We start from the raw sequence: 72,089 nt of genomic DNA, 5'->3' as shown, positions 1-72,089 counted from the left end.
TAAAAACGGAAGCAGTGTGCGTGTGTGTGTGTGTGTGTGTGTGTGTGTGTGTGTGTGTGTGTGTGTGTGTGTGCACGCTCACAGCGTGACCACTTTGTCCCTCTGCAATATAGTGATTCGGGGTCCAACGTGGAGGCCCCTCTCCCTAGAGAAGTAAGGGAAGGGAAGAGGGTTGAAGCTTCTTTTCTGCAAGAAAATTAAGATAAAATCATGTTAGAATCAGCCTGAGCGGCATCTTGCACAAATAGTCTTTCTACAAAATGCACATTATGTCTCCTGGCATCTTTTTTCTCCAGGTGCCAGATGTTCAGCATATTTGCTAATAAACTTCACGTTGAGAATTTTCTAATCATGTTCACATTAATATCTGATCACGCCCCTTTCGCCTGTTTTTTTAATGAGTGACTGACCCTTGAAATGAAGCAAAATGTACTATACTGTTTAGGCAAGTAAAAGTGCATCACTGAGCTCTAGACTGTTTTTTACATTATCATTACCTATGTGTAAAAACACACAGTGATATGTGTGTACACATTCTGAAGGATGTATCCATATGATATGGCATCCTACATTTTGTGAACTTCCGGGTAAAAACAAATCTGTAAATTTGTGTTCTTTAAATTTCTTTAAATCTCCAGTTGGGATTCTGATATATAATATGGGTAACACTTTACAATAAGGTTCTATTCATTAACATTAGTTAATTCATTTGGTATCATGAACAAACAATTAACAATATGTTTGTTACATCATTTATTAATCTTTGTTAATGTTAGTTAATACAAATACTATTGTTCATTGTTAGTTCATGTTAGTTCATAGTGCATTAACTTATGTTAACAAATGCAAATTTTGATTTTAAAAATGTATTACTATATGTTGAAATTAACATTAACTAAGATTAATAAATGCTTAATAAGTATTGTTCATTTTTAGTTCATGTTAACTAATGTTGTTAACTAATGTTAACAAATGGAACCTTATTGTAAAGAGTTACCATAATATGATATGTTGAGATGTTACTATTAAGTATATTTTCGTATGTTTTGCTAACATTTTAAGACATGACTTTCAGATATTAGCTATCGCTTTGCTACAATTGTCACACAATATGCTACTAAAATAAACTTATGCAGCCTCTTTGGTGAGATTTTGACACCTTATGACTCACCTACATGTATGCAAACACAACAATAACAGAAAGTAATTGTTATCACACGTGTAGGTTTTAATCACCTCTATCCTCTCGCATCGGTTTCTGCCACTACTGTCATTATTAATGAGATTACTTCACTGATTTATACAGCATATGCCTAAGGATTCTTGTCTGCATGTATAACATGAGGTTTAGATGGGAATATATCCAGCTCCATCACCCACTGCAAGCACATTGTATAGCCATTATCGTGCATAGCAGAATTTAGACTCATTGAACTTTCAGCCTTACACATGAGACACATATGTTTCCTTAGCTTGGTCATTATACTGTATCTAAGCACTGCAATGCGCCTATAGTATGCATATTTAAATAAATGTAAGTGAAAGTGAACTGGAGGAGTTTAGAATGATATACTGCATGTTGCCTGAGTTAAGGTCAGCATTGTACTGTTGGGCTGTCCGTGTGTCTGGCCTGAGTAATGAACGTGTGATAGGCAGTTTGGCAGAAGGTCAGGCTACTTCTAGCAAACTGGTGAACATTGCTTTTGTGACCCTGCCGGCTCTATGTGTGATTGGACCAAAAGAGAGGGAATTAGAGGAAGAGACAGAGAGAGGAAGAAATTGTAAAGACAGAGAGCGAGAAAGGGCTGAGAAATTTGGGAGAATAGTAAAGGTAACACTTTACATTAATTTCCCCTTTGTTAAGTGTTTATAAAGGGGTTCATTAAAGATTAATAATGCATTTACAAATGCATTATAAATCATTGATATGTGGTTATAACAGCATGCCTAAAAAGTGTGACTTTTATGCAATACCTGCCATATAGTGAGTCATGTTACCTAACATGTTATAAATGCTTTATAACACTTATTCAGCATTAGTAACCTATGAAAATGTACCTTGAATGTATCTAGTCGAGTTTTTCTGCATTGTGACATAAATCATGAATTGGGGTATTTTATGTTTTTGATTAATATAAGTATGAATATGTTTATGTATTAAGCATTTATAACATAAGTGAAAATGTTGTTATAACTGCATATCAATGATTTATAATGCATTTGTAATGATTTTTTAGTCATTAATGAACCCCTGTATAAAGTCTTGACAAATAGAACATTAATTTAAATTGTTACCCATATAGAATGGCAAAATAAAAATACAGATGTATGTAAATCCATTTCTAAATAAGTGCACCCAGCACAGCTCTGCTGTTGGTAGGAATGTATTTCAGATGACATATGCAAATGATTTTCTGACAATCACGCATGCCTCATACAAAAACAAATTTTATATAGTTGCTAACACATTTAAAAAGAGCCATTTGCGAGAAAGTCATACACCTTCTTTTAGTAAAAGACTTCTTACTCTCTATATAGCTCAAGAAGCAGGTTACACAAAGGGTCTTTATATACCAGTTCTTTGTCTTTTAAAACTATGACCTGTACATTATGTACCTCTGAGAACTTCAGGCAATGCCATGCAGTGAGAATAATCTTGTTCCATTTGTTATGATGAACCTTCATATTTTATCACAACATAACTTCAAAAGTATGTTAAAACAGATGTGACTGAGAGGCAAGAATTTCTACAATAAAATGTTACTTTTTCCATCACTGTCCAGTAACCCACTCCAGGACTGCGTCCATCATTTATGCCTGATTGGGCTGAAGGCAGCAGAGCTGAATTTGTGTTTCAACATGCTGCACTGCCATACAAATACCCACATTTTCACCATGAGTCTTAAATGTCACATGCCAGCTACATTAAAACAACACATGAGGGACATTACTACTTTTTTATTTTATTAGCAATACCTGAAAAGGCCTCAAATTGCAAGCAATATTTATTGAGCCTGTTCACGCACCTTTGCCGTGGATTTATTGTATTGACTGTTTTGCACACACTCTCTCAGTTGCTCTTATTTTGTATAACTTCAGAATTCAGAAAACTTCAGTTCTCAGCCAGTTTCTTATTTTAAAGTATCCAGTATTTTAGATTGATGAAAAAAAAAGTTTACATTTAAGGCAGGTACTAACAGACTTCACATTCTGTAAATGACTGTAAATCCTTGACCAGACAGCACTTAAGTCTGTAAATATGGTCTGGTGAAACCAAACATCTATATATTTTTACAAAAAAATGCACAATGTCTGACATAAGATCTACAAATACCATCTTTATCACAGTCAACACCTTCAGCTTACTCATTACATCTATCACAGACAGACACTTTTGCTTTTCTGAGTGAAGCTGAAATGGCAGGAGACCTGTTTTTCTTACAAAATAAGCAACAGAAAAAGTGGAGAGGTCACTTCCAAAGCATGGTTCCTCTGTTATTCAATTTGATTGGGATTTAAGGTGATTTGTGCTGTGTATCTCTGGGGAAATAAATGCTTTGATTAATGTAATCCTGAGCAGGGAGGTACAACAAATCACACTCCTCAGGGAATGGTGCTGTTTGACAAACAAAAACACGCAGGGAACCACTTCAGTCCACACACAATGGATACATTTTAAATGGTGGAGGGCAGGTTGCAGTGTTCAGTGCAACTTTTCCATCAGATTAATATGTTGATGCATAATTAAAATGAAATATCAGATAATCCTAACATGTATGTATATAATGTATATAATGAAGTGTTGTGTAGTGTTGTGAAGTGTAGGAGTTAGATTATTGCTGTGGCCTGCAGCAATGATCAGTGCTATGTAGGACGTCTAAGAGTTGTATTTTTTGTACACATTGGACAAGAGGGAACACACACACACACACACACACACACAGGAGACTAGAATCCATATTAATTAACAGAAAGCTGTCACATCACATATGCTGAGATGGATAAAATTTGAGATTTTGTTCCTAATGTAATAAAATCAGAAATATAATGTCTTATGTGATTATATATTTTTTGTGTGATTATTTTGTGTGTGCATGTGTGTGTGTGTGTGTGTGTGTGTGTGTGTGTGTGTGTGTGTGTGTGTGGGCAGGTTTAAGTGGTTTACGAGGACATTTTTTTAGGTTAAAAAACTGGTAATTACAAGGGTATTATGCTATAAATGTGGTTTATGAGGACATTTCTAGTGTCCCCATAATTTAAATCCCTTAAAAAACATACTAAACAATATTTTATTGAAAATGTAAAAATGCAGAAAGTTTTTTGTGAGGGTTAGGTTTAGGGGTAGGGTTAGGGTTAGGGGATAGAATCTATAGTTTGTACAGTATAAAAATCATTATGTCTATGGAGAGTCCTCATAATGATAGCTGCACCAACGTGTGTGTGTGTGTGTGTGTGTGTGTGTGTGTGTGTGTGTGTGTGTGTGTGTGTGTGTGTGTGTTTACTGATTTTAGTCTATTTACATATGACATATTTATTTCTACTATATGTGTATAAACAGTAGGCCTAAATGATGCATCTACATGTCATTTAAAGCACATTATGACATTTTCATTGATTACCAATGGAAGAGAGAACAATCAATAAGGGGCTGGATGGAATGTTTACGAATAACGAAACTCGTATAATCTTCTCGCAAGACATAGAGCTCTGAAACATTTCTTGCCATTTCGGTCATGATCTGATTCTGCGCGCCTCCTGGGCCGGTGCTACGGAAAATGATGCACAGGGGAGCAGTGGAATAAACAAGGCGGAACGACGTGACGCACTTAATGGGCTTCCATGTATAGAGAAAGGATGTAAAATAATACCATTGGCAATCAGAAATTATGAAATCGTCCAGTCGGTTACTCTTACTCTCTACCTGTTATCACTAACGATTTTACATTTACCTTAAGGAGACAGCACGCGGCTGTTGCTGTTTTCAAATAATAGCCTAGATAGTTTACAAATTATCTTGCCAGAGTTCATCATTTTAGCTTAATAATCAAAATTCCACAACTGAAAGCCCACTGCTGAAAGACTGACTATGTTGAAGGAATACAGTGACATTGGTTTGAGAATCAATTTTTGTTGAAGAAAAGGATATTTGCATGATAACAGTTGAAATAATAATAATAATAATAATAATAATAATAATAATAATAATAATAAGTATTTTAACTCGTTTTTATATTAACAACAATTTACACATGTACCACTCCATTTAAATATTTTATCTTCCGGAATTAAAAGAAAATATGGCACGTCTCATCCTCTCTTTGTGGGGACTCCAAAGCTCTGGCCTACAATTTTACGCTGTCAGACATGAGCTTAGCGCTTTAAAGGTTTGTTTCTTGAATTAATGACAATTCAGCATTATTTTCATTTTACATAAATTGTTTTTCTTCGAAAAGATCAGACATTAGGCTGCATTAAATGATCGGCTACGTTTAACAAAAGCAAAATATTAATTGTTTTAATAATGTATTTTTAAATATCCCAAACCAATTTAAATAGGCCTATTTAATTATAATTATTTTCAGTGGGATTCCGTAATTTTAAAAGTCCCTGGATAATTGAAAACTTTAACTGGGTGATCAAATAATCACGCATTTCTGATCATTATTTATTTATTTTTTTCTCCAATTTTAATTTTGTTTTATATATATATATATATATATATATATATATATATATATATATATATATATATATATATATATATCACTTAAATGTCTGCTTATTCCAAATATAGCGTAAGTTATCTATTTTAGCCTATATTTATCAACTTCTCAAGTCGAAATCTTTTATAAAAAATGTTTTTAAAAACTGCAACTCCAATTTAATACAATCAGTTAAAGTCAGATTTACAGGGCTTACCTAGTATGCCTAAATTAATATCAGTTTGAAATCTGCATTGACTCATTTTTAAAAATATTTCGCGTTAACAGCTGGTCTACATTGTTTCTTCGAGAAATAATGATATACATCTCTTATAAATAACAGAATTGTACTGAGGCGATTTTTCGATTCATTTCATCAGGAATCCGTTTTCGATATCAGTACCCTATGCTTCTCTTCAAAATTAAGAATAAATCAATAATCAAGGACAATAGCCCAATTACTCACCATTAACTCTTCTACCATCGTGACTAAGTGCGACACCTGCTGGTGACAAAATAGCTTACTCTCCTATACGTCACCGTCAAGCGTGTAAGTGTGGGATCTAACAATTATGGTCGTGCCAGTTATTTTATGTAGCCTATATACCTTTGTCAGACGATTGTATTTCTATATACATTTGAGCGGTGGTTGGTAGATGGTCTTGGCTTGACTGTGGCTCTTTCATCTCGACTCCAGTGCACAAACATATAGCTTAATGCGACCAGTATGCCCTCTTTTATTCCACTCACCATAGCAACCGAGAGAAAGGATTCAGAAATGCTTTGCCCATGAATGAAACAAACGGTCTTAGTGGGGCTGCGAGATAGATGGCATCTTCGACCGGGAGGGCACACAAAGTTAAACCATGAGAAATAGTGAGGGGAGAGATAGATAAGTTTTCGTTATGTGTGAATAGTATGTGTGTGTGTGTGTGTGTGTGTGTGTGTTATAGAATGTATGAATGTATGAATGAACAGAAATGCTTTTTTTCTTTCTATTTCTAAATCTTAATATACTTTTGTGTCTGTATTTTTGTTACCTATGTGTATTATGTTTGCATTATTGCCTGATTGTATTTAATAATATTTAATCAGACACGTGCATATTTTCATTGCTGTTGGTCATGGTCAGCTAGATTAGTTTCTGCTGAGTTGCCCCGCGTGTGCAGAGCTTTCGCTCACTGGAGTCAACTGTTCAGTAACGACTAAAATCCCTGCCGTCATTCACAAACCAATTATATACATCGCGCGCTCCGACAGAAGCCTACATAGCAAAGTTTCATCAAAGTTTGGTATCGAAGTATAAGATCGATTTATGTAAACGACCTGATATCCACTTGTACGCGACTCCACTGAGAATTCCACCGAGGGTCTCCTGTTTGAATTTGATTGATTGCACATTTTTCACTGGACATACACTACAAAATAGCAGCTTAACAGTCTGCTCGCTATTTATAAAGCTAAACAGTCTCATTGATTTTTACGCGAAAAAAAAGATTGGGAAAAAAAAAAAGATTCTATATATGTATTTACATACAGTATAGAGTTGTAAAAAATATGAGAAAATAGGCGAAAATAGATATGTATGTTTAATATATATTGTTAATATAGGCTAGCTATAATATAGAACAGTATACATGTTATTAGAGGTTTATAACCCAGCCACAGTCGAAATACTGATTTAATTCAACGTTCACTTACCGTGAGATTCCATGATAACTGGAAAAATGTCTCAAATACCACATTGTTTGTCCATCAGTGACCGACTCCTCTCCCTCCGTTTGGTCCTTCCTATGATTTTCTTCCCTCTGACTCAACTGAGCAGAGCTCTCCTCTCCACCGCTATTATTTTCACTAAAATATATGAAAATTTATGCAAATGAAAATCAGCACTAACTGTTCGTCTCTTGTTATACTTGGGGATTTTTCCCTCTCTACTTGCACAGAAAACAAATGATCTCCCCAGCAGGGAACACGGGGACCTTGTTACATAAACAAATAAATAATAAACAGCCTACTTTTCTGATAAAAAAAACACTGAACTTCAAAAGTTGGAGGCTGGAACGTTTTAAAATTGCTCTGACTTATCAGAGTGATTGAATCCCTTTCTGGCTATCTCGTTTCTTATGGCCGCACGAGACGCTTTGAAAGCGAGATGTATGAAATGCATAGCAGTAATTTAGACCAAAATCGGCTGGAAATTAATGAATAGACAGCCCCATGGCGGTGGCCCTACTTTGGCATTCACTGTAAACAAATCCACAAGGTTCCCTCGGTTTTTTGAGTCTGATCCAAATTAAATCTTTAGGGATGGGGACCTATAGTCCTCTCTTGGGCTTTCTACAAAACCTGATTTAGTGTTGTTGTTATTATACCCAATACACTCTTACTCGATGAAATGTCCGTAACAGTTAATTTAGGATTAATTGGTGTGAAACGGTGCTTTGGATTACACGTAGCCTATATTTTGCGTATTTTCTTTGATGGACGTAACGAGTAATTGTTTCTAGCAATAATCTCTGAAAAGGAGAAATGATCCATTGACACCAAGTATGACACCTCTCTTGTTTGCTGGAGCCGAGGAACGTATGTCAGCCACTCTTTTGACTTTTATTTATATCTCTGGGTGAATCCATATGCTGGGGGTCTGAAAGGGATGTAGCTAAACAATCCAACGCGAAATGTATTATGTTTGGCCTATCGTTAGGTAATATTGGAAGTTAAATTGCCAGTCCTTTCTTGCAAATCCCCAAAAGGACTGCTTAGTTGGAATTTAGTTGCCTTGCACTCTCTGTTTCCGCTTGGGAGCATCTCGTAGTCATTTCGTTAACTCTTGAGAGGCCAAGGTTTTCAAAGTATCATAAAACGTAGTAGTGACCAACGTCATGCACATACGATGGTTATAACGTCGATATACAGTATGTAGACCGGCCTTAGCAAAATGTTTAGTTAAAAATGTCTAACAGACAAGCTGTAAGAGAATCACTATTTTGAACCTTTTGTCAGTCACAATGAAATCATTGTAAACACAGCCCAAGTGCTTGTAGAGCTTTTCAAAATAACTATTTCGACATTTTAATTACAACCAGATCAGTTGTAATTGTTCGAGGTCACTGTTCATCAGTGTTATCTAAATTCAAGGCTTGGTAATAGAACTATGCAGTTATTTTATTATGACCCTGAGAAAAAGCCCAATATAACAGTCAAACTGTCTTGTCAATAATGCACCAAATAATTCACCAAAACTATGGGAAATTGTAACCATACGTACTTATTTCGGGATATATTATTATATTCCCACATTTATTTATTTATTTTTGTTTTTATTTTTATTTTATTTTTTGTAGTGTTTTCAGTCATTTATCTTGGTTTACTCGTTTAAATTCAAAAGCAACCAATTGGGATAGCCGGAAGGGGGGTCTAAATGCCTGAAGCGAGTTCTCCAGACCTGTCAATCTTGCCACTACTATCCAATCAACGAGAGCCATACACCCGACTTCCTCGCATTTAGGGGAAAGACGTGAACGATGTACGCAGCACAGGGTAAACACTCGTGTGTCCTCCAGCTCTGAGGGAGGGACGAAGCTAAGCAAACTGTCAGAGAGAGAGAGAGAGAGAGAGAGAGAGAGAGAGAGAGAGAGAGAGAGAGAGGGAAGAACAAGCGAATGAGAAAGAAGGCATGCAACTCTGCTTTGCGCTGTAATACTGGATTGTACTTCAACTGGAGCGGTTTGGCAGGTTTAAACACATCAAAACAGAACAAAGAGATAGACTTTACAGCACCATAAAAGATTCTGGAAAAGAAAAGAAATAAAGGGACGGAGCAAGTGAAAATCGCTGCGGCAAAATAACAAAAGAATTGAGGAAGAACCACGTTTAATATTTTTCCACTCGCTAACGGAACATATGATTGGACTTAATATTTTAAGGACAAATTACAACTTCTTCAAGCACCAGAACTTTCTTGCGGAGGCAAAGTTTTTAAAAAGATTTGTAATCCTTTATTTCCCCTTTTCTTTATTTTCAGCTGTTTTTAAAAAAGAAAATAGTTTGAAGGACTGTTTGACTTCCGAGGGCTTTTCAACGCTGACATAACACTGGAATTTACCGCTTTTAATCATTCATATGTTCAAAATATATGAATACACAAATTATTCAAGAGACGGATTTTGTCCTCTCGCCTACAGTATTTTTTCTCCTGGCTTTTTGTTGATGCTGTTTGCCAAAACACAACCCAGACTTTTAAAGTTTGAATAATTCATGAGATATAATTTGCCTGCATTAAAAAAGTTTCTGCAAAAGGGAGGGGGTGAACAGCAAACATTTTCCTAAGGTTAGCGGAATGGCCACAGCGGCTTCCAACCCTTATCTACCCAGCAATAATATATTGTCGTCTGGCTCGATCGTGCACTCGGACTCCGGAGGTGGGATGCAGCAGGGCAGTGCTGCGGTAACCTCGGTGTCCGGTGGGTACAGAGGAGACCCAGCAGTTAAAATGGTACAAAGTGATTTCATGCAGGGCGCAATGGCAGCGAGCAACGGGGGACATATGCTGAGCCACGCTCACCAGTGGGTGACGTCCTTGCCTCATGCTGCAGCAGCGGCTGCTGCTGCCGCAGTGGCCGCTGCTGAAGCCGGATCGCATTGGTCCTCTAGTCCTGTTGGTATGACAGGCAGCCCACAACATCAACAGGACGTCAAAAATAATTCGGGGAGAGACGATTTGCACTCTGGGACTGCGCTGCATCACAGGCCCCCTCATTTAGGTCCCCACCAGACACATGCGGGAGCCTGGGGTACCACAGCTGCTGCCCATATCAACTCCATAACCGGGAGCCAACAGCAGCAGCAGTCCCTCATATACTCGCAGCCTGGAGGCTTCACGGTCAACGGCATGCTCAGTCCACCAGGCAGTCAAAGCCTGGTACACCCGAGTCTAGTGCGTGGCGACACCCCGGAGCTTGATCACAGCAGCCACCACCACCACCATCACCACCAGCATCAACATCACCAGCAAGCACACCATGGAGTGAACAGCCATGACCCGCACTCCGACGAGGACACACCGACCTCGGACGACTTAGAGCATTTCGCCAAGCAGTTCAAACAACGCCGGATCAAACTGGGCTTCACTCAAGCAGACGTGGGCTTGGCTTTAGGCACTTTGTACGGGAACGTCTTCTCACAGACTACAATCTGTCGTTTTGAAGCTCTCCAACTCAGCTTTAAGAACATGTGCAAGCTGAAGCCGCTGCTGAACAAATGGCTGGAGGAGGCAGACTCTTCCACGGGCAGTCCTACCAGCATCGACAAGATAGCGGCTCAAGGCAGGAAACGCAAGAAGCGCACCTCCATTGAAGTGAGCGTCAAAGGTGCGTTGGAGAGTCACTTTTTGAAATGTCCCAAGCCTTCGGCCCAAGAGATAACCAGTCTAGCGGACATCCTGCAGCTGGAGAAAGAAGTGGTCAGAGTTTGGTTTTGCAATCGAAGACAGAAAGAGAAAAGGATGACGCCCCCAGGAGTGCCGCAGACGCCGGAGGATGTATATTCTCAGGTCGGCAATGTGAGTGCAGATACACCGCCCCCTTCTATGGACTGCAAACGAATGTTCAGTGAGACATAGAAACAGCATACAAGACTAAAAAATATTTTATGTGTAAGACTAATCTGATAAAACACAGACTATCATCAAGATAGCAAAACATTTTGATACTGTGATTGTGAGGGAATATGATTGAGACTGCAGATGTGTTATATATTTTTTTTACAAGAAAAAAAAATCATCCCTCTTCCTTCCCAACCCTAAATCGCCCGATAATCTTCTTCCAGGCCCTCAAATGTCTTTACCTAAAAGGTTGTGTCTGCTTTTTCTTTCAGGGACATTTTTTAGTAGATTACTTAAAAGATGCAAGTTTAACTGGGCCGAGTGAACCGGGCGACCAGAGGGTGACAACAACAAGTTCGTTCCATCAGGTAATTTTGGCGCATTAACTACAACTGGAAAATAAAAGAAATTAGAAATGAACAGCAAAATACCCCCCCCCCTGCAACCCCAACGCCTTGTTTGAGAGAGGCAAAAGACGCAGGCAATTGTGTATGTTGTTACGGGACATTAAACCCCAAACAAAGGGATGAAATTCAACTGAAACAATGAGAAGAACAGTGGCATCCACGAAGCTTCCATCCAACTTGGCAGAGAAGACTGCATGGTTTGATATTATCCAAAAAATATGGAATGGATTTTTTTTCTGGCCTTCCAATCCCTTACAAAAACAACAAAAGACTGCCTTTGGTTTCTGATCTCCAAGATCACATCTTTACATTTTTTTATTTTATTTTTTATGTAAAGAACTGAACCTTACGTGGATTTTGAGGAAACAATTCAATCAAAGATGACTTTTGAAAAGACTGAATATTCCGCAGCTGCAGCTCTTTGAAAATCTTCTGTGCGAGCATCCGTTGCCAAGTGGGCCAGAGCTGGTGCTGTGGATGATTTCATGTGCTGCCATTTCCAAGCAGTATTCTTTGGTAGGTTTTAATAAACAAGACTATGTAAAGCCGGCAATATAGATTCATTAGATCAGATGCTGATCGGAATTATTTACTTAATATTTTTCATTAAAATGCTTTGTTTTAATATTTTATTCGGGATACATATGAACTATTCCAAACTGTTATTTATTTCCCCCAGACTTGTGTAAAATGTTTTCGTTGTTGTCCTTATTTGTTTTGTTTAATTTTGTATTCTAATTTTTAAAAGAGCACAAATCTACACGAGCTGACTTTGACAGTAGGAAATAAGGGTATATTTTGATGTGATGATTTGACTGTCATTTAATTTCAGTAGTGATTCCGTAAGAGATGATCGAGAACAATAAATTTGTTAGAATGAAACAAAATTGTGTGTTGTGCCTAAGCTCGTAGCTCTTTCTAATTTACTCGAAAACAAACGGTTTTCAAAATGCACATAATATACAGATATTTGAGATATTTGAATAAAATACAACAGTCCTTTAAAAGTATTTGTCACACAAAAAAAGGAGAGAGAGAGAGAGAGAGAGAGAGAGAGAGAGAGAGAGAAATCTGTGTTTATGGCAACGTTTAGGCCTTGTTTAGATGCCTTAACCACAAGGGTTTCAAGATTTAGTGTTTTTATTAGACTGTATTACAATCTCTTCTAAGAAAAAAAAAATACGATTAGACAGTGTTACTGCTGTAGATTAGTTCAGTGTACAACCACTTTATTAGTAGAAAACAGATGAATGTGTCTCTGTGACAAGTAGAGATGGCAACGTTCAGTAACTCTCAAGAGAGAAAGCACAATAAAGTGTATCGCTGCTGGAGGTGGAGTGTTCATAGTGACACGCGCTTTTATTCAATCTAATTGTCAAATCCACATACCTTCTATAGCTACCATCCGATTATCGTGTTTGTTGGACATATATATATATATTCATAGCTACATTGATTTGCTGTTTGAAATACTTGGCCAAACAACATCATTTGGAAGATATAGGCCTATTAATGATGGTTAAAATTTGATGGACTTTGTGGCGTTCTAAATGCAATCCTAACACACCCTTTCGATTGTATGTTTACTGTAGGCTATGACGTGAATAGGCTACAGCAAGACAAATTTAATAATCTTGTGAATCTATCTATCTATCTATCTATCTATCTATCTATCTATCTATCTATCTATCTATCTATCTATCTATCTATCTGTCTGTCTGTCTGTCTGTCTGTCTGTCTGTCTATCTATCTATCTATCTATCTATCTATCTATCTGAAGTTCCCGCTAAAATAACCATTTTAAAATAGGCTATATGACGTTGGCTGTCTACATAACCAAGTAAACAAAAACACGTGTTTATGGTCCTTTTGCATGTCAGTGTCTTTTTAAGAAGTTTGATCAGTTATCTGGTCTGCATTTTAAATAAGTGAAAAGACCCGAGTTCAAAAACGGATTGCCTTTGCCCCACACTCTAACAAATTTAGTTAAGGCCTATAATATAATTCATGACATAAGTTTTAGTAGGTGTAGGCTTGTCATTATCTGGATTTTATGTTATAAAGGTAATGCTAATCATATAAGTGAAATATTAGGGATGAAACTGACCTGGGCTGGGTTTCCCAAAGGCATCAAGCTTAAGTTGATCGTAGAGACTGTTGGCGCCAGTGATTTCTACGATCTACTTAGGCTTACGGTGGTTTTGGGGAAAAGCAGTCCTGAGCAGGGCTTCATAAAACGACTGTTTTGTGTTTTTTTTTTTTTTTTTTTTTTTCTTTTTCTTTTTGTAAGTTAGCGAAAAGCAGCGCTTTTTCTTGGGATGTCTATTCAGCAAAACGACTATTCAGCAAAATGCACAATCCCTCTCTCTAATATTTAAATTTCGCGGATGATTTCCCATACACTAGTTGCTTAGCAACTAAATTCAATCAATGTTATAGAAGTATGCATCCCCTCTCTTTGTCCCCAAAAATAAGAATGGCAGCCTGACATTCAGACTGATTTTGTAAAACCCGAGTGAAAGAACCTCCGTCATTGAGAAGTTAGCTAAATATAATTCATAATTAAAATGTACAAAAAAATTGTGAGCCACTTTTCGAACTCGTTTCAGCCCATGTGCGTGATTGCTGTGTGAATATTTATAGTTTAAATCTCACATTGTAGTAGTAATTTCCAGTTGTAGCCTAATAATTAAACAGATTGTAGATTTTTAGTTTTACGTCTGATTTTCTTTTTGTGAGTTAGCATGGCACATAAAGCGAGTATCGTATTTACATTTACAAAAATGTATGCAATTGTGCATGGTCAAAAAATTAAACGAGACTGTTTGCTTTAGGAGGCCGGGAATGGAGTAGTAAGTAGTTCAGCAAGCAGGCAAATTAGCCTACATAATCTGCACTAAACTGAATAGTCTGCTGTCACATGACTTTTGACCCACGTGCTCAGACGTATCCACTGCTGATAAAATACACGCACACACACACACACACACACGCACACATACACAAAAAACTGCGATGAACTTACTGTGAAAAATGTTCTACAAATTTCCAGTGTCTTTCTTTATAGTCTGATCAATGACATGAGACCGTTCTACAATTTTGTTGAAATAATTAAGTTTGCCAACATTAATTAAGCCTTACATGAATTTTAGAGATAATTATTTTCAAATTATTATTATTAGTAAGCTAGTAGTAGTATTGCAAGATTTTCAGTATTAAGGGGTTTCCTTTATTAATAATCAATCTGTGCGCATACATGTGCGATTTAGCCCAAATTACATTTATTTCATTCCACAACGATATTTTTGCCAAAAGTGCATTACTAGAGAGGATATGTGTTGCGTGCCTGACAAATAGCCTTCCCAAGCAGACAAGAGTAAAATGAAAGTATTATGTCAAAACCTGAAGTTCCAGTTATGCTAAAATATTTGCAAACATAATTACTTCTTTTTTTTTTTTTTTTTTACTGATGTAAAAAATGGCCAATTCACATTGCACTACTGGAGGGACGTCCCATGCTTCAATTTGATTAATGACTTAAAACAGGGCACGTCCCTACAAATTCAGCATAGCGGCCCACCTCGACTAAACTTAAAGTGCTGCAATAGGTCACACGCCATAATTATTATTATTATTATTATTATTATTATTATTATTATTATTTTCAGAGCAATATGTTTTATATTTTTTATTTATATATTTTCAGTGAAACATAGTATATGGCCAACCGCCCACTGATTGCACCAATGGTGAAATAAACACAAAGATAACCAAATAATTATCATGGCAATTAGCGGATAACATCGCTGTCTAACATCGAATCCTGCAAGGTTTCCAGCCTACTCTCATAAAATGAAATTTGAACTTCAGCTTTCTAAAAACATAGGCTATTCGTGCATTGTTGGGCCATTGAAATGTGTCTATGGAGTTTTAACGCTAAGTAGCCTAATTTTGAGCAGGATTTCCAATCGGTAGGCACTCACAAAGTTATTTTTACGCTAAAAAGAAGTTTACAGTGTGGTAACAAAAAATTCTTCAAGTCTTACAAAACAACACAAACATCAAGTGGATATTTAGGCCTAATACAGAAAGAACAAGGTGGCTCCGCAAACGAACAAAACGAAAAAAAAAAAAACATTTTTTGATCTTGATCAAACAAGATGTCAAAAAGGGTAGGCTAATACTAATTTGATTCCCAATGTTTTCAGCATTTGATTTGTTACATTGTTTTTTATGTGATAAGACCTAGGCCCTAGTAGTACAACTCGCGTTTTAACTTATTTCACCTAAATGTTTCTTTCTGTTTCTTAAACCCTCGTGCTGTGCACATGCATTATGCTCTTAAATGGGGCATTTCTCAGTGGGGAGACGTCCTCCAGACCCCTTTTGTTAATCCATGTTCTGTTGTCATTATTTTGGTGATAAGCAGCGAATAGAAAATATTGTAACTTGCAACGTATTGGTCTTATCCAAAATTACAGAATTCGATACTCTTGGTATAGGATCCTTCATCTTTCTATTCGTATGCATTTAGTAAGGTTATTATTATTTAATTTTTTTTAATTGAAAATTTTTATTTATACATTTCTGTTTTATTTTATAATCAAATTAGCCTATACCTTCCTGAAGTTAAAAGCTTTTGCTTGATGTGTCTGTTTCAGACTATAGCTTACAATAGTCGGCCACTTCACAACTAAAGAAAAAGTTGGTGGTACGCGCCATTGCTTTTACAGAGATTTGTCCCACGAAAGCTTAGATCCCAAGACATTTAGCTTAGTAATATATTTGTAAGTACATTGTAATTTACATATATGCCTACCCATTATGCATGCTACTAACATGGATAGCATAAAAACAGCAACATTATATTATTATATAATGTTATAATGTTTATAATAATAATAATAATAATTATAATAATAATGAGCTTGATAATGCTATTAATAACAAGTAATAACTCCATATTTTCTGTACTGTATTTGCTTAAAGTATATTCAAGTTCAAATGTATAAACACATTAAAAAAAAATTCCAGAGCACATGTAATCAAACTCTGTCACTGTACATAGACTAAGTCTTCAGCGCGGCGTGTCATAAAGTCTTCCAACTCCATGGAAGTCCCCAGTTGTGCTGTCTGGAGGACCCGCCACTCCCATTCACGCAGGTGCTACTCCCTTCTGCAAACCAGAGATGCATTTCCATCTCATGTCTCTTAAAGTCATGTGAAACAGTAACCACGCACATGTACGCAATGCTCAGCCACACTTGGCCTTACGTATAGTGTCTTTATTGTAGCTAAGTTTCAACATTTATACCAGACATTTAGATTTCACCATAGCAGCCTATTTTATTTTGGTGTCAGTATTTTTCTGTATAATAAATCAGTAGGCTAAAACATTTTAAAGAAAAAATGCTGGTGTTTTCTGGCTGTTAGTAAGAATTTGCGTCTTACTGAGATCCCAGTCTGTTTAGACAGAGAATTGTGCAGACATAGCTGCTGTCACTTTGGTCCCTGGTGGTTTCTAATGAGTTCTGAGAGCGACTGCCATACAGCGCTCAAAGTAATGTATGGTTTAGTTTACCCAACACAAATAGGCTACGATAAAAGTAGCTATATTTATTTTGCACGGATGGCCAAATGAAAAAAATAAATAAATAAATAATAATAAAAAAAAAAGATCGCTCCGGATCATATGCCCATGCGGTACGCAGCGCTCTCTCAAGAGCGAGAATAGAGCTTAATGAAATATGTATGCAGAGTGACGTGATGCGTGGGGTTTCCTTTCTATACAATGAGAAGATCAAGGCACTGAGCTTTTTTGAGACCGACAAGAAGACGGGCAGTTTAGGGAAAGGGCCACAGAACAAGGGTTGAATATATTTAATTGCTTAATAGTCTTAATTTCATAAACCCTTTTGATGTCATCTATCAGGATGACCCTGAAATATGATATTCGATATGTTACATGTGTGTTGCTTTATATTGTTGAATTAAATATTTATTTTTAGACTATTTATTTATTTAATTAATTTCAACATTTTAAACTTTTTTTTTTAACATGACTGACTTTAACAGACATTTTTAATCTATTAATTATGAAACACTTTTAATCTGAATTCACATCCTAAGCACGAGTTTGTTGTTTTAACCTCTAATACACTGACACTTCATTTTCCATTGGCAAAGAAGGAGTTGTTCTTCTGAAAGTTTGGTTTATTGGCCTGCTCGACTATTCTAACTCCCTGCTTCAAAAGTAAAAATTGTGGTGTCAGAATTAATCAAGTTTAGATTACACTGGTGACTTCTAATAATCATGCACTCAAATGGTTGGTTACACTTTATTTTGCAGTGTCCTTGTGTGTAGTTACACATGTAAGTACTGAGTAATATTAATAAACAACATGCAGCCTATTTGCTATAGGTTTAGGGTCTGGTTTGGGGTTGCTTGTAGGCTAATTATGCATGATTTACTGTTATTACTATAGTTATTACATGTAATAGGCATATGTATAAAAAGGACACTGTAAAATAAAGTGTTACCTAATAAAACAACAACAACAACAACAACAACAACAACAATAATAAATATACAAAGTCCATAATAAAATGTAGTCAAATAACATATTCCAACATATTCCTTTACAGTATGACCGATTACACCTGAGGCGTTTTTGCTATTTCCGTCCTGTGATTTACTTGTATAATTTTTATTAGGCTACAGTTGAGCCAGTGTGGTCAAATGAAGCGTTAATGCACGCAAATGTCCTCAGTTTTGGGGATATATATTTGTGGGTTGACTGCTGAAAAACTGTGTCCTCTCTTTTTAAAGTCGTACACTCTTTAAAACAGCGGGGCCGAATATTTCCATGGCCCAACAGCGCCATCTGCCGTGTTGTGTGGAGCCGTTATTTAACACTCATTTAAGGTTAGAATAGACTGTTGTTTCACATATACAAATTAAATCTCAAATCATATATAAACTCTGTTCGTTAGTAAAATGGGGCTTAAAATTGATTAGATTAGGCGGATCAGTATACATAGCCTTCTTGTCTTGTTTTACTGTAGCCCAACCATTTATGAAATCGCATCATGTTGCCTACACAACTTGTTTTAAAAGATTGTCAGTCCCTAAGAAATTCTTGAGAGCGCTTTACATAAAGTAGCCAGGCTAAGTCACATAAGTTTGAATCTACCTTTCTATGATTTACGTGAACAACTGATGTTTCCTGTTAATGTTACAAAACTTATCTTACGTTATTTTAAAATTGGGCAACGCCTGTTTCAGCATGTAAATTGTTCGTGCATCTTTAAGAGAGCTGTCACGCTGCTGAACTAAGGCCAACATCTTTGTCTCCAGTTTGACCACCCAACACGACCATAGTAGGCCAACGAAAATAGCCTACTGCCAAACATAAAAATAGCGTGTCATCTTGTCCAGGCGTTAAAAAGTTATTAAACAGTACGGAGTATAGTAAGCAGAAGAATTACTCTCAGAAATGTTGATCAATTAATGATGCATGCATGATCAATGAATGTGCGCCCTAGATATGTTTTCACTTGTAGTTGCAAGCTTGCTTGTTTAGTTGAACCTGCACTTAGTCTGAAGTTAAGGTTAAGATGTTAACATCTGTGTTAACATTCTATCTTATTTTTTTATCTAGCTATTTATTTAAGTGTAAAAATGTTGCAGAGACATATTTCTCGTGAAATTAATAGTATAGCCGAGACTATATCATCCCTCTATTGCAATTAGTTAGTTATGCTTATCAAGGCCTACAGTCATGTAGGCATACACCTATTTCATACAAATACTGTGGAGTAGTAGACTTTTTTGATACTAACATTTTTTATTTCTTGAATATAGTGTAGCATAAAATGGCTTTGCAATAGTCAAAATGCATTTACATCATTCATTTTGCACTCCATATGCAGTGTTGAGTGTATCCGATTACAAAGTAAGTAGTTACTGTAATCTAATTACATTTTAGTCAAATAGTGTAACACATTACATTTTAAATAATTGTAATCAGATCACAGTTACTTTCAATTAAAGTACATTATATTAATTCATATGTATGTCTGTTAGAGTTTTTGTGACAGCTTTAGGGTGTGCAACAATTAATGAGGAGGAAATATAGACATTTTGAATTTAAGGGGAAAACCAAAAACATTTCTAGGAAAAAGGATTTAGAAAATAACTTAAAAGTATAATAATTAGTAATGGCTCTCGTATATGTACGAATGTTTTTATGAAGTACTTAGATAACGATGCGTTTTCAGTAGAGATTAATTAAGTGTTCTTCAGGAAACCCAGTCCATTTTGGTTTCGCCAGTTAATGCAGAACATGACCATGTATTTTAAGCTATTTACAGATTTATTAGGCTACATTTTATAAAGCCAATAAAACACCTCTGAGACATGCACAAAAATGTAAATTTTTCTAAATAAAATTTTAGTGAACTTGGTTTATAAGTATTTCTGGGTTTTTAATTTCTTTTTTTTTATTATTATTGTTATTTTCTACTGACATGATCTATGTTAATGAATTTAATGATGAATCTAATATAATTAGAGACTAGATTTGCCTGGAAATCACTACAATAGGGTGAATTCAGATTAAATGGATCACTTTTTGGTAAATCCTCTAGAACAGCATTAAATGTCTAAGTACAAACTGTATTTTTTATGTGTAATTGTAATTTCTATTTATTTATTACTAATAGCAGTTGTAAGAAAATGGGCATGAGTGTACACGTGAGTGTGTTTGCTGGTTGTGTTTGTACACATTTATGGACATTGCATTCAAACAATACAAATATGACATAATCAGTTAAGTATTACTGTGGCAACTGTTTAAGATAGTTTGCAGTGACTGTATAATGAATCTAAATGGCACTCCAAACCTATCTGGCCCATTTTCTCTGATATCACCTTATTCCTACAAGCAAATTTGAATAATAATTTCATATGAACAATGTGAATGATTACTTAGAGAATGTCGTAAAAGAATGTTGTTCGTATAATTTTAGCCTGTTGTTAGGCTATATTATCTGCTAGCACCAATTATATTAATTAACTGATGGCATAAAATGTTAAATCTGTTTGTTCTTTCACAAGTTTTATAAACAACCTTTATCCAAGAGCCCTGGACTAGACCATAGGCCAATACGGCATTCCACCAAATGGTCCTCTGGGGTCTGGTGACATCTCCAGCCACACGCCTGCCTCTGTGTCATGGCGGTCCGCCAACAGAGGTCAGCTATCCCAGCCGGCTATTTACTTCAGCAGCAGTTACCAAGGTGACAGCAGGTCAGAAATTTGGCTCCTTGGAGCGGGCTTGTAGGGAGCTGATGCATCACCTCCCTGATGGATTTGTCAATAGTGTTTTGACCAGAAGGGGCAGCGGCCCGCATGAAACAAAAACACACGCACACATGCAAGCGCCATCCCATCCAGAGATTATACCTTGGTTTGGAAAGACTACATCGATTGATTACGAAAGTATTTGCAGAGCTTGGACAAGAAGGAAGATGAAATTACAGTATCCTCAGAGGCCCTGGCAGGGGGGTAGAGTTGCTGGTGAAGGGGCTGTTAGGTTCAATGTCTCATTAACCAGGTAAGGATTTAGAGCATAGAGCATCTGGGCTGGCTTTAGCTTGGAGGGTTGCAGTGTAACATTTTATAGGTTTCAGGGTTTAATAGATTACTAATAATTAGACCCACATATCCTGGGTTAGGTATTAGTGCCTGAAGCCGATAAATAGATCACGGTCTGTAGATGCCACAGCTCTTTTACTTAAACTGAGACCAATAATTTTGCACTGGAAAATCTTAGTTGATACTGTAGATAGGCAAGGATTGTAAGTGTGAGAAAGTGAGATCCACATAGTACATAACCAATAAAACAGAAAACACAGCAATTAACTTCAATCAGTGGCTACTGTCTGTATCATTCATGCTTTTTTAGTCTCAAGACAAGTCAGTCTTGTTGTGAGAGAAAAGTGTCCATACATTTAATGGCTTCTTTGAGAAGGGGAGATGGGGATAAAAGGCTCAAAGGTGCTCTACAGCAGCCCTCATTAAGACAACTCCAGGTGTGGGAGAGTTAACACCTGGTCACTCATTCACCACCAGACTGCAGAGATTCAACTAATCCACTCATTGTTGGGCAGACAGCCATACAATATTTGAGACCGTATTTAAGACAGCTTTAAATACGAGAGTGATTAACCTTAAACATCAAAAGAGACCTGCCAGAAATGCATCTTTTAGAAAGATGAAAATAAGAAATGGAGAAAATTGTTTAGACATCTGTAGTGCACTCAGAACCAATGTATGTGTAGATTCTCAAGTCATTAAAGGCTTTACTCCCAGAAATAATAGTAATTAATTGGTGTAATACACAAAGGACACAATTATCTTTTCTTTTTTTTTTTTCTTTTTTTTTTTCTGTATTGGCACATATTTAATTACCAGTAATTGTTCCCCAAGCCTTGTTCAAAAGGGGTGTAGACTAGAAAATCATAATGCATCTTATTCTAATCCTATATTTGGTTTTCAAAGAGGATATCATTACAGAAATTACTGTACAATGCTACATTTTATTCTATAACAAAAACATCCCCACACTCAGTTTCAGGTCAGGTTTACATCACCACTAGATTGTTTTTACGTGGACAGCATTGTATATGTTAATAACTGCCAGATTTATCCCTTCTCCTCACAGACCAAAGAACAAAAGTACTGATTAACGTGAATTCTTGTGAAGTGTGGCGCTATCTGAGAGTGTTAGGAGCTAAATTTGCCCCCTGTGCAGAGGGCTGAGGGCAGCCGTGCGGCTCCTTGAACACAAAATGGAGTTTAATAAGTAAACAGAACAGTGAGATGACAGAGACTCTGATCATGGGCCCGTTCGCCCAACCGGCCCCCTGCAAGCCAGACGAGCTGATTAGCTCTGCCGATTGTACCTAGTAATTGCAATGCCATGACCCCCACCAGGCAAATATTAGATTTTAGTGGTTTAACCTTTGCAGTCTACAGTGGGTTTAAATTGCCTTTGCAGATGTTGGGGAACCCAGCGGTAGCCAGAGAGCTGGTGTCCTCTCATCAGCAGAGGGAGACGTCTCAAGACTCCGGTCCTTATTATCTCTCTCATTTAGAGCCACTATTTATGTCTGATTGGTACTGTCATTTCACAGAGGTTTTTCAGTGATATCATTGCTGAAATCAACTTTGTTGTTTTAAATTATTAGTGTTTATAATTATGTGCAGCACTTGCTAATAGCTCTGTGCAATTTAAAGATTTAATAAAAAGCACTTCAAACATTCTTCATGGTTTTAACCCTCTTCTAACAGTGAAAAACGAATCTTAATCTTAATTTTATATTTGGTCAAAATACATTTGGATTCTGCACAACAATGAATAAGTGAATGAGTAAAAAATATGTATTACAGTGCAATGTCAGGGTGTTTTGAGTGGATACTAGGTTGTTGCTAGGCCATTAGTCATGGTTACAAAATGGTTTCTTACTGGCCCAAATCTGTGGGGACCTTTTCAATGGAAGTCTGGGATTTTTGGCAAATTTTTCAACCACCTGGCTGACATTTATATTCTGAAATAAAAAATGTTTTTGAATATTTTTTTATTTTTATTTATTTATTTACAATTTGTATGTACAATTTGTAATGATCTAATTGTTCTTTTTTTTTATTTTATTTTTTTACTCAAAATGAAGGGTTTAAGACTCCGATACACTCACGGTGAAGTTCTTCTTTGTTTTTTGCTCAGAGCTAAAAAGAAGGTCGAAACAGCTGAGCAACAGTATACTGTTTGTGAACATTTGAACATTTAGAGGAGCGTTTAAATATGAGAATCACACTGTCCTGACAACAGACATTTAAAACCAATGTGACATTAAAATGTGTTATTAATGACTACATGCCTCATTCATTCAATGAATAGAATCCACATGAGATCAGTAAAAGAAGATGTTTTTACCATTTGATGATGATTTATAGTAATATATGCAGTAAATACTGTGTCATTTGTCATGTTTATCAATTCTGCAATCATGGTGTTAATGCTAATGCTAACACGTGGTCATAATATGCACCGGTGTCCCTCTGTTGTTGTATATTATGTTACGTTTTGTAAAAAGGTTTTTTATATACTTTTTTAAAGAAATACATTGATACTATTGCAAAGATGGGTGTATAAAAGGGTGGCAACACCTTATTTTTGGCCAGATTTTGTTCAAAATGACATCACACAGAATAGTACCACCACTGATATACAGGTGGCACACTATTTTAGATGAAATGCTATTTTAAAAAGATTGTGTTTAGTGTGAAAGACAAGCCTATAGCAATGTTCATGTTTACAATCAAAAGGGAGGTGCTGCATATCTACGGTACTCTACCGGGTCTTTTTTTAATTTTCAAATGAAATGGTTCTTTGAATTTTCTCCAAAACAAAAAGGTCAACAAAATGTCTCTGCTGCAGTACTTTTAACCTCAAAATTGCTATGTTGGTTTCAAAGAAGGGGTCTAATGCTGGGAATGTATGCAATTCTGGACCCAAACAGAGTTAAAGAGCATGAGGGGGAGCCCCTTCAGGTCAAGTCCATTAGCAGGAAATGTTCACGAGATGAGGCGGTAGGAAGTTTTTTTTAAGTCAGTCTCAGCTACTCCAGAGGGTCGTATTACTCCCGTCCTGTCTGGGGTCTTGAACCTCTTCCTCCCAAGTGGCAGGCAGCTGCATCCCACGGCCCCTTTCTCCGCACTGCATAGTAATGGCTTCCTTCCTGCGGTGAAGCCACCGGGACGCCACCTCAGACGTTTACCTGGGGAAAAAAAGACACTGGTCTTTTCATCCATGGGAAGCAGGGAAGGAACCCTTCAACATGTCTCATGCTGGAAACCCAATACAGCCGCTTCACTGGTGTGTGTGTGTGTGTGTGTGAGGGGGGTTGAATGGGTCTACAAAGTGGTTCCATCTGAGATTGAGAGAGAAAGATAGAGAGTTGGAGATTTAGGAAGTGAAGCACACACACACATCACACAAACCTGACAGATTCGTGTTCTGTCATTACTGCCTATGTAACAAATATTGTGTCAAAGATCTGAGGTGTACAACATGAGATAGATGAGATCAGATCAAGAATATGTCAGATAAGGAATTGTGCAGAGAAACAGAGGAAGTTCTGGCTGTAGCCCCATGACCACATAAGCCTGCAAAGGAGGCATTAGTAGAGCTGGCACAGGCAAAGCACTTGACTGATCTAAATTGCTCCATTCTTCCTTATCAGCAGTGTGTGGGGAGCAATACTCAGGTAGCCCCCCACAGGTGCATCGCTAAAAGCCCTAATATCTGTGGACATCCGTGGCCATGGCCCAATCTGCCGCAGCGGTCAATTTGTTTCACGCACTGCCAGAAGTGCTTTGTAATTAGGCTGATATTGATGAGGCCTGATTCCAGCAGGTAATCACTGGCAGTTCAGCTTCTCTCTGCTCCTCAGCAAAACGTCTCTATTTATTACAGAGCTTTAGCTATCAATTAAAGGCCACTCCAAGCGCAGCTCTTTGATAATCAGCCGGATGATTTCTGTGGCTGTCGGATGGTAGATATGAAATCTGTATAAGCATTCTCCATGGATGCCTCAGAAGCATTGTTACAACAATACTGGACTCAGCATTAGAAAGGCATGCAGAAAGGCTTCAGTTGAAGGACTGTTTTCATTAAAAGTCAATTTCCTAAATACAGTAGGCCTGATAGTGAAAACAATAAAACTACAATAGGGATTTCTTAAGAGCAGGCTCTGTCTGTCCAGGACATGTCATCTATGTGTTTCTCCTGCATACTTATTACTTGGCTTGTTGATGGTGTATTTATTTATTTATTTATTTATTTATTTTTTGTTGCACTGTCTGCATCTCTGGGCCATGCATGTTCTGTGTGGATTACAGCTCTCCTGATTTCTGTCTGCATCTCCGAGGAGAGGACATCATTTGGGCCCCACTCATATCCTCCGGCTGCTTTTCCAATCACATGCCTTTCTACCACTTCTTTCTCCCCATAGATAAGCAGCCAATCACTGCAGGTGCTAGTTCATGCAGAGTAGGGGCATGGGGTGGATTCCATGGCCCAAGGGCATGAAAGGAGCACTGGCACCCATGACAAACACACATACATGCAGATACTCACGAATTTGTACCAGTTCACAAGTGTGTGTTCTGGGGGAAAAGAGAAATCTGTTGTTTGCATTTTTTCCTTTCACCACCTTCACTCCCCTCCAGCTGCTGTGTCTTAGAATCGATCAGTGGTTCTGCCTGGATTGACAACTACATTCTTATTTGGTTCATTATTGCTGTACTGTCCTGTGTTGCTCCTTTTTAAATTGTGGCTTACATTCGTGAACATTGTAAGCAAATGTGTGCGTAAAAATGCAACTTATATATCTCTTGAGGCACACCTCTTTGTGTTAATATGCTGGACTGTAAAATAATAAATGTTGGATTACTCAAAATGTAATCCACTACTAAATACTAGTCACTTCTCTAAAATAGTAATAAGATTACTTTACTGATTGCTTTGTAGAAAAGTAATCTCATTACAAATGACTTCACTTTTATGTTACTTTAAAAAAAATTCTCAGAATATTTTTTCCTTTCAATGAATTCAAGATTATGTCTAGATTTCCTCCTTGTTCATTGTCACAAACCCTTCAGCTGTCAAGATGTAATGCAAATAGATGTACATATAAACATATGAATTCATATTTTAAATGTATTATACATAGATAATATTATTTTTATAATATACAGTATGTAACCCAACTAATGTACTGGTAATTACCTTAATTGAAGGTCAGTAACTGAAATCTGATTCCAAGAATTTAAAATATAATGTCTTACTCTGCCCTTTGACTTAAAGGTAATTAGATTATAGAAACTAATTACTTTGTAATTAGATTACACCCAACACTCTAAATAATGGTATTGTTAAATTTATTGATCATGTGATTTGTATCATAATTGATTTCCATCATAAAATAATTTGATTTTGCAAAATCATACAAACATATTTGTGGTGTAGTTACAGTGCTTGAAGCATTCTTTCCTATTTGGAAATAAAACCTATTTCAGAAAAATCTGGACAGTTGCCATTTACTTTGGCACTCGCCCCAAATAAACAAAATCATTAGACCAAGACTTAGTAGAACACATGTGCTGTTTTTTTACCCACTGAGATGTTTTCACATAAATCCCTCATGAATAGAATGAGAGATACAGTGTGCAAAATATCAGCGGAAAAGCAGTTTAAAGCAGACTGTCCCTATGACTGATAGTGTCAGCCACAATAGCAGTAAGCAGTGTGAAAGCTTTAAGGTGAAAACGACACATGCTGTGAGAAGTGCTTATCCCATCACAAGCCAGTAAGGATATTATGAAATTATGACTGAAATAAGCCTGCATCCTGCCACTAAATCTTTAAGAATCCAGACCCATCTCTCTCTCCCATCTTTCCCCTTATTCTCTTTTTTCTTAACCTCCCATGCCCTGCCACTACTAACCCATTTGTTTTCCAGCATGGTCAATCAATATTTCTCGAAAGGCACAATTACCACATTTCAGCCTGTGGAATTTGTCACTTCTTTCTTGGTCTCTAAAACAACATAGCTATTTCGCTTTTCAAGGAACTTTCATTCTGGACTGAAGCCACTTTCCAAAATTCCAGGAATGAAGAAGGCATTGATTAATCTTTTGGGAAGACAACAAAACTATCCTCACAAGAATCTGATGAAATAATTACAATATCCTGCACTGCACAGTTAAAGGGATAGTTCACCCAGAAATGACAATTTTCTCATAATTTACTCACTCTCACGCATTCCAGATGTCTATGACTTTCTTTCTTCTGTTGACCACAAACAAAGATTTTTAGATAAATTTCTCTGTTCTGTAGTTGCAGTCAATGCAAGTAAATGGTGGCCAGAACTTTGAAGGTCCAAAAAGCATATAAAGGCAGCATAAAAGTAATCCATAACTCTCCAATGTTTTAATCATTGTCTTCAGAAGCTAAATGATAGGTGTGGGTGAGAAACAGATTAAAATGTAAGTCATTTTGTACTATGAATCTCCACTTTTACTTTCACATTCTTCTTCTTTTGTTTTTGGCTATTCACATTCTTTGTGCATAATGCCACCTACTGGGCAGGGAGGAGAATTTATGGTAAATAAGGACTTAAATATTGACTTGTTTTGCACCCACACCTATCATATTTTGAAGATATGAATTTAACCACTGGAGTCGGATAGATTACTTTTATGCTGCCATTTTAGAGCTTCAAAGTTCTGGTCACCATTCATTTGCATTGAATAGACCAACAGAGCTGATATATTCTTCTAAAAATCATCGTTTGTGTTCAGCAGAATAAAGAAAGTCATACATATCTGAGATGGCATGAGGGTAATGAGAATTTTCATTTTTGGGTGAACTATTCCTTTAAGGTCAATAAAGCAGTCAGACTTGGTCTTGCAATAACAATTTCATTTTATTTAATTTCTTAATACTCAGAGAGCATTTACATCTTTTAAAATATATATATATATATAATTCCATCTTTAAAATGTTCATCTATAGTCTAATTCTGCACACCTTTGTGACATACTGACATCTTTCATATTGGGGTGGGGGTTGTTCAAAGAAACACTTCCAGCAGGTATTTTAGTCCAGAGATAGTCTTGAGTTAGCATGTGATTTATGTGAAGCTCACTAACCCCCATGGTGAATTGGAGACCAGGGGTCGAGTCTATTTTTCTTTGTGAACGCTTGTGGCTAAACCTGAGCGCAAATGTAGTTCATCATTTCGCCACATTAGTTCGCCAGAGCATCGACTGGCACAAACCAGGAGCGTGTGCCCCTTCACTTTGATTAATGTTCCCAAACACTCACTCCAACTCTATCATGAGTGAAGACACGGCATCTATTAGATGCAGTGCACATATACACCCTCTGGAATTAATGCTGGCCTGTGGCTCTGCCCCACATCTGATTTGTTCATAGACTACTGAACATAATGTGGAGGAGATGGATTTTATAAATCATTAATAAAAAAATAAAATATGAAAAAGACTGCAAAGGTTGTGCTTTTGTATGAACAATAAAACAAAATTCTAAAAAAAATATCCTTAAACTCTAGCACTGCAATTTTAAGTGATTTTCTCTCAAGTAATTTTACAAAGATATAAAAGAATGCATAAGTGATTAGCAAGGTAGGTATTTTTCTTTCATAAATAATAAGAGTGTCTAATAATTCATTTAGTAACAAATTCAAGTGTTCAGAGACATTTTATGCCCAAAATGTACCATTACAATGTTTGAAAGGTATTTTAGGATTATTTTTGGAGACAACTGATTGATGAACGACCCAACCAAATATCCCGGATGTGACGTTGTCATCACTTCCTGTTGTAGCGCTAGTCGGGTGGCAAACATGGCTGCATCCAGTATGAAAGGCGTGAGATCGCTGTTATTGAAGTATGGGAGCTGCAGGAAGGCTTTGTGTGTGTCCTTATCAAAGGCGGATTTGCAGGTGAACATGCGTTCTTATCTTTTCTTCTTGCCACAGCTATTTTTTGACTAGTTAGTCGTTATTTGCAGTTTTGCTCCAGAGTGTTTGTCCTTGTGGCTGAAAAGAGTTCTTGTAATCGTGTAGATTGACAGGATGGAGTGGACTGTCCTCCCGTTATGCATAAATGTAGCGGTAATTTTTCGGTTTTATATCTATATGATATGATATTATGTCCTCTGGTTAAGCCAGATAAAAAAATAAAACCGAAGCCTTGTTCAGAAATGCGATATATGACCAATAATATATTATTTATAATAATTAAGATGTTAATTTTAATATTACTTAGAATATGTTACTGTTCTTCTATGATTATTTTTAATGTTGCTGTTTCATGAACTTGGTCACCAAAGCTACTTCATGTACTGTTCTTAGCAACAACAGTGGACAGAAAAACATGCTGGTCTCCTGGTGAAAATCTCATTCTCTCTTTAGTCTTACCAGCTGCCTGTCAGACAGGTTTGTGTGTCATCCTCTTTGTGGAGGAAGAACCTGGCAGCAGCAGGCCCTCAGAAGTACACAGAGGAGTTCATCAAGAAACAGGTGGAGGGGTTTGAGATTGGCAAACGTCATCTGGCCAACATGATGGGTGAGGACCCAGAAACATTTACACAGGAGGATATTGATGTAAGTTACTTCAACGCCTTATTCTACTATATTCTATTCTGTTTTGTTCTGTATTGTATTTGTGGTGTAAGTGGGATAGTTGATTGAAAATGGGTTATTCTTCGTCAAATCAACCAAATTACAGAATCTGCCTGTGCTGGAATTTTTTATTTTACTTATTTTTTCTGAAGGAAGATAAACAACAATAAATTATGAATGATGATCATAGCCAAAATATTAAATGCCATGGATCAATATTTACTGAGTAATCCATTAGTTTGAATAGGGAGGTGAAATGCCAATGTTCGCCTGTGGTTTGGAGCACAATTATAGGTCAAGAAGAAAAAGCATTATAAGGGTGACAGCGTCATTATTTTATTTTTATACAGAGACAAGGTATTAAGTATATTACTAAAATCAGTTGAATTCAGCACCCCTTGTTGCATTATATGCCAGTGGTCTAAAAATAGGGAATTTTTTTTTTTTTTTTTTTCAGTTGTTTTTGTGTATGAAAGCTGACTGACTCCAAACTGCGACTAAAATGGTTGCAAATGTGACCAAAAATAATTGATTGCAAATTTGTCGGTTGTGTGTGTTCATATGCGGTTTCGTCAGATATCATCTTTTGAGTTATTGAGTACATCTTTAGAGCGCACACCAGTGTGTCTCGAGCCGCTTTTCACCCATTTTGTTGTGATAAGCTCACTGCACCGCACGCAACAACAAACACAGCACGAGAGAATCGTGTCCAAATGACTCTTTTGAACTGGGTCTTTTTCATGAATCACCCGAAAAGAACTGCGGGAGCTCAGGTTAGCAGTTTGAATCAGATTAACTTACTCAGCGAATCATCCGTCAGTGTGTTCACAACTGCAAGTGCAGACATTTTAAAATAGGAGTCCCATGTGTATTCTGTGCTTCTTTATAATTAAAAGTCCCGCACCACATATATATATTAGGGGTGTAACAGTTCGAATTTCACACAGTTCGGTTTGTATCACAGTTTTACATAGTTACTGTCATGGTTACAATATAATAAAATCATGGTTACTATATAGAAACAACAGTATTACTGCTGTAAAACCATGATATCTGCTCAGAAAACCATGGTGACAGCAGTCATGGTTACTACAATATTACTATATTAAAGCCATGGTTAATTTTCGTCAGGGTCCTTAACTAAAAAAAAACATTTTCTCTAATTACTAAATCAACATTTTAACTTAATACCTGCACTAATACGCTACATGCATCAACAAAGTGCACTTCAAATTCATCTCAACATATATTCAATATTCGGAAGCTGTACATCACTATTAAAGGAATAACCTTGCTATTAAAATGCATACGAGAAGGGATGTTGTGATAATGCTGCTCGAGTATTTTAATAATACGTGGAAATCCCACATGAACACCCCAAGTGCTTTAGTTGTTGTTTCATGTCTGTTTGAATTAGCACGGAGTGTCTGCTTAAAAACTGAAGGGAGTTTGTGCAGTTTTGGCTCACCTGCTGCTCTTTCCCTGGGTGATGTCGGTGTAAAGATGAATCATGTATCAAAGTATTACTATAGCAATCTATTACTAAAGTATTACTATAGCCATTAATCGAAGCGCATTATTGACGCTCGCGATAGATTACAGCTGCGCGAGGAAACAGGAAGAACTTGCATGCGCGTTTTAAATAAACCCTGATGTGCATTATTGACTTATATTACCAGTGTACGGCACTCGTGTCGAGTAATGTCTGCAAACAGTGTCTGTTTTGTAAATGTCTTTTGACCATCGCTGTTGTAATTGACTGCAAAAAGAAAATATTCCCAGAAAGGAGAAACGCATGGGGCTTTTCTATCAGTGGCTCATTTTCTCCGCTTGCCATTTTCAACTACACACAACGCTTGCAGAACAGTGATGTTATCAAGTTGACCCACGTGAAACACAGGTGGAGCGTATCCATCTATAGATCCATTCAGGTGCATTAGCGGAGGTTGTAACACTGCCTGTCTGATTGATGCTTTGTTTTCTTGACCAAAATTTGTGCTCCAGATGCGTTATTAAATTTTGAGATGAACCAACCGTGGTGCCAATGCTTCCTGAACCGTGGGTAGCGACCCGTACGGTTCGTTTTTTTTTTTTACAGAGAACCGTTACACTTCTAATAAATATATATACAGTTGTCCTCAAAAGTTTGCATACCCTTGGAGAATTGGTAATATATGTACCATTTTTAAAGAAAACATGAGTGAGCAGGCAAAACACATTTCTTTTATTTCTTATGGGATTCATATTCAACTGTAGGTTATAACAGAATGGCACAATCATAAAACAAAACATGGCAACAAAGTAAAAAATTAAATTTTTGCATAAAGTCTGCATACCCTTAGTTCTTAATACTGTGAATTGCCCCCTTTAGCATCAATGACAGAGTGCAGTCTTTTGTAATAGTTGTCTATGAATGTGGTATAGCTGCCCATCCGTCTTGGCAAAATGCCTCCAGGTCATGCAAAGTCTTTGGTCGTCTTGTATGAACTGCACGTTTGAGATCTCCCCAGAGTGGCTCGATGATATTAAGGTCAGGAGACTGTGATGGTCACTCTAGAACCTTTTTCTGCTGTAAACACTGGAGGGTCAACTTGACCTTGTGCTTAGGGTCATTGTCATGCTGGAAAGTCCAAGAGCGTCCCATGTGCTGCTTTCGTGCAAAAGAATGCAAATTGTCTGCCAGTATTTTCTGATAACATGCTGCATTCATCTTGCCATCAGTTTTCACAAGATTCCCCGTGCCTTTAGAGCTCACCTCCCCAGCCCCCCACCCAAAACATCAGTGAGCCACCACCATGCTTCACAGTGGGGATGGTATTCTTTTCGCTATAGGCCGTGTTGTATGGTTGTGACCATAAAGCTCTATTTTGATCTCGTCACTCCAAATTACAGTGTGCCAGAAGCTGTGAGGCGTGTCAAGGTGTTGTCAGGCATATTGTAACTGGGCTTTTTTGTGGCATTGGCACAGTAAAGGCTTCTTTCTGGCAACTCGACCATGCAGCTAATTTTTGTTCAAATATCGTCATATTGTGCTCCTTGAAACAACCTGAGGTTACCTGTGAGTTTTTCTTTGTTTCACGAACAATTCTTCTGGCAGTTGTGGCTGAAATCTTTCTTGGTCTACCTGACCTTGGCTTAGTATTAAGAGATCCCCGAATTTTCCACTTCTTAATTAGTGATTGAACAGTACTGACTGGCATTTTCAAGGCTTTGGATATCTATTTATATCCTTTTCCATCTTTATAAAGTTCCATTACCTTGTTACGCGGGTCTTTTGACAGTTCTTTTCTGCTCCCCATGGCTCAGTATCTAGCCTGCTCAGTGCATCCACATGAGAGCTAATAAACTCATTGACTATTTATACACAGACACTAATTGCAATTTAAAAAGCCACAGGTGTGGGAAGTTAACCTTTAATTGCCATTTAAACCTGTGTGTCACCTTGTGTGTCTGTAACAAGGCCAAACATTAAAGGGTATGTAAACTTTTGATCAGGGCCATTTGGGTGATTTCTGTTATCATTATGATTGAAAAAGGAGCCAAACAACTATGTGATAATAAATGGCTTCATATGCTCACTATCCTTAAATAAAAGACAATTTTTTTGCATGATCAGTCATATTTTTATAATCAATGCCAAAATGTTACAATTTCTGCCAGGGTATGCAATCCTTTGAGCACAACTGATTATATATAAATAAATATACACATACATACATACATACACACACACACACACACCCCCGATCAACCACAACATTTTAAACCACCTGCCTAATATTGTGCAGGTCCCCCTCATTCTGAGATGCTATTCTTCTTACCACAATTGTACAGAGCTGTTATCCGAGTTACCATAGACTTTGTCAGTTCAAACCAGTCTGGCCATTCTCTGTTGACCTCTCTCATCAACAAGGCATTTCCATCCACAGAACTGGCACTCACTGGATGTTTTTTGTTTTTGGCACCATTCTAAGTCAATTCTAGAGAATGTTGTGTGTGAAAATCCCAGGAGATCAGCAGTTACAGAAATACTCAAACCAGCCCGTCTGGCACCAACAATCATGCCACGGTCCAAATCACTGAGATCACATTTTTCCCCATTCTGATGGTTGATGTGAACATTAACTGAAGCTCCTGACACGTATCTGCATGATTTAATGCACTGCACTGCTGCCACACGATTGGCTGATTAGATAATTGCATGGATGATTGTTAGTGTCAGACAGGCTGGTTTGAGTATTTCTGTAACTGCTGATCTCTTGTGATTTTCACACACAACAGTCTCTAGAATTTACTCCGAATGGTGCCAAAAACCTCCAGTGAGCGGCAGTTCTGCGGATGGAAACACCTTGTTGATGTAAGAGGTTAACGGAGAATGGCCAGACTGGTTCAAACTGATGAAGTCTACAGTAACTCGGATAACCGCTCTGTACAATTGTGCTGAGAAGAATAGCATCTAAGAATGCTATTCTGAAATGCGGGTTGGCGCTGTTTTGGCGGCACGAGGGGGACCTACACAATATTAGGCAGGTGGTTTTAATTTTGTGGCTGATCGGTGTATATAGATATATGAGATCCAGCTTTTGACGCTTGGGACAATTGAGGGACACATACACAACTATTACACAAGTTGCAAACTTTCATTGATGCTCAAGAAGGTAACACTAATATATGCATACTATGCTTTATGTAAATATCTGCTTATGTAGATTCTGAAAGGCAGTACTAAATTTTAAAAAACTTTTTTTATCTCTAATATTTGTATAAATTATGAAAGGGGTGTGAACATTGATGAGACAAATGGGGAATGCAAACTTGCATATCTTCTCAACTATACTGTTTATTAAACCTCCGATTACTTGGTTATCAGCTGTCATCCTTTTCTTCTGCTTTCTGTCTTGTTTCGGAACAACAATCTAAATCAATCGGCACTTTTCATACCACTGTCTCCTTAAGATGATTTGCTTATGTTTTCCTCTTTTGTAAGTCGCTTTGGATAAAAGCGTCTGCCAAATGAATAAATGTAAATGTAATATAAATCAAGCAATAATATTATTTGTTGACTGAAAACAGCCATTTAGCTCCTTAATGTTTCAGTTAAGGAGCCAATGGCTCCTATGTCATTTTTTTAAAAATCTGGATCCCTGGAAAACCTGTTTGAAAACCTTTTTTATTATGGTCATTATTTTGCCATTTGGTGCTGCTAGAGGTGCAAAAATTACATGTTTCACATTTATATTAAGATTTCCAACTGGTCAGAGCTTCTGCTCAGAAGGAATTATGATGGCGTCTTTGGCCAAGTGTAAAGTCAACTGTAATATTTTGATTCTTATTAAATTCTACTCTATTGATATTTGGTTCTTGTTGGAGTCATGCAAACCAATAAACAAGGATCTGCTATTATGGTGGAAAGAAACTTTGAAGCAGTACGAGAAACTCAATCTTATTAGACTAGTATGTGTGTTTGTGTGTTAAATCTCTGAACACAGGCAGAGCGCATTTTTATAAAAAGCCAACTTTCACCACTTGTTTTTTCTGAAAAATAACATACAAAATAATAAAATTTGACAGCCTTTATGTAGACTCAGAGTTTAAAGATGTGCATTACACTGTGCCGTCAGTATTGGTTTCTATTTAAATAATAATAATAATAATAATTCATAAAAATACCACTAATTACAACAAAACTCAATGTGTATCTTTACACATTGCTATATGAACAACAAATCAGTAATTTCTTTGATTTAAGTTGGACATGGTGAAATAAATGACTTGGTTGGAAATGGTTGAGTAAATTTTTAATTCACTGAAATGCACCCCCTAGTAAAAGTCATTCATTTGGAAGGTAGCGTTGTATACTTTGTGGTGTAGATTCAAAAGAGCCATTGTTTGGGAATTTGGCAATACTGGTTGCGCTGTAGGTTCAGAGGTATTGTGAGTAGTATTGTGGTGCTGCTGAATAGCAGTGCTGGAAAGAATGTCTGAGTATTTTAGTATGGTGTTCCATTCGCATAGGCGGAAGATGGCATGTTTGAGAACCATTAAAAAAAATAGTCATAAAAATCATTCTGTTACAGTACTAAAAAAAGGGAATCATTTCTAAATAAAATTATGGAGATGTGAAGGCTGTTACACTCTTTGTTACAAACTTTTGGATTCTCCTGAACTAAAAATAAAGTGATCTCCTTCTCCTCACTGGTGTTCCAGCTGGGCTTAATAGACTTGGTGATTTTTTTTTTAACCTGCTTATAAAGTGGCATGCATATAAAAGAGTATTTATCAGTGCTAATATCCAGTGTCTTTTCCTGTCATACAAAAAATGTCTGTAATTGATTTATCCCACTAATTTGGTCAATTTCTCGATTCTTAGTGTTATTCCCCTTTCTCTGTCACTGTTAATGAATTGAGTCCTCAGAATTAGTGTGGCTAAAAGAAGCTGACACGTTCCATCCCTCTGCCAGCTGATCGGTGGGTAAGGGGTGGAAAATGGCTGCGACTGCAGGCCACAGAGCAAGTACAGGATGGGGCATCTGTGCATGAGCTGGTACAGGCATGTCTGCCAAGCGCTTCAGTCGACATGACGTTCCTGTGAATGCGCTGAAGGTGTGAAACAGCTGCACAGCAAGCTCTGCCAGGAGGAAGTAATTAATAAAGACTGCAAGCTTCACCTGCCTTCTCTTGCTGTCTTTCGTCTACTTGCGCACACACACACACACACATACACTCTCTCTCTCTCTGTGTTTGCACCCATCATGTGGGCTCTGAAATTCACAAAGCCCATGTACTGGAGAAATTTGCTGAGTTTTTGATAACTGTAACTTGAACTGTTAAAGGAAATTTATCATGGACCAAGTAAGTAGTTATTGTAACAAAGTATTAGTTTGTCACCTAAAATGAAAACTGTCATCACTCAGCCTCATGTTGTTGCATATCCAATCTTGGTACTTTAAGATGGTTTTTGATATCATTGACATAAAACCTTGGCGTGGTGCGTCTTGAAGCGCCAAGAGTGAATATTTGAAAGTTATGGTGTAGGGGGAATACTCTCAGTGAATAATGACTTATGTTTGATCTGTTCCTCGCACAAAACTATAAAATGGTTTTGGAATATGGTAAGATTTTCAATATTGCACATAAGTCATATGGACTACTTTTATGGTGCTTTTTTGTCCATTTTGGAGCTTGGTAGTGTGAACTGGCATCCAGAAAGAGCAGTGTGGACATTCTGCAAAACATCTCCTTTTGTGTTCCATGGAAGAAAGAAAATAATACGGGTTTTGAACAACAATGTTAATAATGGTCATATGTGGCATTTAGTCAGTCAGAACAGAGGTCATTTACGCATTAGTGCCATACAATTAATCTTAAAAATAATTGTGATTAGTAATATGGCTGCGGCAGTTAATTGTGAAACGTGTCAATTACAGAAAAGTGTTAATTCCCTTTAGGTATACTCCAGTCATGTCTAAATTTTCTATTTCTTTTCAACATTGAGCATTGTAACCGATCAGAGACATGTCAGTTGTGCATGATTAGTCTAGGCCTAGATTGAATCTGACTTTTTTGGCATTTTCTGTGCTGATTTTGTTGGAAAAGTTGAGAGTATTAAAGCCCTAATGGCTGCTGAGGGTATTATCAAACTAGCCAAAATACTTAATAAATGCAAAAGGGGCAGAGAATGTGTGGAAATTTGTAAATGATGCATATCCCAATTCTGCAGAAACCTGCAGAGTTATCTGTGGAATTCAGTGCACAGATTCAGTAACAATCGTAAAGAGTGAGTTTAGCATGGTTTATGTCTCACATAAACCCAGTTCTTCGCTTGTTTTGGATGTCTTGCCTAATTAAAGAAAATGGCATGCAGTTGTCCTAAACTATTTTTTTATGTAAATTATATTAATCAACATTAATATTCGTATTTACAATATCAAGGGAAATAATAGACAATTGTGATTTTGTCACTAACATAGATGGAGGTCAGTATAAAAAACACACACACCAAAAATTAAAATAGATATCCCCTTGAATCAAAGGGATTGGATGACCTGTTTGGTAAAACCTGTGCAGTTTTTGCCTTTTATCATCCAGCCAGATTGCTTTTAAAACCAGATAAGACCTTGTCACGTGGGAAGGTCAGATGCATTGTTTTTTATGGAGTAGTTTCCAGGGCACATAGCAAGTGGTCAAATGGCTCAAAATTCAGTGAAGCCGAGGGAGTGAGTGTAGGAAGTTTTGTTACTACAGATTGGGCCTGTGTGAAGTTTAGGCAGCAGAGGTTTCTAGAACACTATGATGAGGCTAAACCTCCCTGAGGGAGTTGGGCCATATTGCTTTTCAAGCTATGAACAGGTGCTGCCTTCATCTGTCACTGCATCCTGCAATGTTCTGTCTGCTCTCTCTCTTTATCTCACCCTTGCCTCACCCTCTGGTTTTGATTGCCCAATACATGGATGTCTGTTCTCTTGGAGTGCATCTGCCATCACCTCACTTTTTTTCTTAAATTTTTGTCTCTTTATCCTGAAAAACAGGGTCAAAGATCCAAAGGCAATGAAGGTTGTCTTACACACTGTGTTATTTTATATGAATGCAGATTGAGTGCCTCCTCCCAAAATGTCCAAGCTACACTCCAAAAAAAGGATTTTTGCTAGCAACACAATTCTAGAACATTTTGCTTGATTTAATTCCATTCTATCCATTTAAATGTATAAATTAATCCTTGGGACTACATGAATACTATTTTGTTGTTAATGTTGCATTGATGAAACTATGCAGCATTTCCCAGCATGCTTTGCATGGGAGTCTATAGGGGGAGTCAATTTTAAAATTTAGTGTTATTTCATATGTTTTTGTGCAAGATGAATATAAAGAGGGATACTTGCTAGTGTTTAATGTTTTGTTATGTTGAGATTTAGAAGAGTTTCTGTTATGTTGGGAGTTTTGGGGGTTACCATTATGGTGAAGCTTGAGCTAGCGATGAGAACAGGTACATGAAATTGATTGCTCTCTTTATTGAGCAAATGCTGTGCTAATCATAGCATAGTTACTAAACTACACTCTGTGCTTCCAACCAGCATGTATTTAGCATGCTAACATTCACTTTCATTAGTTAGTACATAAAGAAATAAGAAATTTATTTGAGTTACATTGACACATCTAATTTTGTTGGGTTTACCCAGTTCAACTAGGTTCTTTCTACACAGTGTTTGTGTTGAGATTACATATTAATTTGTAGTGAAGAAAACATGGGGAACCACACAATTAAATCAAGTTCAGCCAAAGAGTGTGTGTTCATTTCCAATATGTGCACTTCCTTTATGAGAGTATTTAAGATGAAATGGATCAAACAGGTCAGTGCTTGCAATATAAATCAGTATCTAGAGGGCAGGTGGCTGATGCAGATAATCAAAATTTTTGCAAAATATGAACAGATTAGTTGACCTGGCAAATCGTTCTATCAATAATCTATCTATTTTTTTATTTTGTATTATTATTATTTTTTTTACAATGTATTTATTGCAGGAAAACATGAATACATAGCGCATATTCAAGACAAACAATCCCCCCCCCCCAAAAAAAAGGGGGATAAAATCGTTATATAAATAAGTGAGTGTGACAAGGAGGAGGGTGTGAATGAAATCAGTTTTTCTTGAGGATTACCCAACTGTGTATTTTCATAATTTGTGTGAACTGACAATTAATTTGCCATCAGTAGCCTATGTAAAACTCCTTTTTTTTTTACTCCAAATTTTTAAGCATTGGAGCCCATCTATCTTACTACATTAATTGTTATTTTAAAATTAGTTGAAATATTTTCTGACTAGAGTATTTCCATGCAGCAAGCAGAATTTAGTTATGACTGCAAAAACTAATTTTGACTCCAACCATTACCATGTTTAGGTGGGTTGGAGTGATAGGAGTACTTGAAAATTGCCAAAGACAAAAAGGTGGTGCACTGTCTGCAAAATTAGCATATATATATATATATATATATATATATATATATATAAATAAAATCTCATAGAAAACTAATATGTGTGTTTTTTTTTTTTCTCTCTCTCTCTTTAGAGGAGCATTGCATATCTGTTCCCCTCTGGACTCTTTGAGAAGCGAGCAAGACCTGCCATGAAGGTGAGATTTGGTCCAACTCTATTGGTTTCTCTTTCTTCCTGTCTCTTTGAAGAATTAAAACAAATTCAATACTTCTGTTCCTCTCTTTTTGTAGCATCCAGACCAAATATTCCCTAAACAGACAGGTATGGAGTACCTGCTTTCTAGTTCTATCCAACCCCTTTTCCATTCATGCCGGTGCTGGTGGGGGAACCAAAGAGAAGGCTGAAAAAATTGGCACTGCATTAGTACCTTCAACCTGCTGGTATTAAACCAAGAACCACTACAGTTAGTGGTCGGTGGTTGGGATAATGTCCCCACCATGTAAAGTTTGCAAACAGCTCAGTTTGGCTAGACTGACGTGACAAAACTAGATTGCTCCCATTATTATGTAAATCAATGAACACAGTTGTTTTAAATGAGATTTGTAACATAGTCAGTTACATTGTCTTTTGGCTCTGAAGTCAGTGGAAACATGCCGGTTCAGAGAGAGTTTTGCTGTTCCACTGGCTGAGTACCAGCCCTGGCATTGGCACTGTTTTGGTGGAAAAGAGGTATCTGTGCTCTTTTTCTCCAAATATAAGTATGTCGTTAGCTGGTGATGAATTACTGTTGCCCATTTCTCTTATTTAGCTGTGCAGTGGGATGCAGACGGACGTCCTTTCAACTTTCTGTTCTACACAGGGAAACAGTCTTACTACTCTCTCATGCATGTGAGTTCACTTCCATTTTGGCATTAAATCAGGGGTTTTCAAACTAGGGTCCAGGGACTCCCAGAGAGCCACAAGGGTATGGTAAGGGTCATTTTTTAAAATAATAATAATAATTTTAAAAAAAGATACGCTGTCAGCTTAACTCAAAGTAAATATTTTCCAGATACATTTTTTATAATTTCTTTTGACTTTAGTACAATGACCATTTTATTTAATTTGGCAATTTTTGCAAACAACATTTTTATAATATCTTTATAATATCACACTTAGTGTTTTTCTCACACAGTATAAATGGGTTTTTTATTATTAATGCGTTAATTCAGTGCGATTAATTATACAAAATATATCCCTTTAAAACATTAATGCAATTAATTATGCCCCTAGACTGTAATATGAAACATTCCTACCATCGGAACAATTCACAGTCTAAGTACCACCAAAAGATGCTCCAAAAGCATCCATCTGACACATACATATTGATTAATTCAATTGCAAAATGGATTGCTGTGGACTGTAGGCCAATGATAGGCTTTTGTTCAATGATATGGAAATAAGCAATGTATTGCCTTCTAATGGCACTTTTTGTGTTGTCTAATCAATGCTTTACTCATCTGTCACAATGATGGTATGGATTTTAATTTGTATTTCAAATGATTATTTAAATATATTTTTAATCATTTTATTTTGGGGACCTTGTCTGCAAATATTGATATGCGATTAATTAATCGGCATATCATAATTTGATAAATAAATGTAATCTATTGACAGCCCAGTTTTTAGGTATGAAAATATATAGCTACCCATATATTTTAGGAATGTGATCCCTTGTTAGGGGATCATCATATTTGGGAGTCCTTAGCATCAAAATGTTTTACAACCACTGCATTAAATTATTATATACACACACATGGACAGGAATTGCATATAATGTTTAATGGTGGGTTATGATTTTTATTTTTATTTTAACATTCACAGTATCCTTCAGTAGTCTAGATGATATTTGTAAAATAGCTGTTCCTTATGTTGAGAGTGACGTGGTCTTAGTCTCAGCCATAGATGGCACGCCCACAGTCTGTGTACTAACCGTATGACGCTTGTAGCACACAAAATTGGAAACGCTTTCTCAGTCCAGTCAGACCAAATCTGATTGGCTGACTTCTACAGGATTTCCGAGATCTTAGTTTGCGCTGGTCCAGGTGGAAGCATGAGTCGAGTTTACAAGGTTCCTTGTTGATATAATGAGTGCTTTCAAGGACTAAATCACAGAATTTGCCCATGTTTGCCAGGTTAGTCAGTCACATCATCTCTTTTAAAGATATTCAGTGTTTGGTTTGAGGCACGTAGCAGAAAGTAAAGTTGATATCCATGAGCAGAGCTGTATATTCTGCTTTGTTTACTTACTAATGTCTGTGAAATACTCTGTAATGAGGTTCTGTGCTGTACTTACACTCGCTACACATTTTCCAATATATTCCTGTGTGTTCTCTGTGCAGTCGCTCGTGGAGATTTGCGTGTCATTACATAAATTAATTATATTCCCATGCCGGTCTTTTATTATGGTATGAGCTGTCTCCAATAACCCCACCCCTAAACATCACGTAATGACAAACCAAGTTGTGACTGGTCGCTTTACATGTCAGTTAGATGGCTTTTCCTGCCTAAGTGGCCGGTTCTTTACCAATGTTTGCTGCGATAGACCCCAGACTTTTGCTGTTTAAGTCAAAGGTCTGGCTACGCGAGACTGACATGGTCTTGAGCTGGGTTCGGGAGAGGTTTTGCTTTGTCTGGTATATGGCTGAAGGGAGGGGTACAGACAGAGGTTTGATAAGGTGTGGGGGGAGTGGGTGAAGCCACGGAGAGGTGGTAAGTGGGAGGGGCACAGACAGCGGTTTGGTAGGTGGGATGGGGTACATGCATGACTGGGGTCTCTGATCCCCTGGGGTAAGGGTTGACAAGCAGCAGCCCCTCTGTTCAGAGCAATGTTTTGACAATTTAAGTGTGGTGAATAAAAAGAAATGAAGTAGTTAATATTATAGCAGTCCTGTAAAAATCCCAGATTGAAATGATTAAGGAGGGAAAATGCAGAGGTTTGGATCTGTAAGGCAAGAGTGCAATGGAATGAGTTATTTAGATTGCCCTTTGTTGAAGGGCAAAGTTGTCTTGAACACTGACAGAGTGCTTTCTCCTCTTTAACCCCTGTTTACAACAGAGAGCTTCACACACTTCACCAGGCACGGCAGGGCTTTGTGCTATTAGGTGTGTTAGTGTCTGTGTGCGGACTTGTTTTAGTGGGTATGAATGTACACATGCGCAGCACTTTGTGTGTGTGTGTGTGAATGCATGCACACACATCGGCCTCAAGGATTTTACTGTGATGAGAAGAACTCCAGTGAGCCCCCTGCATTAACCATGCTTTGTCACCACGGCTAATTCCTTTTCAGAGTTTGTTTGTTTTTAGCTTATTTTTCCCCTTTACTACCATTCATCTCTGGACTCGACCTTAGGGTAAGACGTATCTCAGTAGCAGTAAGGAGTTTGTGTGTGTGCAAGTTGACTAATGTGCCATTGTCCTCGGTGCGCCCAAGCCCTTCGTCCTCCCCTTTGCCCTTCAGTGGCTGGGACCCCTGCTGATAATTTAAATAGGTATGTCAAATCTGCCGGCGTGAACAGGCTCTCTCATCCAGTCTCGAATCGCACGGAGGTGCTTTGCTCTCAGAAACCCTGCAGCGTGCAGAAAATAATGTACAACTAACTCTCTTTCCTGCAGAGAGGAATATTTTTCTACTATGAGAGAAACAAAATACAAAGACACACACTCTCTTGCACAGACACACAAAGTAAATGTGGACATTTATCAAGGGGTCTTCTTATCTGTACGGGTCTGTACTTAATATATCAGGATGCATTTTAAAGCTTTCAAAGTAACTGTCAGACCATGGGCCATGTCCACACAAACTTTTTCTCTGCATTTTGGTCTTCCGTCCACACCGAGACTGCGTTTTTGACCAACGAAAACAGAACTTTTCAAAAAGGCTCTCCCAAGTTGATACACTTCAAAAAGGCCGTCTTCGCATTTTAGTGTGGATGGGGAAAACGGAGATATCTGAAAACGATGACATATTTGTTGTCATGTGATCCATTCAACCCAAAACAATCAAGTTGATGACCCATGTTGTAACGACGTTGTTGTGCCATTGATTTAAGCATTTTTATATGTTTCAGTGTGGACGAGAAACTTTTGGAAAACGCTTGAAAATGGCAGTTTGGACAGAGAATGTTTCAAAAATGAAAACGCAGTTTTCAGAAGTATCCGGATTAATGTGGACGAAGCCTCAGGGCTCCAGACTGCAACTAAAATGGTCGCAAATGTGACCAAAAATAATTGAATGCGACAATTTAAAATCGTGTGCGTTCATATGCGGTTTCATCAGATATCATCTTGTGAGTTATTGAATACATCTTTAGAGCACGCATCAGTGTGTCTCACACCGCTTTACACCCATTCTGTTGTGAGGAGCTCGCCGCATGCAACAACTAACCCAGCACGAGAGAGTCGTGAACAAATCACTCTTTTGAACTGGGTCTTGTTCATAAATCACCCAAAAAGAACTGAGCGAACAGATTTCTCAGCGAATCAGCCGTAGTGTCAGTGAGTTCACAACTAGGAGCGCAGACATTTCAAATAAATATATTTGTGTGTATATATATAAAATCAAATCAAATCACTTTTATTGTCACACAACCATATACACAAGTGCAATAGTGTGTGAAATTCTTGGGTGCAGTTCCGAGCAACATAGTAGTTGTGACAGTGATGAGACATATACCAATTTACAATAAACATCAGACTTACCACACAATTTAAAATCTAATATACACATAATTACACATAACACAATATACAAATAATAACATACAATGTACAGTATACAATACACACAATATAGAATACACATTATACAATCAAAAAAGTATGTATAAAATGTACAGTAGGTTGTATTGTACTGTATTGACATTCAGGCTGTCGGTTGATAGTAAGTTGCCAGTGTGTTGTTAAGAGAGAATATAATATAATAATAATATAATTTATGACAGTCCGGTGTGAGATATAAGAGTAATAAAGTGCAGTGTTGATGTATTTTGATTGTGGGAGATCAAGAGTTCAAAAGTCTGATTGCTTGGGGGAAGAAGCTGTCATGAAGTTGGCTGGTGCGGGTCCTGATGCTGCGATACCGCCTGCCTGATGGTAGCAGTGAGAACAGCCCATGGCCCGGGTGGCTGGAGTCTCTGATGATCCTCCAAGCTTTTTTCACACGCCGCCTGGTATATATGTCCTGGAGGGAGGGAAGCTCACCTCCGATGATGTGTCTGGCAGTTCGCACCACCCTTTGCAGAGCTTTGCGGTTGTGGGTGGTGTTATTGCCGTACCAGGCGGAGATGCAGCCAGTCAGGATGCTCTCTACAGTGCAGGTGTAGAACCGTGTGAGGATGTGGCGGTTCATTCCAAACTTCCTCAGCCGTCTCAGGAAGAAGAGGCGCTGATGAGCCTTCTTCACAACTGCTTCAGTGTGGATGGACCATGTGAGTTCCTCAGTGATGTGGACACCCAGGAACTTGAAGCTGCTGACTTTCTCCACTGGTGCTCCATTGATGGTGATGGGACTGTGTTCTCTATCTCTTCTCCTGAAGTCCACCATAAGCTCCTTTGTCTTACTGACGTTGAGGGAGAGGTTGTGCTCCTGACACCAGTGTGTCAGAGTGTGCACCTCCTCTCTGTAGGCTGTTTCATCATTGTCAGTGATCAGACCTACCACCGTCGTATCATCAGCAAACTTAATGATGGCATTGGAGCTGTGTGTTGCCACACAGTCATATGTGTACAGGGAATACAGGAGTGGGCTGAGAACACAGCCCTGCGGGGCTCCAGTGTTGAGGGTCAGTGATGAGATGTTGCTGCCCATTCTAACCACCTGGCGTCTGCTTAACAGGAAGTCCAGGATCCAGCTGCACAGTGAGCTGTTTAAGCCCAGAGCCCGGAGTTTCTCATCTAGCTTGGAGGGCACTATGGTGTTTGAATGCTGAGCTGTAGTCTACAAACAACATTCTCACATAAGTGTTCTTTTTTTCCAGGTGGGATAGAGCAGTGTGTATTGTAGATGCAATGGCATCATCAGTGGAGCGGTTGTTGCGGTAAGCAAACTGCAATGGGTCTAGTGATGGAGGCAGCACAGAGCAGATGTAATCTCTGATTAGTCTCTCAAAGCATTTGCTGATGGGGGACAGAGCAACAGGACGTCAGTCATTTAAGCAAGTGATTTTGGATTGCTTTGGAACAGGCACAATGGTGGACGTTTTCAAGCATGTGGGGACTACAGCCAAAGAGAGGGAAAGGTTGAAAATGTCCGTAAAAACACCAGCCAGTTGGTTCGCGCATGCTCTGATGATGCGGCCCGGAATGCCGTCTGGACCCGCGGGTTTGTGGATATTCACCCGTCGGAAGGATCGGGTTACATCCGCTACAGAGACGGAGAGTTAACTAACCTCTGTAGCTTTGGCCGCAAGAGCTCTCTCCGCAAGGGCGGTGTTATTTCCCTCGAAACGAGCATAAAAACTATTTAGCTCATCTGGGAGAGAGGCAGCGGTGTTCACAGCGGAGTTTTTATTCCCTTTAAAGTCCGTGATGATATTAATTCCCTGCCACATGCTTCTAAAGTTGGTGGTGTTAAACTGTTCTTCAATCTTGTCCCTGTACTGGCGTTTTGCTATTCTGATTTTGGCTTGTGTTGGGCCTCATGTATTCAGATATAAGACAAAGGCAGGCCTAACACAGTCGTAAAAACCTAACTCAAGCCCCCACATTCCAAGTCGTAAATTATACTGATAAAAATCGTGCCAAAATCAAACAAAGGGAGTCCAAAACAGACTACAAATCCCATGAAGCCTTGCTCACTAAAGGATCGAACTCTCAGCTCCTATTGGATGAGGCACACAACAGAACGCACCTCAAACCATGACATCATCAGGAGTTGAAATACCTCTGAAATGCTTCCGGGATTTGCTTCCAGCAACTTTGTTTGCAGCGTGTAGACGCAGCTCATCGCTGCTCTCAGGTGCAACCTCGTGGCACAAGGAAGTAACGTCCGACTTGAAACTGTGGCCATACAATCTCCATCTTGCTGGACGAGTTGAGATTACTCTGTGTTCAACCGAACACTCTAACGGATCCGAAGGAGACTGCCGAGCAATCCTCAACTTCATCCTTTTGCCTGCAGAAGTGAAAAGAGAAAAGATTTCTCTTCCATCTTCAATCAAGTCGACATTTCTGAGTACTCCGCCAGCCCGCCGAGAATCAACAGCCGTGCCCGCCAACAGAGCGAGGAAACGGCCTCCCATCATCACCTGAGCCTCAAGGAACTGGGTCGGAATTAAAGGACGGATGAACACACATTCTACCTGTGTCCTCATGCGATTCAAGTAAGAGGTTTACGTCCGGGCAGAGATAGAATAATATAGTGTGTTATTCTTGTGTTTCAAGGTTTTTGCTTGTACAGTTTACGGACCGCCATGTCCGCTCATTATTAATACTCAGGGTATTAATTATCACGAATTTGTTTTGCTGTATTTGTGGTCCAACCAAATTGGACTGTTGTGCATTTTTGCCATTGCGGGTGAAACCGGCAAACTGAGTTATCCATAAAGAGTCAAAGAACGTGGGACTTTTACGAGCTGTCCACCACGTCTCTGAGTGATAAACTAACAGCTGCTTTCTCTCCCACGATCGTGAAATCAGCTTTAGGGCTGTCACTTAATTCTCTCTCTCTCTCTCTCGTACTAACCACACACACACACACTCACACACACACACACACACCTTATGTGTTATAGGATTATTTTTATTTCCATATCTAATCATATCACTGTTTAGTTTGTAGTTGTAAGTCGGAAGTTTATTGACTGCATTGTATTAATTGATATTACTGCATAAATAAACTTTGTTTGTAATATAAAGACAAATGTTTTGGTTTGTTTTGCATACGCTTGTGTCATGCTGACGGGATGTCAGTGCTCGGATTCAAACCTTCATTCATTGTTTTTTTTTTTTTTCCCGAAAATCGATATTCTTCGGATGTCGATTTTCCTAAGAAAACAATCTAATATTGAGACTGTTTTACTATCTGGTTATTAGTCCCTGATTCCAGGGTGGTGCCCCGTCAATGTTAATCCTTATTAATATTCTGTTGATTTTTGATAATTGATAATTATCTTTGATGATTGTTGAATTTGAATGATCAATAAGCTAGTGTTAATTTTAATTAATGTTTCATCGATGTTAACAATTAACGATTATCTTTGATAATTGTTGATTTAAAGGATTAAAAAAGCTAACATTGATTCTCATCAATGTTCTATTGATTTTAATAATTAATAATTGTCTTTGATAATTATTAATTATTGCTAATAACCAAACCCGCTCCTAAACGTAGCGCACTACATTTACTGGAGCCCCATATGAGGTTTTAATGAGTTAGATTCAATTAATTAATTTAAATATTAATTAATAACTAAAGAAATAATTATTAATTATTTCTGATAGTAACACTGATCTAAACAACTAGTAAAGCCCTACACTTGTTTATGCTCCTCCGCATTATCGAAATAAAAAGCGGAGGTCCGCGCGAACATCGCTATTAATCCAAGGTTTCTGGTTCGGGTAGATCCGTATTGTTCTGGTCGGAACGACGTCCTCTACGCACTTTCTGATGAAACACGTTATGCTATCAGCGTAAAGCTCGATGTCGGACCGAAACATCTCCCAGTCCGTGTGATCAAAACAGTCTTGTAGCTTAGAGTCTGATTGGTCCGACCAGCACTGGATCGTTCTGAGGGGGGTTGCTTCCTGTTTCAGTTTCTGCCTGTAAACGGGCAGAAGCAGAATGGAAGAGTGGTCCGATTTGCCAAATGGTGGGCGGGGGAGGGATTTGTAGCTGTCCCGGAAGAGAGAGAAGCAATGGTCCAAAACCCAGTCCCCACGTGTGTTAAAACTAATGTGTTGGTGGTATTTTGGTGCGACTGATTTGAAACTGGCTTAATTAAAGTCCCCGGTCACAATGAACGCGGCCTCAGGGTGCACGGTTTTCTGCTTGCTTATAATCCCATACAGTTCCGTGTGATCAAAACAGTCTTGTAGCTTAGAGTCTGATTGGTCCGACCAGCACTGGATCGTTCTGAGGGGGGTTGCTTCCTGTTTCAGTTTCTGCCTGTAAACGGGCAGAAGCAGAATGGAAGAGTGGTCCGATTTGCCAAATGGTGGGCGGGGGAGGGATTTGTAGCTGTCCCGGAAGAGAGAGAAGCAATGGTCCAAAACCCAGTCCCCACGTGTGTTAAAACTAATGTGTTGGTGGTATTTTGGTGCGACTGATTTGAAACTGGCTTAAAGTCCCCGGTCACAATGAACGCGGCCTCAGGGTGCACGGTTTTCTGCTTGCTTATAATCCCATACAGTTCCTTGAGTGCCCGGTCTGTGTCGGCTTGTGGCGGGATGTACACAGCAGTGATAATGACCTCTGTGAATTCCCTCTGTAGCCAGAATGGTCGACACAGAAGCATAAGAAATTCCAGATCAGGAGAGCAGAAAGACTTGAAAGAATGTACGTTCCTCTGATCACACCAGGATTTGTTGATCATAAAACATACACCACCACCTCTGCTTTTACCTGAGAGGTCTTTCACTCTGTCCGCTCGGTGCACGGAGAACCCCACGGGTTCAATGGCTGAATCTGGAATCTCAGCAGACATCCAAGTTTCCGTAAGGCAGATAATGCAGCAGTCCCTCGTCTCTCGTTGGAAAGAGATCCACGCTCTCAGCTCGCAGAGCTTGTTCAGTCTCTGGACAACATTTGCCAGTAGAATACTGGGTAGCTGGGGTCGATTTGCAAGACGTCTTACTCTGATGAGAATGCCGGCTCTGTTTCCCCTTTTCCTTTTGCGTTTTCGCGGCCGGGCAGCCCAGACAAAGGGCTTTGTAAACAGCGGGTCGGCATTGAGGAATTTGAAGTCCGGTTTACGGTGTGTAATTGCAGAACCAATGTCCAAAAGTGTTTGTCTGTCGTAGACAATAAGGCAGACAACATCCAAGACAAAAAACATAAGAATTGTAAACAAAACAAACAAAACACTACAATGTTGTGTCAGAGCTCGCAACGCAGCAGCCATACTCGGTGCCATTTTGAGTCCTTGAGTATACACCGATCAGCCACAACATTAAAACTACCTGCCCAATATTGTGTAGGTCCCCCTCGTGCCGCCAAAACAGCGCATTATACAGAGCGGTTATCTGAGTTACTGTAGACTTTGTCAGTTCGAACCAGTCTGGCCATTCTCTGTTGACCTCTCTCATCAACAAGGCATTTCCATCTGCAGAACTGCTGCTCACTGGATGTTTTTTGTTTTTGGCACCATTCAGAGTAAATTATAGAGACTTTTGTGCATGAAAATCCCAGAAGATAAGCAGTTACAGAAATACTCAAACCAGCCCGTCTGGCACCAACAATCATCCATGCGATTATCTATTCAGTTATTCGTGTGTCAGCTGTGCAGTGCAGAAAATCATGCAGATACAGGTCAGGAGCTTCAGTTAATGTTCACATCAACCATCAGAATGGGGAAAAATGTGATCTCAGTGATTTGGACCGTGGTATGGTTGTTAGTGCCAAACAAAAAAAACATCCAGTGAGCAGCAGTTCTATGGATGAAAATGCCTTGTTGATGAGAGAGGTCAACAGAGAATGGCCAGACTGGTTTGAACTGACAAAGTCTACAGTAACTCAGATAACCGCTCTGTACAATTGTGGTGAGAAGAATAGCATCTCAGAATGCTATTCTGAGATGTGGGTTTGTGCCGTTTTGGCGGCACGGGGGGGGACCTACACAATATTAGTCAGGTGGTTTTAATGTTGTGGCTGATCGGTGTGCGTGCATGCACTTAAACAACTACAAAGAGTTCTCAAAAAATCCTCCACGATGACACCTTTGCAGATCCTTGGCATTCTAGCTGTCAGTTTGTCCAGAAATTCAGGTGACATTTCACCCCACGCTTCCTGTAGCACTTGCCATAGATGTGGCTGTCTTGTCGGGCACTTCTCACGCACCTTACAGTCCAGCTGATCCCACAAAAGCTCAGTGGGGTTAAGATCCATAACACTCTGTAACAAGGTTTAAATGGGAAAGGAGGCGGCGGAAACCGGCTGAACAGTCAAAGTAATATTTTAATTTAAACTTAAAGACACAAACACAAATACACACACGGCAGCTGCGTGTGGCTCGCTCTCTCTCGAACTGCCGCATCCCACTGCATTTATACCTCTCCTCGGTTGACCAGCTTGACCCGGGGCCGGGCGCGCATTGCCACGCACTGTTTTCCAATTATCTGTTGTCCAATGTCTGTGTTTCTTTGCACACTCTAACCTTTTCTTTTTGTTTTTCTGTTTCAAAAGTGGCTTTTTCTTTGCAATTCTTCCCATAAGGCCTGCACCCCTGAGTCTTCTCTTTACTGTTGTACATGAAACTGGTGTTGAGCGGGTAGAATTCAATGAAGCTGTCAGCTGAAGACATGTGAGGCGTCTATTTCTCAAACTAGAGACTATGATGTACTTATCCTCTTGTTTAGTTCTACATCTGGCCTTCCACATCTCTTTCTGTTCTTGTTAGAGCCAGTTGTCCTTTGCCTTTGAAGACTGTAGTGTACACCTTTGTATGAAATCTTCAGTTTTTTGGCAATTTCAAGCATTGTATAGCCTTCATTCCTCAAAACAATGATTGACTGACGAGTTTCTAGAGAAAGCCGTTTCTTTTTTGCCATTTTTGACCTAATATTGAACTTAAGACATGCCAGTCTATTGCATACTGTGGCAACTCAAAAACAAACAAAGACAATGTTAAGCTTCATTTAACAAACCAAATAGCTTTCAACTGTGTTTGATATAATGGCAAGTGATTTTCAAGTACCAGATTAGCAATTTAGCATGATTACTCAAGGATGAGGTGTTGGAGTGATGGCTGCTGGAAATGAGGCCTCTAGATTTGATCAAAAATAACTTTTTTTCAAATAGTGATGGTGCTGTTTTTTACATTAGTAATGTCCTGATTATACTTTGTGATCAGTTGAATGCCACTTTGGTGAATTAAAGTACCAATTTCCTTCCGAAACAGCAAAATTTGTACGTTTTTTCCAAACTTTTGGCCACCAGTGTATTTATATGAGATGCAGCTTTTGACACTTGGGACAATTGAGGGACTTGTACACAACTATTACACATGCTGCAAACATTAATTGATGCTCAAGAAGTGCAACACACTATGCTTTATGTAAATATCTGTATTGTAGATTCTGAAGGGCTAAATAAAGTACTAAATAAAAAAAAATATTTTATCTCATATTTGTATAAATTATGAAAGGGGTGTGAACATTTATGAGACAAAAGGGGAATCCAAACTTATATTCTGAACTATACATACTGTATATTAAACCTCAGATTAAAGGGTTATCAGCAGTTTTCCTTTTCTTCGGCTTTGTATCTTGTTTCTGAACAGTAATCTAAATTGAGCAATTCTGTGATTTGGCGACTAAAAACAGCCATTTTGACTCAATGTTTCAGTTTAGGAGGCAATGGCTCCTTAGTCAATTTTTTTAGTCTGGAGCCCTGAGCCTAAAGCAGTGTTCCCAACCAGGGGGGCGGTGCCCAATATGGGGGCTCGGTAAACTTCCAAGGGGGCTGCAAGACTTAACATTTTTTAATAAAGTATATTAAAATAATCTAACTTTTTTAAAATGCTAAAACCACTAATCCAGTTCCTGTACTTGTGGAATCACAAAATTACTGGGAGACCTTTTTGCGTTAAAAACAGGTGGTTTTTAACATGTCATTTAGTAATATAGATAAATCTGTGTTTGCACAATGTAATGGGTTTTAGCAAAATTAACGAATTTACATCAATATCAATGTAGCTATATGTCATCAGGCATTAGATAGCCAGCTAGACTGTGACTGGGGTCCTATAGGTTGCCATGGAAACGTGCATAGTAGTTTGACACCTAAGGGGAAGATTATGAGCTATTAATAATAAAATAATAAAATTGTATGTAAACAAATCGGATTGGATGAAATAAACATCAACCATAATGCTATCTCCTCGTAAGCACCTTTTTATTAGAAGTGTGCCATAACAGGTAGGCATACGTCAAGCTGTAATGTAACTAAAAGTTAACATAAGTGTCTGAATAAAATTAGCTTAGCCTGTACTACCTGTAGCTGCAGATGGTTCCCTTCCTTTTCCAGCCGGTTGTTTGGATGGTTACGGAGGGCCACAGGATAGCATGCAGACAGCAGTGGGGATGCATTCCATCATGTCAGTGGACTCCAGCTTGAAGCACTTTTCTTACTGTCGCCGAATTGGAAATTTGCATTCCACGATATAAAGACAAGAATTCACTAAAATAGCACCAATTCAAGTAACATTAAACGTTTCCCAAAGTGTAAGTGGGAGGATTACTAATTAAAAGATTTAGTCCCCATATGTTGAGTTGATTTTAATGGGCAATAAATCTCTTAAACTTTGCTTCAGCAATAGTGAAGCCAAATTTAAATGATTCACTCCGCTTTGAACTCCACAGTAAAAGAACTTGCAGAGAATGTCTTGTTTTGCTTTTAGCACTGGCATTGTCCACATAATGATACTTCATCTAAATTTTTAAAGCACAACGCAAAGCCGGGGAAATGCTGATGCTTCACTCTAGCAGATCGTGTGAATGTGGCTTATTTTGTACAAAAAATGACAGTAAAGAGGTCCTTTCTCCATCACTTGATCATTGACTCGGAATCCCTGTTGTGTGTGTTTGTGGTGTGTATGTCAGTGCAATTGACTCCGGACACATTGCAAATGTTCTGCCCTGTTCTAAAAAATAAAAATAAAATCGCTCCATCGTTAGTTGTACTTCCTGTTACTTTAAACTGTAGGTCCTTCAAATCTGATCGTAATTTGTATATTCATTATATTGTATTTTAACCTTGTACAGAAATCCCAGGTGCACTTTAATTTGATGGAGCCTGCACGATTTAACAATGATTTAAAGCTTTGGTCAACCAAAAGGCTACATTGAAAGTTCATATTAAATCTTTTCTCCAACCCTCAGATCGAGGAGCCTCTCTCCCCCTCCTTAAGGCATTTGAATTTCTCTGGATTCGTTATGGCGCTGTGATCACGAACGTGTAACGTGCATTCCCCCATCTTTTTTTTTTCTCCCCCCCTTTCTTTTCTATTACTCCTGTTTTGTGCTGAAAATTGGTTTTTGCCCGATGTTTGCTTTTTTGGCGAGTAGCGGTGGATTATACGCACTCTATCAGGACCAAATTAAACAAACAGCTGTGGGATAATTGAGGGGGAAATGAATTCTCGCACAGGAGTGAGGAAGGTGCCGACGTGAGCTGCATGCCAGCATTGGGCCACGCATCAGACCCCTGCTCCAAACCGCTCCAGTACCTACATGCCTGACGGGCACTCCAGGCTCACGGGCGTGATGCCAATTTAGACAAGTGTGCCCGAGGATGCCATCCTGCTCCGCATGGCAGATTCTCCTGTCAGGAGAAAGGAACATAGAGTTAAAGGTTTGTGTGTGTGTAAAAGAGAAAGTGTGGGGGGTTATGGCCCAAGTGCTCCCCAATTCAATTTTCCCTCCACACACACACACACACAATTAAATTCAGCCAGAGCTGGAGTGGAAGATGGGATCTGCCTTCATAATGGAGACTCTTCTATGTGTGTGTGTGTGTGTGTGGATGTGTGTTTGTGTGAGTGCGTGTATCGGGGGGATTTTCAAATCCCTGTGTTTGCTTCACTGCATCTTTTCTTTTGATGGATTCTTGAATATCTATGAAGAATTCCTTGTCCTCTATCCTGTGTATTCTTAGACATATTAGTCAAAAGGGACCATGTTCATGAAGGATTCTTTCTATGTTATCATTATTTCACACCTTTTCTTTTATAGAAATGGCACCAGAACTGACATCTACAGAGCTTGTATTAAACCAGTCCCCCCCCCCCCCTTCTGCTGTTCTAGGATGTGTATGAAAAGGTTCTGGCGATAGAGAGGCATCAGGACAAGATGAGAAATAAAGGCCTTTTTACATCGGATACCAAACAAGTGTGAGCACTTTAAATCTTCCTGTAAGAAAATATCAACTTCTACTCATTATCAGTGATCATTTTTAATGGTTGAACAATGCATGTGTGTTTGTTTCTGTGTCCATTTGGGTGTCTTCTCAGTTCACTAACTGGGAGCAGATGGCTGTTAAAAGAGGAACTGGAGGAGTTTCTGGTGGAGAATATTTCAGATCAAGATGTAAGGACTAGCACCATAACTTCAAACCAACCTCTCCTAAACGTGCTGCAAAAAGAAACTTGAAAAAGACGTCAGTCAGAATGACAACACTAGAGGGTGCTGTTGACAAGCTATGTGAATTCTCTTATTTTGTGTAGTACATGCGGTTCATCCAGCTGATGGAGAGGCTGTTGTCCTTGCCCTACTGCTCTCTGGAAGAGGAGTGTGCACGGAAGTTCCGCAGACAGCTGGAGGTTCAGTCCAGCAAACAGGAGATTCCTCAGCTACAGCATGACTCACAGGGAGTCGCTTTCAGTGTTGCAGATGGTACCAGAGATATTATAGACACCACACACAGGCTATGAATAAATGTTACAGAAGTTAAAATATTAGGATTTCTGATTAAAATTTGAGTTTATATCCGTGTTTTCATGGACATTTTGTGCTTAAACGGTTTATTCTCCCTAAAATTAGAATTGTCATCATTTACTCACCCTCATGTTGTTCCAAACCGTTTGATTCTTTCATCTGTGAAAAACAAAAGTTTAGCAAAATGCCCCAGATGCTATTTTACATACAATTATAGTGAATGGAGATTGACACTGTCGACCATCCAACTCGGACTATGTTCCAAGGAGGAGGGCTGCATTTTTATTTATAGGTAGTAGAGTGTAGACAGGAAGTAGAGGCTGTGGGATCAGTACATGCACAGTTCAAACTCAAAGCTGACTCCCTGTGAGCCAACAGCTCTTATATGTCTTGAGCACAGCTCTGACATGTTCCAGTTATTCTGAAACAATACAGTAGCTTTGTGTGAGGGGGAAAAAAACTAAATGTCATTTTTGCTAAAAATCTTCCACTCTCAAATCTCATTCACGTTCATGAGATTTAACGTGTTGATTTAACATGACCTTTTTTTTTTTTTTTTTTGCACATCTGAGTAGGGGGCAGTCAGCACAGCCACAGCTTGAGGCTGTACAGGCAACACGCATAATCAAATAGATGACACACTTATGTGCTCTAACAGTTGGACCGAGCATGCAGGGATCTCGAGATGCATTTTTCAAAGTTTGAAACTACGTTGAACTTCACAGCGTTAATGACTAGAGATGCAACACTAAAGTGAGAGCATCCATCTGATGCATCTATACATAGATCAACAACTAAAAATTGCCCAGATGAAAGTATGCCAATAATAGGGTTATGCTCAATGAGATGGCAATAAAACAAGCAATATTTTGATTCTAAAGCCACTTTTTTTTTTTATTGTCAAAATGCTTCACTTGTCTGCCACCACAGTATATGTTGATTATATGATGTATTTGAAGTATCTGAATTATAATATTTAATTTATATTACAGTATATTTATAATTATTTTTTACTAAACTATAATTATTGTACAAATATGTTTTTACTTAATTATATTTTTTAAATCAAAATATTTTTGCTAAATTTATAGTAATTATACAGGTGCATCTCAATAAATTAGAATGTCGTGGAAAAGTTCATTTATTTCAGCAATTCAACTCAAATTGTGAAACTCGTGTATTAAATAAATTCAATGCACACAGACTGAAGTAGTTTAAGTCTTTGGTTCTTTTAATTGTGATAATTTTGCTCACATTTAACAAAAACCCACCAATTCACTATCTCAAAAAATTAGAATATGGTGACATGCCAATCAGCTAATCAACTCAAAACACCTGCAAAGGTTTCCTGAGCCTTCAAAATGGTCTCTCAGTTTGGTTCACTAGGTTACACAATCATGGGGAAGACTGCTGATCTGACAGTTGTCCAGAAGACAATCATTGACACCCTTCACAAGGAGGGTAAGCCACAAACATTCATTGCCAAAGAAGCTGGCTGTTCACAGAGTGCTGTATCCAAGCATGTTAACAGAAAGTTGAGTGGAAGGAAAAAGTGTGGAAGAAAAAGATGCACAACCAACCAAGAGAACCGCAGCCTTATGAGGATTGTCAAGCAAAATCGATTCAAGAATTTGGGTGAACTTCACAAGGAATGGACTGAGGCTGGGGTTAAGGCATCAACCACACACAGACATGTCAAGGAATTTGGCTACAGTTGTCGTATTACTCTTGTTAAGCCACTCCTGAACCACAGACAACATCAGAGGCCTCTTACCTGGGCTAAGGAGAAGAAGAACTGGACTGTTGCCCAGTGTTCCAAAGTCCTCTTTTCAGATGAGAGCAAGGTTTGTATTTCATTTGGAAACCAAGGTCCTAGAGTCTGGAGGAAGGGTGGAGAAGCTCATAGCCCAAGTTGCTTGAAGTCCAGTGTTAAGTTTCCACAGTCTGTGATGATTTGGGGTGCAATGTCATCTGCTGGTGTTGGTCCATTGTGTTTTTTGAAAACCAAAGTCACTGCACCCGTTTACCAAGAAATTTTGGAGCACTTCATGCTTCCTTCTGCTGACCAGCTTTTTATAGATGCTGATTTCATTTTCCAGCAGGATTTGGCACCTGCCCACACTGCCAAAAGCACCAAAAGTTGGTTAAATGACCATGGTGTTGGTGTGCTTGACTGGCCAGCAAACTCACCAGACTTGAACCCCATAGAGAATCTATGGGGTATTGTCAAGAGGAAAATGAGAAACAAGAGACCAAAAAATGCAGATGAGCTGAAGGCCACTGTCAAAGAAACCTGGGCTTCCATACCACCTCAGCAGTGCCACAAACTGATCACCTCCATGCCATGCCGAATTGAGGCAGTAATTAAAGCAAAAGGAGCCCCTACCAAGTATTGAGTACATATACAGTAAATGAACATACTTTCCAGAAGGCCAACAATTCACTAAAAATGTTTTTTTTTTATTGGTCTTATGATGTATTCTAATTTTTTGAGATAGTGAATTGGTGGGTTTTTGTTAAATGTGAGCAAAATCATCACAATTAAAAGAACCAAAGACTTAAACTACTTCAGTCTGTGTGCATTGAATTTATTTAATACACGAGTTTCACAATTTGAGTTGAATTACTGAAATAAATGAACTTTTCCACGACATTCTAATTTATTGAGATGCACCTGTATATCTTTATTTGGGGTCTTTCTCAATAAATATTTATATATGCGATTAATTGCGATTTCTATTAATTAATGGCACATCATGTTATTAATTCAATTTGTTTTTAAATATCGATTGACCGCCCTAATTAAAATATAGTGTGTGGTGTCTGGTTTGATATCAGTGATGCCAAACACCATTGGTTGCAAGAACCAATTATGATGCATCAGTTTAAAAATGCTGAAATAAAAATGTTCTTGAGAGCCACAGTAGATCAAAAGATTTTCAGCGAATCACAACATTTTTGGTCTAATCCTCTAAAATTATCTTCCCCTCTCTGTTTCTTTTATACAAATACACTTAACTTTTGTCTTTTCCCCTCTTTCTTTCCTTACCACAGGCAGAAGGAAGTCTGCCAAAGCCAGTATCACCCTCAGAGACAGCGGCTCTGGGAACATCACAATCAATGGCAAGAACTACCTCCAGTACTTTCCTGTACTACAGAACAGGTCAGTATGTGGGTTACCATATGCATTGTATATTTGTGGAAAGACTGATCCTTTTAGCTTATAAAGAGCTTTGTATAACTAGTATTCATCTTTTTTTTTTTTTTTTTTTTATGGTTAGGATGCCATAAATAAAACCCCCACTTTCCAAACCATAAATGTTCAAATCCAGCATTTGTGATCTGGATGTGTGGCACATGTGTTTTTTTTATTTTATATATATATATATATATATATATATATATTTTTTTTTTTTTTTATGTGGTTGAAAAGTTAATTACACAGATGAGTGAGTCGGAGACTTGGCGCTGTCAGTGTGCGGCCCGCTGCCCACCCTTATCACTCTGTTCGCTTCACACAAGCCTAATTGGAGCAGAAAGAGAGTGTTGCTCTGTGTCAGCACTGTGGGCCATCCCTGCAAGCGCACACAAATTAATGCACACACTTACATTGCATCCTCTCAGTAGTTCTTAAGGTGGCAGGATTATCATTTTGTTTAAATATGATGCTACAGTCCTCAAATGGGGATTTGCAGGAGTGTCATTCATACAGATGTTAAGAGCTTGAATAGTCCAGTGGAGAGAAACGTGTTCTTAATTCTCTCTTGCCTTTTCTTTCTTTCACTTTCTGTTGTTGCTTACATTTGTTTTCTACACATTTTCTTTTACTCCATTTTTTTAATCTTTTTTTTGTTTTTTTTGTTGCCTTTTCTCTCTATCTTTTGCTCCACATACCCTCTCCATCTCTCTCAGGGAGCAGCTGATGTTTCCTCTGCACTTTGTGGGCATGCTGGGCAGGTTTGACATTGAGGGCATCGTGGAGGGGAGTGGTCACTCTGCTCAGGCTGGGGCTCTAAGATTGGCCATCTCACAGGCACTGCTCAGCTTTGTCTCTGAGGGAGAAGTGGAAAAGATGAGGCAAGGTGGGTGATGGAAGCACAGCATCATACTGTCAAATATGCACATACTCATATTTTAACCTCTTTCGTCTGCACTTTGGCTGTATACTTTAGAATTATAACAGACTACAGACTGCCATTCTTTTATAGAGTGGTTAAAGGAAATATTCTGGGTTATTTACAACTTTGTCATGTGACAGCATTTGTGGCATGCTTTCGATTGTCCCATAGTTTATAAAAACCAACAGAAAACATGTTTTCATAAATAGACTTACAATTGAGGCCAAGCAACATAAATAAACTTACACAATATGCATTACACTATCACATGGTTTCGAGTTTTCACACTCTCACTCTGATTGCCCAAACAGCTGGTCTGCTGACTGCTGACCCCAGGATCAAGGAGAGGAAAAAACCAGGCCAGGAGGGAGCTCGAAAGAAGTTCACTTGGAAAAAACGATGAACACGAATGGGACAATATATCACAGGAACCTCACTCTGTGAAAGAAAACAACTTCCCCGTTTCCCTGGATTGTTGGATTATTCTATGGCACTCGGAATAGATATAAAGAGGTCTTGCCCTCTCTCCCTGTCACACACCGATTGTGACAACCATACCCTGTGGATCACAGTCATAAACCAGCCTTACTGCATTCAAACATTGAGGTTATGGACATGAGGTTTTCTCTATTGGTTAAACTCAAAGGGAAACTTTTGTTCTCTGTGCATACTGTGTTTATTAATACTACAAAATCTTAATTTTTCATATTCATATTTCTAGTTTGTTTTTCCTTCAAATGAACCCATATGCTGGGAGTTTGGTGTTATTTTAATATCTTCCAACTACCACTAGAGGGCGACAAATATCTACTTATGCATAAAATTGAATTACACATTTATCTCAACTGGGATTAAGTTGTTTGAAGATATGTTTTGTGTTTGTTTGTTTTTAACAGTCATTAAAAAATATTAACATTTCTGTTCTATGATATAGCTGCCAATATTTTGGGCCGTAAGAAATTTTCTCCCCAAAATGTTTTGTCCCCCATTAATTTGTGACACACATCAGATTAAATATGCTTTTACATTTCAATATTTAAATTCATTTTATAGAAATAATAACATTCTTGCAACGCCATATTCTGAAAAATGTTATGCCAAAAAATAGTATATTTGTTTGATACCAAATGAAAGTTTATTTTTTAAGTTCATAGTTTCTAGTTTCACAGGACTGTTTTAGCTGAATACACACACAGGCCATATACAGTACCCAGCATAAATGAGTACACCCCAACAGATTTCTCAGAAAATCATCTGTCTCTTTTTAGAATGAATCCATTCTATGGGATCCTATACAATAAAATATTCTAGCAACTCTGGTTTATTGGTTGCAAATGAGATTTGTCAGTACAAAAAAGAAAATTAGAATTTTTTTAACCAAGACCATGGTGCAAAAACGAGTACACCCCAATGAAAGTTTTAGGAATAAAACTTGATAAAATGTTAATTAACGGGAATTCAACAACAGATGAATCAATTAATCATCACACAGGTGGCTGCCAAATAATTGACAATTAAGGGTTGTATTTAACCTGTTAAATCCCCTCCCATTCAATACTAACAATAATGGTGCCACATGGAAAAGAAATGTCACAAGACTTGAGAAAGTAATTTCTTTACACTAAAAATGTCAGGACTACAAGAATATTAGTAAAGCATTGCTAATCAGTCGGAATACAGTAGTGAAAGTGATTCAAAAAGGATGGACTTGTGGCAAGTTCTCTGAGACGTCCAGGCCGTCCAAGGAAGCTAACACCTCAAGATGAGCGTTTTGTGCTAAGAAGAGTTGAAGAAAATCGCCATGCAAGTTCATCACAGTTAGCTAATGCTGTAGAAAGTCAAACTTGGGTGACTGTTTCACGTGACATAATACGAAGTACGCTGCAGAGGAGTGGCATGCAAGGGTGTCGTCCACGAAGGAAGCCACTGTTAAAGCCATACACAAAAAAGCCAGTTTAGCATTTGCCAGGGCCCATGTTGACAAAGGTGTAGAATATTGTGACTCCATACTTTGGTCTGATGAGACAAAGGTAAATCTTTTTGGAACTGATGGCATCCAAACTGTATGGCGTCGCAAGGGCAAAGAGTACAATGAAAAATTCATGCTACCCACAGTAAAACATGGAGGTGGCAGTATTCTGTGGGGTTGTATAAGTGCTGCAGGTGTCGGGGAATTGCACTTCATTGATGGCATCATGAATTCAGAGATGTACTGCCAAATACTGAAAGAAGATGCTACCATCTCTCCGCGTCCTGGGTCGCCGAACACTCTTTCAACATGATAATGACCCAAAGTATATATCCAAGGCCACTGCTGCATTTCTGAGGAACAAGAGGGTAAAAGTGATTCAGTGGCCAAGCATGTCACCCAACCTAAACCCAACAGAACACCTGTAGGAAGTTCTGAAAAGACAGGTTGAGCATCATTCTCCATCCAGGCTCTGAAAGAGCTCCTTCTCCAAGAATGGAGAAAAATAGATGTGGCAGTATGTGACCAACTTGTTCACTCTATGCCTAGAGCTCTCTTGCCTCGCACATCGATGAGCCTTGGGCACCCAACACCCTATCGCCGGTTTGTGGTTTGTCCCTCCTTGGACCACTGTCATTAGCTACTCGCCACTGCTGAACGGGAGCACCCCACAAGCCTTGCCATTTCAGAGATGCTCTGACCCAGTCACCTGGCCATAACAATATGGCCCTTGTCAAAGTCGCTCATGTCTTTATTCCTGCCTATTTCTCCTGCATTCAACACGTTGACTACGAGAACTGATTGATCGCTTACCATCTAATCTACCCAGATATGTGGCCTTGTTAGGAGATGATCAATGTTATTCGCTTCAGCTGTGAGTGGTCAATGTTTTGGCTCATCAGTGTATTTCAGTGTATTTTAGTGACTAGTAAATTATACTAAATTGTGCGTCGGGAATCCTAAACAGTAGTCTTGAATCAAACGATCAACGTGGCTCTTGCTTGTCGGCACACGTCATGGGTGAGTGGGAAGACTTGATATGCATAATGTGCACTCGCACTGTGATAAAGGAATTTTGTATTTCTTTATAGGGCATTTCATTTCATCCTCCTACAACTTTTAAACAAGTGATTGTACTGGTACCCACATCGGGTTTCCCTCTGTGAAAATCAATACGCGCAGGAAAAGCGCGGAAGGAACTGTTGTAGTCCATGGTTCACGACAAAACGAGCTCCGTTTCTCAGTAAAGAATCCATCTGAGGTTGATTATAACTGCCCTTCAGAGCAGGTAATTAATCATTAGTTTACAATCTTATTGTAAAGTGTTACCAGTATTTACTATATGTTGTAAGTGATGCGAGAATTTACACGATTATTTACAAAACACTGCATACAGCTTTTTGTGTATTTCTAGCTTTGGGTGAGTACATTACCTTGCCAAACTTCTGTCATGGTAATTCATCTTAGACCAGTGACCTGGTGGACGAAGCATGTTACACTGGTGTGCAGAAGAAAGATGACTACTGCCTTCATCTGTAACTATGACAACAATAAGCAGCCAGTGTTGGGGAAAAACTATAAGGTTACAACTGTAAACACCGTTCCCTGAAAGGAGGGAATGAAATGCTGCGTCACTGATGCTTTGGGGTTATCTCTGAAACCCTTTAAAATCTCGGAAATTTTAATTGGCAAATAGCACTTTGTGCTCTGCCTCCCCGTGCGTATCATATGGGAGTATATACAGTGATGCACAGCGCTACCTCCTCAGAATATTCGACTGAAGGGTACAGAGAGCGATACTCTGCTCTTGTAGTGAAGATTCGGTAGCGCGGCCAGCTTACGCAGCATATCATTCCCTCCTTTCAGGGAACCATGCATGACCATGCATTATTTAACGGAGAGCTTACGAACTACTAGTTAAGTCTTGCCTTAAGAACAGGTGGTGCAACCAAATTAAGCACTGACTTAGTTACAAACTAACTAGTAGTTATTAAGCCCTTAGTATGAACTTTATGTCTCAATTTAAGTGAGACCTTATGAACAGCTGGTGCAACCCTACTCGGCAGAATACACAGTCTAGCTCTCCTTCACAGTAAGCACTTGGGAAGAGAGAGAGGTGACATCCAGGTTGTAAAACTGAGCGAAAGTGCTGGGGAAGCCCAACCTGCAGCTAGGCAGATGTCTTCAAGGGAAACACCATTAGATAATGCCCAAGAAGAGCCCATGCCTCTAGTGGAAAGTGCTTTAACTCAAATAGGCCACTGTATGCCTTGCGAGTCATGTGCAAACACAATAGCATTGACAATACAATGTGAAAGCCTTTGTTTGGAAATGGCCAAACCCTTAAAGTGACCTGTTATGCGCACAAAAAGCTGATTTGACAGCCTCATTTGCCTTGTACGAGCGACATATGCACATAACGCCCTCACAGGACATATTGTGTGCAGCCTCTGCACCTTGTCCGAATCAAACGGAGGAGGAGAGAAAGCCTGAAGGGTAATATCTTGCGCTACTAGCCTTTTCTGGATTTGAGAATGGCTTTTCACATGCCTGGTCCAAACTCTAAACAGGAGTCATCGGCCGATAGTGCTTGAAGGTCTCAACTGCCTCGCGCCACATAAGAATATCACTATCAAAGGACAACTGACCAACTGACAGACCACCTAGTGGGATGTCCAGTTGCTATGACAGCGACATACACTAAGTGTAGCTGGGGTAAGACCCGCGTCCAAGCGCTCTTGCAGGAAGTGAAGTATGGGCTGTACAGCGAATTATAAAGGTCCTTGCCTCAAGAGGAACACTTGCCATTTCAAGGTGTATACAGGTCTCATCAGAGAGGCTCTGGGCTATAATATGGGGTCGAGCACTGGTTGTGAGACCCCTTCTGCATCAAACGGGCACCGTTCAGGGGCCAGATGTGAAGTTTCCACAATTCCAGTTGTGGATGCCAAATCGTGCCCCCACTCGTGTGAGCAGGAACCTGCTCCGTGGAATCCTCCATGGAGTGGCATTTAAGAGCTCTATTAACTGTGGAACCATGGGCAGTTGGGCCATTCTGGCAAAAATAGAAGTACAGTTTTCTCATCCTCCTGGATTTTGCACAATACTTGGCAAAGAGGACAGGAGGGAATGCATACTCAAGTCCTGCTGGCCATTTGTGGGCTAGAGCATCCAGGCCCATTGGAGCTTGAGTCATGGAATACCATAGGTGACAAGGGATGCAAATAGATCTATTTCTGCCTCCCCAAACCGATTATCCTTGTGTAGCACCCTGTCGCGAGAGCAAATCAGCGCCGCGGTTCAGGTGATCCGGAATGTGAATTGCATGTATCAATAGGAGACGTTTCTCACACCAGAGGAGAAGCTGATGTGCCAAGTTCAACAAAGGCCATGATAGAACACCCCCCTTAGCGATTTATGTAACCCACAACCACCGTGTTGTTGGTTCTGATCAGAACATGAAAAACCCTGGATGGCTGGCCAGAAAGTCAAGTCAACCTTTATTTATAGAGCACATTTAAAAACAACAGAAGTTGACCCAAAGTGCAAAGCCATTAATGCTAGAAATATAGCAAGTAGTTCCAGACAATTTATGTGCCAGGTTGTTTGAGCAGTTGTCCAGGTGCCAAAGGCTGGGTGCCCATTGCACAGGGCTCTCCAGCCCATGTTCGAAGCATCCATTGTGACCACTTCGTGTCTGGATACTTGACAGAGTTCCATGCCCATCTGGTAGAATGTGGGCATTTTCCAAATTGTTAACGCAGATAGACAGCGGCTTATACCACAAGACGTAAGCGACTGTGTCATCACGAATGTTGGGGCACCTTTGATTTGGGCCAGCACTGAAGAGGTCTCATTTGCAGTAGTCCCAGCAGAGTAACTGTGTTGCGGAGGCCATGAGGCCCAGAGACCATTGAAAAAGCTTCAACAAACATTTTTTTTATTTTATTTATTTATTTTTTTTTATTGGCTTGAATGTGTTCAAACACCAGTGAATTGAATGAATGCGTTCTTCTGTCACATGCACCAGCATAGAGACAGAGTTGAGATTCATGCCCAGATTAACACGCTCTTCGACCAGTTGACTATGAGTCCCATACGCTCCAAATGTGCAAGCAACAGGTCTCTGCGTTTGCAAGCTTGTTCCTCTGACTGTGCTAAATGTAACAAGTCATAGAGTTAATTTATAACGCGAACGCCGCTCAGCCTTAGTGGAGCGAATGCTGCATCGACACATTTTGAGGAGACAAGGACAATCTGAAGGGCAGGACTTTGAACTGGTAAACAGTCACCTTGAAGGCAAATCTCAAGAATGGCATGTGATGAGGGGCTATGTGCACCTGAAAGTAGGTGTCTTTCAGGTTTATTGACAAACTAGTCTATAGGGCGAACATGAGACATAATTTGCATCTGAGTAATGATTTTGAATGGAAACTTCTCGTTTCAAAATACAAATTGGGAAGAAATCTGCCGTCTTTTTGGCATCTAGAAATTAGTGGCTATAAAATCTGCTGCGAGCCATCGATATTGTCTCCATTGCATCTTTCACGAGAAGATTGAATATCTCTGAATGGAGAACTGGCGCATCCAGCACCATTACTGTAGTATTCCTTGTAAGTAGTGATTTCAGTGATAGGCATACACAATATTATCAGCAACAAACTACAGTTTTACTGAAGAGCACATTCACTCAACTGGAGCACAACACTGAGCTAAAAACAACAGGAGCAAACATACTAATTCACTGACATGCTTCACTAACAGTGCCACCCTAGTGTCAGAACCTAGCATTACTAGTATCAGTGTATAACACAATACACTACATCCCCCTTTTTCACAATAAACAGTGTCTTTTGAAACAAACACTTTGTATGACTTAATAAGAAAACTAACAGGTTTCAAATATCTCAAAACAGAGATTTAAAATTTGTCCATAACAAATAATAATTAGTCTGTTACAAGGCATCAAACATGCCTGGTGGGGTTAGAGTTTACCACCACTTAACCCATCACTGGAGCACAACCTCTACCCTTGTTCCATATAGTAGTCCTGAAACCTCAATGGAATTTTGACCGCCCTACCACTTCTGGTGCATGGGGTACTAGCAATAGGTACAGAAGGAACAGTTGCCTCCTGAAGCTCCTCTGGTTCAGTGGGTGCCATAACATCTGGCTCATCTGCAGGCAAGCATGTGTCTGTTTGTTTGTGGGACGTTTTCCGCAGGTGGCCTCTGTTTCGATTATACTGCTGACCTGATGGTGTCTTAACTTCATATGACCTCGGCTCATGTCTCTTTGACATGATGACACCTGGTTTCCACCCCTGTGCAGTTTCCATATGTACTGTGCTGCCTACTAGTAGCTCTGGAAGTGCTTTTGCACTCTGTTATAGTTGCGCTTTTGTTTTCTCTGCAGGCCTGTAAGTGCAGCATGAATGCCTGGTTGAAGGACATTACTTGCTGCTTGTAAGGTACTCCTCAGGACTCTGCCCATCAGGATCTGAGCTGGTGAGTATGTCATCCCTGTGATGGGAGTGTCCCTCAAAGATAGAAGGGCAAGATGTTGATCTACTCCAGATTTTTCTGCCTTTTTCAGCACGTTTGTCAGTCTTCACGGTTCTCTCATCTAGCCCGTTTGACTGGGGGTACCCTGGACTGGAGTGGGTTAGTTTGATGCCCAACTTTGCACCAAACTGCTTCATTTCATGACTTGAAAAAAGAACATGGTCACACACCAACTCCTTGGGTATGCCGTATCTTGAAAACACTGCTTTCATCCTGTTAATCACTGAGCTTGCTGTCTTGTCTCTGATGTTTAGCACTTCAGGATATTTGGACATGTAATCCACAATCAACATAAATGACTAACCTCTGATTTCAAAGATGTCTGCAGCCACCTTCAGCCAAGGAATTTCTTGGATTTCATGTAAGATAAGTGGCTCCTTTTGATTTCTGGGCTGGAACTGCTGGCATGTTGGACATGCCTCAATCATCTGCTCTTTGTGTTTAGTCATTCCTGGCCAATATAGTAATTTCCTTGCATGTGCTTTTGTGTGCTGCATACCCTGATGAGCGATGTGTAGCTTCTGCAACATCACTGCTTTCATTGCGTCAGGAATGATGATCCTGTCCTGATGTCAGTAAAACTCCTTTCTTCACAGATATTGAGTGTTTGATATGCCAGTACAGCTGAATTGATTGGTCCAGTTGCTTTCTGTGTTTCAGCCAGCCATTTGCATTTGTCTTTTTGAGTGCTTGCAGGGTGCTGTCTTTTTCTGTGGCATCCTTGAGATGCTTTAACAATTCATAACTTAGAGCCTCCATCATTTCAAGGGAGTAAATTACTCATCACTGAGCTCATCTGGGGTTATGTGTTGGCCCTCACCGACAGCCCGTGACAGTACATCAGAGATCAGCATCTCCTTGCCAGGTGTGTACTGAACATTGAGATCATATCTTTGCCGCTGAAGGAGCATCCTCTGAAGCCTTGAAGGAGCTTTGCTCAAAGGCTTCTTGAGAATTGACTCCAATAGCTTGTGGTCTGACTGCACCTTCACTCTCAGGCCGTAAACATACTGGTGAAATCTTTTGACCGAAAAGACAATAATTCTTTCTCTATTTGGGTGTAGTTCTTTTCGTTGTCTGTCAGTGCCCTGGATGCATATGCGACTGGTTGCCCTTCTTGCATCAGACATGCACCTAACCCATCCTTTGATGCATCAGTATGAATGGTGAGTGGCACTTTGGGGTCAGTTCCTGAGTACTGGGACATTGGTCAGTGCCATGTCAAGCTCTGGTTGCCACTGCAATGCAATGTCTTTACGCAGTAGTTGTCTTGGGTGTTGTGAGTGATGCCTCACCTGGGATGAATGGGGCCTGGTGTCTTATCATGCCAAGAAGGCACTGCAGTGGGTGTTTGGCATACTCGCAACTGCTTGTACTTTGCCTTCATCTGCTTTTACTCCCTCAGGTGTGATCACATGACCCATGAACCAGACACTGTTCACTTTGTATTGGATCTTGTTGGGATTTAAATTTATGTGAAGCTGTTCAGCTCTCCATGACTTTTGCCATGATCTCATCATGTTGTTTTTCAGTAGCAGCTGCAATAATCATGTCATCAGCTGCTACAGTTTGTCTACACCCTGAATGCAGAATGTCTCACAGTTACGCTGCTGAAAAACTTCAATTGCTCATTTGATTCAAAACTGTTAACATTTAAAATGGCACCTCCCCCATGGAGTATTGAATGTGCACAGTAGTGAAGACTTAACCCTTTATCAAGCTTAACCCTTACCAGCCGGAGCATTCAAATTTGGGAAAATTATTCCCATGGTTCCTGTCTCAGTATCTTCGCCGTCCAATCGTCATCAGTGTCATCCTCCATTTGCCTGAGCAGAGCCATAGTATACGCCGGAAGATTATCTCCAGTGTTGGACTTACTGCTTCAAATTGAAAACTGAGGTGATCTTTCAAGGTAAGACAAGTTATTTAACATGTGTTGTCAATATTGTCTATTGAAAGTCAAAACGTTTTAGTTACGAAGCATTTATTTGTAGGAGTAACGCTAGTTATTTCTGGAAAAAATGACATGACCGTCGGCGTTCATCGGACAGGCAGCTAGCCTCTTTTTAAGCAAATTTCTGAGAAACTTTCTAAATAAACATTAACTAGCAATACTATGTACATTTTTAGCTAAATATCAATAACTTTTTTGGCCAATTTTGTTGCTTGTGGAAGATAGTCAAACCTTTTTAGTTACAAGCATTTATTTTTAGGAGTAGCGCTAGCTAGTTTTTTTCTGGAAAAATCGACGTGACCATCATCAGCGAGCCTCTTTTTATATCAACCTTTTTTTGGCAGTTTCTGTGAAACTTGCTAAATAAACATTAGCTAGCAATACTATGTACATTTTTAACTAAATATCAAAACTTTTTTGGCCAATTTTGTCACTTGTGTAAAATCTGCCTGAAATAATGTGAGGCAGAGAGCAGACGCTGTTCAGACCTTTTTTTTTATGCTGTTCAGACCTGCCTGGAAACTGGCCTGCTAGTTAGATAAGTTATCTAGATAAAAATGGTAGATATCTTTCTATAATTTAGCAGATAGCCTTACCCATCCATCACACAGACATTTTAGATTGTGTGTGTGTGTAGCTTCCTGTTCACAAGGAAAGTGTGAGAGGGCTGTCTGCAGTTGGACATTCTGCTTAGTCTACAAGCCTTTGGTGACTATTCAGTGTATGGATTTGTGAAGAGCACACTGCTGGCTACCAATTGTTGTACTTTTTTTCTTTTGTAGAGATGTATAGAGACTAGGGATGTGCGCTACGACTAATTTGACTGTCGTTTAAACGGAAGTTTTGTAACCGACTAGTCGACTAGTCTAAAGAGAAACCAACCTTCAGAAAACAGTAAAAACAAAAGTGTGTTTATGTGACCCACTTAAAATACTTAATCTATTCCAAATCCGATGCTAAATTCCACTGAAAAGGGGCATTTTTCTGCGACGTCCTCGCCTTGAATTATGATCATTGTACTTTAAATATAGAACATGACACGCATTCACTGTATCAACATTAGCGAATATTTAACAGACATATTTATTGAAAACAACTGAATGAATAGTGCAGGATCAATGGAACAACCATTAAAAGTCTGTTCTAAATGGAAATCACTAAGTAAAAGTTACTTAACATATTAAAACAGTCAGGACATTGTTGAAAATAATTAACAGGTAGAGTAAGCCAAATCTATGAGAGAGAAAAAATGCACTGAAAAGTTGCCCGTATTTCCCATTGCCCATTGATCTAATATGACAGATGTTCGGTAAAGAACGTTAAGCAATAACAGTTACAATGTAAAAATAAAAATAAAATCACTATAGGATAGAAAAAAAAATAAGCCTGTGATGTAGCCTACAATAAACCTAATGTATTCTAAACATGACGTGTACACAGAATAAAATATAGTTTAACCCATTCAGCAGTCGGCACCTTGTTGAAAACAGCCTTCTTAATCAGCAGATTAAAAAATGGCATACCTAGCCTAAAACAGTTATTTTCTAGGCTACTTACTCAAAAGCATAAATTTTTGGATGAGCAAAATTAACCCATCGACATGGTCCAGTGAAAGACGGGACTTGACTCACCTGAGGTGCCTATCCTGCGCTTGAAAAAGCCTACTCAGTGGAAAAATAACGTACAAGCATGCACAGATTTAAAGAAGACTCAAATGTGAAAACATCCATAGGGACTTTCAAACGTTTGGAAAGCCGATTCCCGCACCACCGAAGTGATTTCATTACTACTTTTGCTGAGTTTGCCAGGGCCACAATGTTTCGTTTGACAACTTTTACACATCCCCAGCTCTTATGGTTAAGTTGTTAGAAATGGGAACTAATGCCTGTGGGACATGCAGAGTGAATCGTAAACTGTTTCCTGAAGAATTTAAAGACATCAAAAGATGGGAACGCAAGACAACTCGTGGGGATATGAGGCGGTGTAGGATTGAGGGGAATATACTTGCACGCGTGTCCTTCCACTGCATTACAGTTACATGCCTCTCCAATTTCCACAATGCGAATGGCTCAACCGAAATTACTAGGTTTGTAAAAAATGATGGCAAATGGACAAAAGAAGTAGCCCTCCAGCCCACTGTCATCAGCGATTATAACAAACACATGGGTGGTGTTGATAGGTCAGACCAAATTATAAAATCTTACGACGTCCTACAAAAAACTCAGAAGTGGTTGAAGACTTTTTTTTTCACTTCATAGACACTGCCGTCGTCAATAGTTTCATATTGTTTAAGGAATGGTAACACATTCATGCGGCACCAGGGGATGAGCGTAGACCGGTGAACTTAACCCGGATAGATTTCAGAGAAAACCTGGCTCGTCAGCTGGGAGGTATCGATATTCAAGTTTCCCTTTGCATACACTAAAGCCTGTAGTCCCTCCTTCGTCATCACTCCACACAGCCCATGTCTCTAAATTTGAAGAGTCCTCTAAGAGATGTTGACTATGCTATCGGAAAAGTTGGACTGAAAATAAAACTAAAGTAGCTTGTTGCACACCGTAATGTAACGGCAAAATACTTTTGCTTGGTTCGCGATAGGAGCTGTTTTCAGTCTTGGCACTCAGCTGAGTGTGACCAGTTTTGCGAAGAGGCCTAGGTTGGGCTGTGTTTACTGGTGTTGTTATCCTACCCCTCCCCTCTTTTCTCCCTCTCTTCTCTCCACAGGTATTGCAGTTGCTGAGTATTTATGAATTTATATATATTCTGTTCCTGCACTCTTTATTAAAAATGTATTTAATGTAGATAGTTCTAAAGTTTGATTTTGTATGTTTTGCTGTGTAATTCTAATGTTCAAATTAAATAGTGTGTGTTTTATTGAACACATAAAATGTATATTTCAGTGTTTGTGTCCTTCAATTTCAGATGCAATCT

At 38.8% G+C, this 72,089-nt stretch overlaps 2 protein-coding genes across 3 annotated transcripts; both read left to right on the top strand.

Annotated features, from left to right (window-relative positions):
• The first annotated feature begins 9,366 nt into the window (after positions 1–9,366).
• On the top strand, positions 9,367–12,572 carry LOC127446621 (POU domain, class 3, transcription factor 3-B-like). Its single transcript, XM_051707695.1, is given in 2 exon segments — positions 9,367–11,287; positions 11,290–12,572. Coding segments are annotated over 2 exon segments (1,272 nt in total). The 5' UTR covers positions 9,367–10,044; the 3' UTR covers positions 11,319–12,572.
• A 16,618-nt stretch (positions 12,573–29,190) lies between these two features.
• Positions 29,191–60,990, top strand: LOC127446623 (28S ribosomal protein S9, mitochondrial-like). Of its 2 annotated transcripts, none has more exons than XM_051707696.1 (11): positions 29,191–29,309; positions 29,781–29,972; positions 40,056–40,118; positions 40,213–40,243; positions 40,731–40,810; positions 54,924–55,009; positions 55,130–55,205; positions 55,343–55,511; positions 58,608–58,716; positions 59,466–59,635; positions 59,983–60,990. In XM_051707696.1, the coding sequence occupies exons 1-11, from the start codon at positions 29,211–29,213 to the stop codon at positions 60,072–60,074; spliced, it is 1,167 nt and encodes a 388-aa protein (XP_051563656.1). In that variant the 5' UTR covers positions 29,191–29,210; the 3' UTR covers positions 60,075–60,990. The 2 variants fall into 2 exon arrangements, with proteins under 2 accessions (XP_051563656.1, XP_051563657.1); XM_051707697.1 differs by having other exon boundaries at positions 29,197–29,309; positions 29,790–29,972.
• The last annotated feature ends 11,099 nt before the right edge of the window (positions 60,991–72,089 follow it).

This window comes from Myxocyprinus asiaticus, chromosome 9 (assembly GCF_019703515.2).
Source record: "Myxocyprinus asiaticus isolate MX2 ecotype Aquarium Trade chromosome 9, UBuf_Myxa_2, whole genome shotgun sequence".
NCBI lineage: Eukaryota > Metazoa > Chordata > Actinopteri > Cypriniformes > Catostomidae > Myxocyprinus > Myxocyprinus asiaticus.
Note: the sequence above shows the minus strand (reverse complement) of the source record. Positions and strands in the feature narration are given on the sequence as shown.

Bases quoted from the DNA above. Each gene is read 5' to 3' on its own strand.
- LOC127446623 (XM_051707696.1), top strand. From the start codon at position 29,211: ATGGCTGCATCCAGTATGAAAGGCGTGAGATCGCTGTTATTGAAGTAT. The intron at 40,811-54,923 runs GTGAGTTCACTT...CTGCTGTTCTAG, and splicing joins CTTACTACTCTCTCATGCAT to GATGTGTATGAAAAGGTTCT. The intron at 55,010-55,129 runs GTGAGCACTTTA...GTGTCTTCTCAG, and splicing joins ACATCGGATACCAAACAAGT to TTCACTAACTGGGAGCAGAT.